Below are 64046 nucleotides of genomic sequence, written 5' to 3' on the forward strand. Positions count from 1 at the left end.
CGGCCGCCGTTTGGCAGGGTGAAGGTCCTCGCAGGCAGCAGGCCCTGGCCTCAGAGCTGCAGCCTGGGCCCAAAGGAGGCTGGGGAAGGTGCTGGAGTGTGGCGGTGCCACAGGCTGAGCCAGCTACCTCAGCCCAGCAGCACGCAGGGGGTGCGGGCCCTCACGCCAGAGGGGACAGGCAGCAGCAAGGCCCTGGGGTTGTGACCTCGTGTCGTGTTGGAGCATCCGAGGGGGAAAGCACTTGTGAGGGGGTTGCGAACAGGCTTCTCTTCTGCTCACACGTATCCGAACCATGGGTTTCCGTCAGCGCTCCTCACAGCAGGCCGCAGAAGGCACACCGACTCCTTTTCCCCATCCAGCATCTAACGCTGGATTCAAACTAATCAGTTCAGCCAGTTCAAACTGAGCCTGCCCCGTGCCTGGATCAGGTTTGCGCTGATACCACAGTCGCACTTACAAGATGGGAAGTCAACGGCATTTTGTTCACCTGCTCAGGCACAGCAGCACATCACTAAAAACAGGTCTGAGTGCAGAAGCGCGGCACAAGAAGCAGTTGTTATGGTGAGACTGTATCCCTGTCAATATGGGGATCACGGAAGGCAGCTAGACACCTCCCTTACACACCCTCAGCTGCATCCGAGGGCAGGTCTCCGTGGCTGCTGTCCAGGAACAGCCACGCCTGTCTCTCCCACTCACCTGGCCGTTGTTTGTCTCTTCTTACTTGGTACAGGAACCCACCATCTTGGCGCAGCATGAAAGCACCTGATCAGCTGGCATGAGGGAGCAATGTTGAAGCCAATCCCAGACTTCAAAGAACTTTTTACTTTTATCCCTGCCTCAGCCAGAACACAGAGATCTTTTCACCAGCTCTTAGTATTTCAGACCAGAACAAGGGTCTGCCTCAGTTTCAGGTACACCCCACCACATTAAACCCATCTAGCCTGAAGGAGACAGCAATGGCTAGAGATCCTTCCTGCAAGGGAGAAGTACAGTTGTCTGGTCAGAGAAGAGAAACCTAAGAAGAGACCTACATACCGAGAAATTAACTGAAGTAGTTCAGCAGGCTATTTGTTTAAACAAGACTTTATTGAAGACGCTTCAGAACATTGAAGAAGTTTATGTACAAAACAACATTCCCACCCCCGTATCAGGATGTTAGTCACTCACTGGGAACAAAGCAAGTGCCTGGTATGTGCTGTCAACCTGGGGACACGCAGAGGTTGCTCAGGAATTTACAGAAGTACCGAATTCACGTAGTTTGGAGCTGGGCAATTTCAACCTTGGCTCAGTTAGGACTAAAAGAAACCAAAGGATCTTTCCCAGAGACACGTCTCCAGCAGACTGAACATACGGGAATCTGACAACCTACACTGGCCTTTCTCAGGTCAGGTCATTTGCTTCCGCAAAGAGAAAGGCCCACTTTGGTTTTGGAAGTGAAGAGGAACCAGCCCCTAGATTTGATGTGCAGTTTTCAATCTATTTTAGATGGTTTCAGGAGATGCCCATCACCAAGAGCACAGTAGTATTTGCAGGAAGCATTAGAACCGAGCAGTAGCAATACCAAGTTAAAGAGTCAGCCACCTCGCTTTCCAAATACACCTAGAGAGAGGCTGGACATCAGACTGGATATTTCAACTAACATATAAGAAAACCCTAGAGACAGAGACATTAGTGACACGAGTTAAATAGCGACTGACGTGCTGTTTCTGTAGTATACTGTGCACTTCTACCACGGTAGAGTTTCCCCTTGCCAGTCCAGGAAGGAACCATTTTCTTTCTCACCAAGACGGTCCAGAACAGAGAGAATACCTGGGATAGCCTCTTGCACCTGCATGGGAGCCTAGAGCAAATCAAGCTTAGATCGTTACTGGGAATGTCCTACAGAAGAGGATCAAATGCATTCAAGGAGTTACTAGAATCAAGGGGGATGTACTTCCGTGTTTCATAGCGTGCCCCTGCAGCACATGGAAGTGTGTGCAGTACAGCGGGTTCTTGCTGAAGGGCTGGGACCACGAGGGAGTCGTACTTCCACATTTTCAGAGATGTCACTTACCATGTTTCCGCCCATGTCTGTCTGAAGCCAGCCTGGATGCAAAGAAATACAGAGAATTCCATCCGATTTCAAGTCTGCAGCAAGACACCTCGTGATCATGTTCAGTGCAGTCTACAAGAGCGGAAACCATCTATCAGCGTGCTAGCTTTCCAAACCTTGAGCAAGACCTTAGGCCAAGCTAACTGGCACCTCCCTTCTACCGTGCTGTCTCCTGACAAATGAAGGGGCAGCAACAGCATCACAATAACTTATCCAGAATTAGTGGGGGCTTCGTTCTCAGAGATACCCGTTAAGCATTGTGAAAGCCCTATCGCCATAGGCTCACTGCCCAAAGATGAAACTAAGTTATGATGAAAGACAAAGTAGCATTTGAAACTCCTAAGGAGCCGTGTGAAAAATAATATTGACATAAGGACTCTGTTTTTCTGCAAGAATCACTACATAAACGTTAAGCTCTTTACTTCTGAACAGGGAAAACAAGCGTATTAACAGCTTATGAGTAGGTGGTGTAGGAGAAACTGTAGATCTGATCTTGACTGTTTGTACAAACTCAGTCTCTGGATGTGACAAAACCAAAAACTCCACCTCTCACTAACTGGCATTACCATGTGGCGGTACAGCGCACCTTTTATTGAGTTTCACCTTGCTTGGGCTGGGGAGGAAGACAGCTAATGGGACACGCGCTTGATGGCATCAGTTCTTCCCTGAATGCCAAGTCCCTCTGAAATGGATCTATATCAGATTAGTGATGGAGCATTTGTGAGCCTCTTCTTAAGAAGTTGGCATGCTTGTGTCTTTGTTTAGCCTGTACCTGGGGCTAAACTGTACCAGTTATTCTATCACCCAGTGACCCCTCCCCCGTTGAGAGGGGGAATCGGGGAAAAGGAGAGCCGAAGGTTGAAGCAAAGACAAATTTAATGAAACAGCAAAATAAATAGACAAAGTTATACTCAGCCTAGAATGTCCAGCCATCACAGACCTCAGGAGGAGAAGGAAGAACCCAAGAAGAACCCCCATAAGAACCCCAGCCAGAATGCTCCCTTCCTCAGCAAACCTCCCCCCTTTATAAGGACCATGACATTATGGGATGGGCTACATCTGTAGCTCGCTCAGGTCAGCTGCCCTGGCTGACTGGAAGCTGCTAACGGCCTGCCCAGCATGGCTGGGCTGGGATTCCGTCCCAGCCAAACCAGGACAGCTTGCTCCAGATGTATGGTTTTCACAGGCCCTATTTCCATGCCCATGCAGAACAAGGACAAGTTCCTGTGTCGGCCTGTCCAAGGAGGCGCTGCACGACTCACATCATTGTCTTAAGCTCAGAGTGGCCTTTAACTCCCAGGGCTGCCCTGACACAGTCCTCACAGCCTGGGGAAGGCTACAAACCTTTGCTATCCTGTAGGGGTAGACCTTGAGGAACATCTCATTTGCCTGGACGAGTTGCATGGAGGCAGCAAGAGAGGACATATTGATAATAGCAGCTCTGTGGCAGCCCATTCCTGTGCTCAGCTGGGCTGCCTTCCTCAGAAGGGGCAGAAATGCCTGTGAAAACAAGAGTTGGTTTTAATTTGGGAAACGCCTGGGAAAATAAGAGCTGGTTTTAATTTGGTCAGCTTACTCTTGGCCCATTGAAGCCAAGAAGGACTCTCAGGTTCTGCTCTGTGAAGAATTGCAGTACAACTCTATGCCACCAGTATATTATGGTGATGGCTCCCCGACAAGCTGATTGTAGGAGACCTTTCTGTAACAGCCAGCTGTAAGCGGCAAGGACCTTCAGTCTCTTCTGCCCACCTCCCAGCCCAATCTGTCCACTGAAGTGACCTCACACCAGATGGATTTAAATAAAGATCCTTGATGAAAAGGATCTCTCGCTGCTCTCTAGGCACGCAGTTTGGTATCAGACCTGTATCTGTGCAGTTCCAAGGTGACAAGCTTGGCTTACCTGTCCAGCTGACTAGTGGAAAAGCATCTTATAGCACTACAGATTAGGCACATTTCTCCTAATTCTTACCTTGGTGACCATCAGCTGGGCAACGGTATTGGTTTCGTAAATGGTGAGCATTGCCTCTGCTGTGACTTCTTCCAAGGAAGCAAGCACGTTGATGCCAGCATTGTTAATGAGGCAGTTCAGACCTTTGTCTCCCACAATTTCTTCCACTTCCTTGACGACTTTCTTGATGCTGTTTTCACAGACCACATCTGCACAGAGGAGCCAAGAACAGCCGCAGTGAACAATGGACTGTGCGCCTCAAATGCTGGCTGTCACTACACAACACGTGCTAAAACGAAGCTAAGGGATTAGTCTGAACAGGGCCATTTAGGCAGCACACGGAGATGACAATGCTCAGGAGACTTTACGTAGATTATGTTTCCCCAATGTTATCTTAAGATGAGGGTGATGGTTTTCAGGTGCTGGCTGTCATGTGCAGCTACTGATCACCCAGTTTCTTAAGCTGTTCTCACCTGATTTAGCTGAACATACTTCTGTAAAAGCCCTTTACTCACCCAGTTGGAGGAGCTTGATATTGCTGTATTGCTTGCTAAGCTGCTGCAGTTCCTAGGAAGAAGAAATTATTTGGGTTATCTTTTATAAATATATATATATCTCCATGGTTATTACATAAAACAGTTTGAGATCTGCACCTCCAGAATTGTAACTGCCACTTATTTTCGTAACTGGACTGATGGCAGTGATACTACTTTGGTTCCAAACCTACTGAGCAGTTTTCCTGAGAGCAAGATCAACTGCCTTAAGAAACTGGACTTTTCACCTGCTTAGTCAACACCCCAGCACGCCAGATTACAGAGTTAGTCCTCAGTGTGTACGGCTCGAGGGTGTGTTTGCAGTGTAACTAAAAGTCTTCGGTCAAGCAGCTACCGTTGCCAGTTCCACAGCAGACCCAGTGCTCGGGCTGCATCCTGAGCCAGTAATTCCCCACTTCTGTAAGAAAAGCGGAGTTCTCCTGAAGCGAGCTAGTGCCAGACATCAGTTCAGGGCAACAGGAATGCTGAAGAAAGCTATTTGGAATTGCTGTTTGCAGGAGAAGTTTCCTAGCAATTTTCCCATGGACATTCTGTTTCCTAGCACTCTCACTAGCTTTAACTGAAGGTAAAGCACACGTGAAATCAGTTACATGCACAGCAACTGTCCACGAGAACAATTCTTTCTCTGCTAGATAGCTGTAATTCAGTCATCTGCCTACTACCTCTCTGTAGAGGAACGACTAGTGTTTTTGGAGAAAATGAGTACTATGTTGGTGGTGTTGCTGGACAAAGCGTGTCCGAACTGGATTTATAGGCCCAGCTGGAATACTTACATTTCTGTGCCATGTGCAAAGTGGGAAGCGTGGCCAAATGTAACAGATGGATTACATACTCCCAGCCATGTTTAGGAGACTGAGCGACCCTGGCCAAACATTCCAGCTCAAGCAAATCCATTTCTTTAGGAGCCCTTTGGGAATAGGGGTCAGGGGGGTGATTTTGAGAGACGTCTTTGCCACTTGGAGACACTTAGGGACTCCGTGTCCTCTGTCAAGCTATAATGCATTACATCTTTTACCTCAGTTCATACGCTGCAGGATTCTCTCCAGGCTTGTTTAGAAGATTTGTTGTCCCACTGAGGACAATCTACAACTGTAGTTAAGGCTATTAAGGGGAGGGGGAAGAAAGGGGAAAAAGTCAGAAGCCCCAAACCAGAAGACATTCCTTCCCTTGGATAGGGCTTAATGGGACAGTTTTCAAGGCCCAGAACACACTATCTTGTTTATCGGGAGTCAGGCATGAAATAGTTCTGCCATGTCAAGGCCTGCAATAATTCCGTGGCTGTGGACTGTCCACTGGACTTTAGTTTGACAGTATCACTTACTTGATAATAAACCCCAGAAGTGCTCTGGCTTGTCAAGATTTGTTCATTTATTTGTAGTCAGATTGCTTTACTCTCTGACAGAAACAAGCTACTAACTTCTGCTAAAAGGCCGGAGATGTTTTGCACAGTGACAGCAACTGAGAGGCCTCTGAAGTGAATGTTCAATTAAGAACTCCAAACACTGTAGCATTAATCATTCTCCAGGACATAAACAGCATGAAATTACAATCGCTGCATCCAACTCAGGTTTAAAATTCAATGGTTTTTCCATTTAGTTAATTGCTCGGTTAACAAGTGACTCCCACTTGAGTGGTTTAAGTTTCTCTGAAGCAGCTTCCAGGCATAAAGTGAACTTAGGCAGCTCTGGTCTTCAAGAATGTTACTCTGCCTGATAAAAACGTCAGCTGAAAAATCCAGTTAGGAAACCTAAAAATTGCAGAAAAGCCTATTTTTTCTGTACTGTGACCAGAAGAGAGGAGGTGGAGGCACGTTCATGGCAGCGCAATCAGATGCAGGCGTTTCAAGCCACCAGCCATGTGTGCAGCTTCTCCTCTTTGCCCTCCCCCCCACACCCCCCCAAGCAGTTTTGATCAAAGAGATCGAAAGCCTCCCGTGTCCAGAGAACTCTGAAAATGCTACTGCAACACATGATAGACTGGTTATTGACTCCCCACCAAAGGGATAAGCTTCCACAGTGAGGAAACTCACTGTGGTCAGCTGTCAAATGCGTTGTTCTCCCCCCATTAAAACCAAAACACCCCCCAAAAAAAAGAAAACAAATGAGAACAACCCCAAAACAACAAAAAAACCAAACCTACAGCACCAAAGTTGTCTGCAAGGCTTTATTGCAGCAGACTCACGCTCACTTTTCTCATGCCAACATGCCGGCGCAGAGGCCCTGCGCCCCGGATGAAGAGGTGAAATCCCTGGGAAGATGAGCTCTCGGGGCAGAGTCCAGCAGAGCCAGGGCGGCCCATAACGGCCCATAACCAGCGCGCTGGTGCTGCGGTTTGAAGCACGGCCTGTATTTGAACGTCCGTTCGCGCCGTTCCATTTGCAGACAGTAGGTACAGCCAACGTATCCCAGGCTAAGTGATTTTTAGTTAGTGCATAGCCAATTTAAAAACAAACAAACCCAGCAAAGCCCCACAACCCCCTAATGCTGTGTTTCGCATAGTAGCTCTAGAATTGCTCCGCACCTGAATAGTTACCCCTGAGAATCAGCTCTTAGGGATTCCAAGAAAAATTTTAACTCTGATTAGCATCTGTTGTTTCCTGTTTGCTGATTTTAATTATGATTAACAAAGAGTCAGCCTACTAAACAAGATCCTCTGGCACTCGAGGCTCCAGATACAGATTCATCAGTACACAGGATATTTATTGCTAGATTTCAACCGGGAATGTTATGTTGTCTTTGTCATTTAGCAAGATTTACTTTGCCTTCTTTATGAAAGCATTATTCACTTCAGTTACAGCTCTGGGAAAGGACCTGTCCATACCAGGCCAGCTGGAAGCAGTCAAGCCAAACTAACACAGCCTGTAGGCCGCTTTGTCAGGCAAAGGGTATCAATTCATATCGTCCTGCTTACACTCAGGACAAAGTCAAAGACAGATCGTATTTGCCCCTGTCTCTCTCTGAGCCAGGCTATTCAGTATCACAGTGTACAGCCAACTGGCTGTTCGATTGTGTAATAGCTGACACCAAGCTGCTGCAGGCCACCCAAAATCCACGGTCCTCTCTGACCGAAGAAGAGCCGGACCTTAATGCTGTAGGAAGTGCAAAACACTTCAGAAAAAAAAAACCCAAACGCTGCAATAACCCAAATTAGAAAGACTTCAAGGATGCCCCCTCTGCCTCGTTCCATGCACCTATCTTGCTAGAGCACTGCTCCAGAGATTGCTCAGCTGCTCTTCCCAACAGCAGACCACACGGCTGAGGTATGTAGCAAAGAAAAAACAAAACCAAAACCTGACGGGGTGCAGAAGCGCTGTAGAGAGAGCCCTGTGTCTGACAGGGGAACAGACACAGCGCTGTTAGTAACACTATCTCCTACTTCAGAGGAAGGGAAACGGCACATTAAGCCCTGGAAGCTTTCCAGAGCCCAGCAGAGGACTCTTGAGCAGCGAGGAACTGAGCACTTTCTTGTTCACCTGGGAACACACTTGGGCTTGTGGGGAGAGCAGGAGGAACAAGAGATGCTCCTGTCCCGAGGTCCCACGTTCAGCTCTCAGCACCGCCCAGCAGAGCCGAGCTGAGTGAAGCACTGTGAACAGATTGACACCGTGGCCACTTGGATCCCTTTGGCCACCTCGCTTCCCCCCAAAGCCATCTCTTCCTTCCATACCTCAGCAAGTCAGAGGGGGCACCGCAGGTCCTACACCATCACTAGGTGTAGTCTTAGACTTTCGGTTAGAGTTTTTTCCCCTTTAATGAGGAAGCACGATGGGGGAAGAAAGAAAAGCAGGACTGGGGGAAGAGTTCCAGATGGGTCCACGAGCCCATACAGGCTGCCTAACGATAACTGCACTGTGGTTCTGTCCATCTGGAGCGCAAAGGCAGGACGTTAGGATTATTTTGCCAGAGATTTGTAGCTGCTTCCACTGTCAGTGCCGGAGCAGCCCAAGTAAAGGCAGATCAGAATCGAAGTGCAGCTGAAGGAGTCTAGTTTGGTACTTTTCAAGGAGAGGCAGCGGTTATCTAGATGTGCCTGCAGGCCTGCTGCACGTTATCGTGTGATCTAAAGCCCATTTGTTAGGCAAATGTTCTGTGGAGGCCACCTAGGAGCTATTCAGCACAAGAACTCGAGTTTATTACAACTTCTGCCAGCACAGACTCACATGCAAAAGCTTGCAGCTGTTCAGCATTATCCCAGGGTTCGCAAGTTACGGGAGACGTGCTGCTTTCTGGCGTAAGCAGGGGAAAGCAGTCAGACTTCTCCAGCATCTCTTTCTAAAGTCAGGTCCTTAGGGGCTCTTGTCTGCCCACTGTTTGGAGGGCTCCAAGGTATGCAGTCATCTCTGTAACAGCACACACTGCCGAGAGATTCTCTGGATAACCCTCAGCTACCAGGGAATTGCTGCTGACTATGGTCCCCAAGACGGGCACTGGATTTGCCAGGAGTTAAGCCCATCTAATCACTTCTCCTCTAAAAACTGGAAGATGATTTTTAAAAGGCTTTTCATTTAAGCTCTTCCCATCCTTTTTCCCTTCCCTGCACTCTGCAACAGGAAAATGCTACTCTGCCAAACCAGGTGAGAGCAGAAATTAAGAGAAGTGTCCAAAGTTGCCGTTCTCCCAGTTCACCCTCTAACCCGGGTGAGGAAGTGGGGGGCAGCGCACTCACAGTAAGATTTTTCACATCGTCACTTCCCACAAAGCAAAGTGGGAGGAAGCAGAATTAGACCGCTTGGGTCACTGTCAAGAGAAAAAGCACGGACAGCTGAGGTGTGCAGGGAAAGAACAAGTCACTCAACTTCACAGCCCAGTCTGGATGGTCAACCAACAGGTCTTAGCTGGGCAAAGCCCATCTCGTGTGCGCTAAGACGGGTCTGCAGTGCCAGCCTCTGGAGTGCAGGAACCTGAATGCTTGGGGTTTTCAAGATTTGACTGGAAAGTCAGTGAAGACAAAGTTATCTCTAGGAAAGGAGAAAAAAAAAAAGGAAAGAAAAATCACTGAACCTTTGCCTTTTCTTACCGTACCACACTCAAGCGACGCTGCCAAATTGGATGCAAGCTTTGAGAGCGCCAGTCGTACCTGGTGCTGAGACTCCCGTTGCTCGAGGCTCAAGCACGTCTGTGCCTGCCCTCACCCGCTAGAAGGGCTAGCGGCGTGGCAGAAACACATCTCAGAAGGTCAGAAGGTTTTGTGCCAAATTCATGCATCGCAGATGGGACAGATAATACTAGTGAGACTACTACAATACCTTTAGTAAAGATTTCCCTTCCTTGTGGAGTTTCCAAACCCATCTGTTAGAAATATGCTTTCAGCTGGCTGCAGAGGTTTCTATTGATGTCCTGCCAAAGCACAGCACATGGCCTAGAGGTCCTTACAAAGAACAAAAACCCACCCTGATCCACCAAGGACAAACCTTGCCCCCCTCCCCCCCCAAAAAAAAGCAGCTTAGGACGCGCCTCATGTGGCCTGCAGAGCCACCACGAGGGGTTACTGGAATGTGGCTCCTGGCCAGCTTCCTGCCGACAGGAGACACGACTGCCAGCACTCTTTCCAGGTTGCTACCGCTTCGAGAGGGGAGTGACCCAGACTTTTCCCAGGCACACTGCACTATTTAAAGGCTATTTCATCTTCCTGTGCAGCTTTACCAGCCTTTTTGCTCACGGTTTTTAAGTACTGGCAACGTGAAAAACCTCACGGGTTGAGTTAAGATACGTCCGTGTCACGTTTCTTCGGAAGCTCTTCCTATTGAAGGAACCATTTCGCTTCGCCGTGTAATTGATCCAAGACCATTATAATAAGGAATTGCTGCCGAACACACCAATGGGTGAAAAAAAGAACCTCCCTCAGCCCCGGCTAAAGCAGCTTTAGAACAAACAACTAAGCAGGGAGATTGCGATCTATCTAACAGCGGGTCATATGTCTGCTGGTTTCCTGTACCACTACTGCTCCGCACCGTTGTGCAATCACTAGTAGGAAATACAGCTGGGACAACCGCCAGCTCTTGGAACAGGAGCTAAAAGCGAACAGAATGGCAGCAAGTGCCTGTTCAGGAGTCAGGTAGTGCAGAAAGCGGGGGCTGAGGGGGGAAGCTGCAGGACCCAGTGGCTCGGAAAGGCAGATTTCAAGTCTTGCTGGACTGTTTCTCAGCAATTCGATTCAGAAATAGCCTAAATGTGCCTTTGTGCTGGAGAGATTTTTTTTTTGACAACAAGAAACAAAATTAAGACCTTTTCCTTCAATTTTGTAAGTACCTGCAGAGCAGCCCAGTGCTGCTGGAGAAGCGAGGGGTCAGACTGCAGGTGTTACCTGTACTACCTGTCCTTGCACCAGCTTTTAAAGATTTTGTGTAGCTAAGCACATATATAACTATGTGTTTAATACATATTAATGTATTAAATAAATACAGTTGCTACCTTTTGTTTATTGCTAGCATGGCGTGATCGCAGTTTGCACTGAAAAGAATAAAATCCACTGTAAGGGAACAGATGTATAAGCTCTGTTTACCTCTGCACATGCCAGGGAATTCGCCTTTTGCTAAGGCAGCCTTGTGCCAGGCTTGAATTAGGGGGGATGCAGAAGGAGGGCTATAGGGGGGATTCAGAAGGAGGGCTTTTGGAACCAATTCTCCTACCGTTCGGCAAGGGTAATGGTAGGAGAATTGGTAACAGCAATGCACAGGGGATTGAGACAGTCACAGAGTTGAGAGCTCAGATTCTTGCAGCTTTGGAGCACTAGAGTTTTCCTAGGAAAGGAAAAGGGCGATACCTGCGCGTATTAGTGTGCTGCCCTAGCAGCGTTCTACCTCCCTGAGGAGAGTCAAGATCGGACTCGAGATGCAACAGAGGACACTTGACGGCCACGAAGTGAGCAGACCGATAACCCTCATTATCGATTTGCCTCCCAAAGGTTTAGGGAGTGCATTTCATTTCTTTGACAGTCATTATAACAGTCTCGGGATGGGGAAGGCAGCTGAACGTGTTACTGTTATGCCGTAGCATCAGGAATGCTGGCTGAAGGGGGATTTGGGCTGAAAGGGAATTCAGCAGCAAGATGTAAGAAAAGCTACTGTGTTTTCAGCAGACGGCTCTGGTCCCTACCCAGCCAAGAAGGGCACTAAGAGGAGTGTTCAGTTCAACATTCAGTTGAGCCTCCTCGCTTGTTGCAAGTCCAGCGGAGTAAGGGACAGACCGGGCACAGCTCCTTCTGGGGACACAGACACACCACGTAGGAGCCAAGGAAAGCTGTAACGGGTTTCCCTGGGAAGGCTTCTGGGGGTTGGACTACCCCTGCGGGACTCTGGGTCCGTGCAAACCCGGAGAGGGCCGGGACATACTTATCTCCAGCTGCAAACCCAGCGAGAAACTCGGGGGCTGGAGGAAGCGGCTGGCAGGAGCGCTTGAGATGCCCAGCCTGCCTGCCCAGCTGGGGCCGGGGCTGCAGCCTCCCCTCCGCTCGGGAACGCACCGAAGCACCCGAATAGCATCCTCCCCTCCTCATCCTCCTTTCCCATACCTTGGAGCCGGCACGGGCTCCATCCGATCCGGCCACAGGGCGCGAGCTCAGCCCTCAGCCCCCAGCCCAGCCCGGGCACTCGCCGCCGGGCCAACCAAGGGATCGATCGCGGGGATGCTCGACCGGTTCTGCGCTTCCAAAAGTGCCTTCTCCTTCCCCCTCCGCGCTACGCCCCCCCCCCCCCCCCCTCGGGCGAGCACTGCCTGGCTCCTGCTAGCCCATGTGCTCCGGGCTGCGCCCCCCCCGCCCGGCGCCTCTCCGGGGAGACCCCAGCCCAGCCGGCACCCAGGGGCTGGGGGGCCCGGGCAGAGCGGAGGAGGCGCGGAGCCGGCAGCATCCCCTCCCCGGGGACCCCTGACACCCCCCCCCCCCTCCCCTTTACCTGCGCTTTCTCGGGGTACCGGCAAGTCGCAAAGACGAAATCCGGAGAAGGGTTGGCGGCTGCGAGCCCCCGCACCAGCCCCAGCCCGATGCCCCGGCTGCAGCCGGTGATGAGCACGGAGCGGCAGCGCGGCTGGGCCATGCTGGCACGTGTCAGCACGGCTCGGCTCGGCTCGCTACGGGTCGGTGTGAGTCGGCTCGCTTCGGCTCAGCTCGGCTCGGCTCGGCACGGCTCGGCTCGGCACGGCACGGCTCGGCTCGGCACGGCACGGCTCGGCTCGGCTCGGCACGGCACGGCACGGCTCGGCTCGGCTCGGCACGGCTCGGCTCGGCACGGCACGGCTCGGCTCGGCACGGCACGCTTCGGCTTAGCTCGGCTCGCTTCGGCTCGGCACAGCTCGCTTCGCCTCAGCTCGGCTCGGCTCGCTCTGCTCCCGGCGCTGCCCCCCGCGGCTCTTAACCTGCGCGGAGCGGAGCCGGCACCGCCGCCGCCCCGATCCCGCCCCCGCCGCCCGGGCCAGGCCCGGCCGGGCGCCTCCCCCCGCCTCCGGCCGCAGGCAAAGCGCTTCCCTCCCGTTGCAGCCCCGGGGCTCGGCTCCAGCCCTCCCGGGGGGGTCCCGGGACAGCGGTGCCGGCTCCTGAGGTGCGGCCCGGGGCGGGGCGGGGAGCGGCGGCTGCAGCCGGTGAAACGGCCCTGGAGGGAGGCGGCGGGGCCGGGGTCGGGCTGCCGGCAGGGTCCCGGGAGGCCGGGGCCGCTCAGCAGCGTGGGCTGGGGCCTGAGCTGCCGCCTGCTCGTCCCCCGCCCCGCGGAAGGGCAGAGTGCGCTCGGAAAAGGCTTTGGCTTTGCGACAGGGGAAGAGGGATTTGTTCTTCCCTCTCTCCCAAGGGTCACAGCCTCACTCGCTCCCCGGGCGGTTACCGACATGTCCTGTTCCACACAGTTCTGCAGGGAAAAAATTCCAGGAGCCTCTTTGGCAGAGGGGCGACAGGCTGCCCCGAGTGTGGCTGCTCTGTATGAAGGAATCCTTGTTCACGACGCCGGACAACGGTGAAATTGCTGCCTCCAACATCTAGGAGAAGAGAGAAGAGATGTAAGTTCTCTACCGGAGTGATGAAGCAGAGGCAGGAGCTGAACCCACATTTCTGGACTTCCCAAGTTCCTGCCAGAGGCCTTTTTTTGGCTCTTAGGAGCATCTTTGTTCTGCTTTGTGGGCGACTTGCTCCTGGAAACGGCTGCAGGCTGCCTCGCTTTAGCTCATCCTCACACAGGTTACCCGCAGAGCTTGCGTGTGCTTTCCCAGATCAAGAGTCAGTAATCGGTCTGCACCCACTCATGCATAGAAATCGGTAGATGTAGGTATAAAGCAACTGTTAGTTTCTCTTTATTTTTTTCATTCAAAGATCAGGAAGCTTTTAAAACATGAACTTCATTCTGATACAGGTCAAGAACAGCCTCTCCCCTTGGGAAATGAAAGCACAGAGACACGGGGCAGTTCGTTCAAGTTCTGTGGAAAAGCCCAAAACATCTAATGAGAAAAAGTCATTTCCCTTTTGTTGGCTTCTTTATTTCTAAGCAACTGCAGTCACCCCAAATAACGCACAGGGTCTGCATCTCTGAAAATACCGATTGCTGCAGGATGGCTCAGAAGGGGCTACGATAGTCACAGGTCACGCTCCCGGGGGGAGGTGGTGACGGGGGGTGATGGTGACAGGGGGCCTAGCCCCATTTCGCCTGTCTCAGGCGCTTCGACACCAAAAGCATCGACTGCACACAAAGCTGCCCGGCTTCTGGAGCAGTGTTTTGGCTGGTTGTGTAAGAAGTCCTGACCACGATGCTGATTTCTGCTGCGCCATGTCTCTGTAGGCAGGGCCCCCCCAGGCTGCTCGCCTCCTGCGGCAAGGACGTCTCACCGAGCCCAACGATTCAGTAGGTTCGTAAAATGAAGCAGGAAACTGAGTCCAAGGTTGAGCAGGTACAAAGTGTTTGCCCATTGCAAAGGTTTTCAGTACGTCGGGTTTCATTGGGAGTTACGTTGTCTTTTTATGGCGTTATAAACGTGCACAGCGCTTTGCAAACAAACCGTGAGGGCAGCAACCGTCCTAAATTGCCCCTTTCCCTGCTAGGTCTGAAAATCCGCCACAAAAGGGGCAGGCGTAGCTGGCTCCACTTCATTGCCGTGGAACAGAGGTGAAACGAGTTGTCTTGAGGCCGCTGAGCCACAGGTCAGAGGACAACACCCAGTTGTTCCGGGCTACCTGAGGGATGACTCGCCCTGAAGGGAAATGGCCACCTTGGTTTTCAGATCGTTTCTTGCTCATTTGTCTCCGGACAAGCAGCCAGGCCTTTGTGGGAAAATCCCCCCAGGCTCATTGACTGCCGGGCAGGGTTACCCACACACCCCAGCTGGGAACCAGGAGCGTTGTCTCCACGCTGGGCTCAAACCAGTTTGCTGCAGCGTTTCAGGGTTGCTGTGTATCGCTGGGGCTGCGGTGAGCGCCCGTAAACACATTCTTTCCCTGGGACAAAGAGGAGATAGAGCGGGCTGGTACGGACATCCCTTGTTTGAGCTGCTGCGTTGCACATCGCTTCTATAACGAGCGGAGAGCGCCCACGCGGCCAAATCCCACCGCTCGGCTAATGAGCCTGAACCGGCTGGTTTAACGTATCCCCCTGTGGAAGGACTCGTACGTGCCCACGTTGCCTCTTTCCCTGCTGTGAACGGGAGAAGCCTGCGTTGGGCATCACCTTCCTCAGGCCACCTGAAAGAAACGGGCGTTGAGGGGGAAGAGCGTGGACTGGGGGATGCCGCACTTGGGGCTCGCAAGGGGAAGCCGCCAGCCTATTGCCGGTCTTGGAACGCCGAGGAGCGCCGTCACAGCGACGGGTAAGGGACACGAAGGGCAGAGTTGTTCTGCTTTGAACAGGCTTTGTGTCAGGGCTCTGAGGACTGCTAAGGTGTCGAAAACACTGTTGGCTTTCACTGTGCTCTGCCTGACTTACCGCCGTAGAATGACTATTCTCTTGTCCCGGGGTTCGCTCCACTCCTGCTGAAGTCTCAGTGGCTCCTTTACAGGCCGTTAGTGCTGGCGGCAGAGGAGGCTGGAGGGTGCAAGTGCCACCCATTGCGCACAAAGTATAGTCAGGCCTGTCCCTTTCTCCCTGGGCCCAGGTTCAGACGCTCAGCTGGGGTTTAGAGAATTAAACCCCAACTCCTGGCTACACAACAGCTTCCTTTGGCAGCCCCGGGCAAGCGAGGGAGAGCGTGTTCACGCTGCCTGGTACATTTGGTACATTCCTGTGCCCTTCTGAGAAAGGCAGACTTGTCCATGGCAGGGTTTGGAGAAGTCTCATTGAAATTCAGATCTCTGTCTTTACCCATCAGCTGTACAGGAAAGAGAAGGAATTCCCCAGCTTTGCTATCCAAGTTCTCAGGCAGTAGGAACCTCCTTCTCCCTATTTCCATATCGTGTCCTCTGCTGGCCCCAGGACATTGTTTTCATAAGGAAAAGTGCTCTAAAGGCTGAAGAGCCCTCCCATGCCATGAATGGATCAACTGGGAGCAACTGCACAATAGGACCGTCGGGAAGGGCCTCCAAGCCCTCCATCCTCTCAAGGTTCAGTGCCCTTGGGAACGGCGCTGCCCAGGGGGGGCTGATCACCCTGACGGGGATGAGTGGTCACTCGCTGGAGCTCAGCTCAGCCTTGCAGGTAAGAGGCCAGTCTCACACATGGAGGTTTGGAGCGACTACACAGTCAGCCGTGCATGAGCTGCCAGAGCTCACACACGCAGAATCAACGGCCACTATCAAGGGGTTCCAGAGCATGAAAACAATCAAATAAACATCTGGTTATTGCTCTGCCACACGTAAAGATGAATGTGTGTGTCCATCACCCTTTACTTAAAGCAGATCCAGAGAATTAGATTCCCCTGTTCGCTGAAGCTAGTGGGAAAAGCTCAGCTTTGTGCAAAGATCAGAGGTGGTGAGAAGCCAGCAGTAAGGTTGCCTCATATACTGATACCTGTATTTTTCTCCTTTCTTCCAAATAAAGCTCCTTTCCAGAAATCTCCCTCTATCTCACCCACACTAACACTCTCTTCTTTTCCAAGCCATTTAATCAGTTACCTTCCTTCCCCTGTGCACTGCGTTAAGTTCAGAATAACTCCCTTGGTGCACTACCAACAGCATTTCGTTGGTTTTGGAGACTTTTTTTTTTAAAAAAAACCCTGTCAGGCATAAAGCTGCTTGGTTGACCTCTTTGTGCTTGTGACGTATCCAGTCCGTGCTGTCAGCACAGGGTGCTGGTGCCGCCGGGCATCGCTGGAATTTCACGCGCAGGAGTTAAGCCCGCGGCAGCAGCGGGGGGATCGGCAGCCCCTGGGCTCGTGCTGGCGTGCGCAGGGGTGGGTGCACAAGTACTCGGCCACTCGTGACACCCCTTCCACGGCACAGGGAGGGCTGTAATGGGGGGTGATGTGATCACAGTGCAACTTCGCTGACCGGAGACACCCGTCAGGTGCCCAGTGCTGCTCTCGCAATCGAACACGACTTGCTGCCTGCAGGTGAAATCCACAACCATCACTTCTGGACTCTGTTTCGCTGCCATCTGCCATCCCTTTCCCAGGTATTCCTGGCCCTGTTCCTCCTCTAGTCCGGGTCCTGTCAGTGGAAGCACCTCTTCCGTTTGGAGTATTCTTCTGCCAGCAGCTTCGGTGCTGATCATGGAACAAACCGGATCAAATCCCGCTGAAGTCAAGGGGAGTTTTGTCACTGCCAGCGAGGCCTTTGGGCGCAGGGTGCTTCTCTCTCATCTGAAATTCAGAGTTGGTCTCAAAGGGGAAGAAACAGTCTAGAGGAAGATGTTTTTTTCAGTAAATAAAACTTACACTGAAAATCCCTGCTATTGTCTAGGCACACAAGACACAGAATTGACACGTACAGAACTCTACGTAATGCTTTTCAAAGCTGCAAGGTTGCCCTAAAAAAAAAAAAACCAAAAACTAACCCAACAAAACCAAACCTCTTATTCTGCTTTTATAGATGGAGAAAACTGGGACAGGGCCCAGTCATGCAGCCCAAGGTCACACAGAGTTGGTGACAGACTCCCCTGAGCAAGCGAGGTCCCATCCCGTTAGCAACGCGTTTTTTCCAAGCAGCAGGAGGTAAATAGCCGAGTTACAAGATGGAGCGAGGCACGTGTGAGAGAGAAAAGGTGCCCAGAGCTCCTTGCTGCGCTGGAGAAGGCAAACAGCAACCAGGGCTGGCGCCGGAGGATCCTCCTCCAGCAGCTGGAGGGGAACTGCCTCCGCAGCGGATCGGGCCAGCCCCAGTCCCACCTTCTCCACTCTCACCATCTCCTTTCCAGCTCTTCCTGCGCTGTTTGCCATGGCTTTTAACCAAGTTCTGCATACTAGAAGCTCGTTCCCGCAGGCCTACTGCTGTCTAACTCTTGAAGTCCAGTCCAGATGCCAGCACACTTAACCACAGCCTAAAAAGGCAAGTTTTCCTGCTGTTTAGCTCAACCCGAGCAGAGTTGGATACACCACAGGCAGAACTGCTTTGCTTCGTAATTTCTCACCCACATCTAAAGACAATTAAAAGAAGAGTTGCCTGGCAACCCTGGGAGAGGAGTTACCTGGCAGGACAACGGAGAAAATCCTTTTATTTTGCACAAAGCAATACTCTTAAATAATTGCTGCCTGCAGTTTCTGTATTTGAGGGAGCTCCATTCATTCAGCTCCTTTTTGGCTTCGGTCTGGCTGTGCAGGACATGCTGCAAGGCTTTTGGGGTTTTTTGCAGGTCTCTGGCACCTTTTCCACCTCTGGCAGAGGCAGTTTAACCAGCAGGCAGGGCTTCTGGCAAGATCTACTCACTCAGGGGGGCTCAGGGGGCTCAACCTGCACCCTACTCCACACAGGACCCCTGCCTGCTCCTGCAGGACGGCTGCTGTACCTGTGCTCAGGGTGCCACAAGTCAGAATATCAAGATATTTATAGTGTTTGTGGAACTATAAATCATTATTAGACCGATAGTCTGTGAGCAAAACAAGAAAAATATGACTTAAACCAGACACTCCCTCTAACTAAATGGTTTTGAATCACTCATCCACAGCCTTCAGGTCAGCAGAGTTCAGTTTGAGCAGACTGTAGGAAGTCAAGCGTGAAAAGACCGGCCACCCTTCACAAACAGAGGTGCACAAAACACTCTGCCATGAACTAGAGCCGTGAGCAGTTTGGGTACTTCAGACCTGGCCGTATCAGACGTGAAGGGGGCTCCAGAGGTGGCAGGGGGCTCCAGAGGTGGCAGGGGGCTCCAGAGGTGGCAGGGGGCTCCAGAGGTGGCAGGGGGCTCCAGAGGTGGCAGGGGGCTCCAGAGGTTCTGGCCAGACTCCAAGGCACATGCAGTGAGCTGGGCAAGGAAGGTGGACGGTTTCTGCCAGAAGTTGAACCTCTCTCCCTTTTCCCACACTGGTTTTCCAGAGGTGGAAAGGGCGCAGCACCCGCCTCTGCTGAAGGTTATGGTAAATCTTAACGAAAGCCTCCCTTCCAAGTGTCTAACGGGGAATTGAACCCTGCTTTTAGCACCTGATCTCAAGAATTCCAAGCTTTGCTATTCATTCAATTATTCTTTGATCACGTCAACCACCAGCTTCCCGTCTTTGGCTCACCCCATGGGGGGGGGAATCTTTCCCTTTTGGTCACCACCTGCCTGGCACACACCGAGCTAGAGGAAGCTTTGCATTTGAAGAAATAATTCTTCAGGATCTCACCCAAAAAGCAAAAGATTTGTTGGCTGAGCCTCTGTTGATACAGAGCAAATACAGACCTGAAAGTGTGACCTTCTACCTGCACGTTGGACTTCGAGCTGTGGAGTCTCTTGTTGAGGAAACATTAGCCAGGAAGCCCAGAGAATTATTTCCCATGAAGGAAGGATGAGGTGGCGTTGCCAGAGCAGGCAGAAGGCTTTACCTGAGGAGACAGAACCACAGCCTGGCCAAGGCCATAGTGTCTTCCGAGTCAGAGGTTTCAGTAAGCACTGTCCCTTCAAAGCTTCTGGCCAGTGAGGTGACCTCTCTCCAAGCAGAGGGAATTACACACCAACACCAGATACAGAGAGATCACAGAAGAGCCACCCAAGAGATGTTCTGACGAGCGAGCGCCCCGCTGCAGCCTTCAGATATTCAGAAAACAGGTCGTAACTCACCTCATGAGCCGAGACTTGCATATGCAGACCCCTATATATAAACCAGTTATTTTAGCTAAGCCTGAGCTCCTCGTCTTCCGTTTGCTCAGCCTGACACACACAGGTTTCTGTGGTTTGTAATCTTTGTAACCATGAGAACTAGAATTTTTTGTTTTCAGATTCTCTCATGATTTCTTACCCAGTAGCACTGCAGGCTGGGAACCAATCCCAAATACCGTATGATCTGTGACACAGTCACAAGCGCTGGTAGCTGGGGGGAGCTAAAGGAAAACGATTGGTCTCGGTACTAGGGATACAGCGAACGGCACAGGTTACAGCTGGAGGAACTAGTCAGGTCAGAGGTGGTCACTGCTGGCTACAAGGACTTCGTGTTTGGATTCAAGGCGATGCCTAATGGAGCCCGCACCACTTCTCCAGCCTCCTGAAACACGCACAGATCAAACACTACTGGTACCTAGAAAAGAGCAGTTGATCCTTCGGTAAATAGCGAAGTAACATCTCAGCAGGTCACGCATCACTCAGTCTATAGTCAGCTCCGCTCACGAGGAAAACGAGCCAAAATGAAAGAACTGAAAGGTTCGGAAAGCAACTCTTCACCAAAGAGCTGCCAAGTTCCCCCAGAGCTCAGGCGCAGGACTGCCTGCCTGATGGGCGATTTCCTAAGTCACACTTAGGGTACGGGCTGTCTCGGCGTTATCACTTCACACAAACCACCGGTTCTGCCAGACACCAGTGGTTTCCGACTGCTACCCCATCAGATGACCCCAAGGTGAGGACGTTTTTTCTAGTAAGACAAAAAGCAGCCCTGTTTCCTTTCAGCTCAGTAGAAGACACTGGGAAAAGCATCTGACACTTCATCAGATGTAAAGAGACAAAACGTGGGGTTGTAAGAGGGCGTTCAGCATGTGTGAGGAACAAAGTGGTGACTTCACACAGTGTTTCTTAAGAAGACCGGGCTGATTTTTTCCCCCCCCCGAGGCTCTTTCAGTGTTGTGCCCAATCACATCCACTCGACACCTGCCACAGGGACTGCGCGCACAAAGGCTTAAGTGAACAAATGCAAACTGGTGCCAAGAAAAGAGAAGAAAAATAACTTCAGCTCCGATAATGGGACTTCTGGCTTGCTTCTCGTCAGCAGTGCTTGCTTCCCCCCCCCCATTGTCTCGACGGTTCTCCCATGGTGGTTCACATCAAAACCACCACAGATGTTTATCCACTTTGAAACACTTTCACACCCCAAGACCAGACACACGGCCCATTTCTCTTTCCTGTGTGTCAAAGGGCGAGGTTCCTGTGAAGCACAGCTCTGTGATCTCCTGGAGACCTCCTCTGGTCATTACCTGTGCAGCTGGTCATTACTGGAGGGGTGAAGAGGACCAGAGCTGTTCCCATTCATGAAGTTCAGCTGGTGCCTGAGGCACACAGTAACCGGTGGGCATACACACAGAGATTAAAGACAAGCCCCTGGCATAGGTCTAGACAGAATAAAAAAAAAATAAGAGAACCCCCAAACCACCCCCAAACCCACCTCTGTTGTAGTGCTGCTTGGGCTGGCTGAAGGATGGGAGGGAAGGGGTGTTGTATTTGGAACGGGGCTGTGAAGATGACGGATACCGCACCCAGCACAGCGGATGCTGGAAAACCGCTCGCACTTGTGGATTCCCCTGGTGACCCAACAACGCAGCGACGCTTTCGCCTTGGGCTCCCTGAGCAAAGGAAAAGCCACGGCAGCCGCCTGCCCTTACGGATCGAGAGAACAGGCACAGCCCAGGGGGCACCTACTCCCCCCGTATTCCCACAGGTCTCTCTCACTTCCCCCAGCTACTCCACGCACCTTCTCCCAAGCCCACCTTGCTGCCAAGACGCTCGGGGTAACCACCTGCATCGGGCTTTTTGCTGGTAAAGACAGATTGTTCTCTCCTAGACCAGGGCGTCTTTCAGTCCTGTGACATAACCCCTTTAGTTCTGGAACCAAACTGCTGTTTACACCCCCTCTCCCTTGGTTTTTCCTCTCCAGATTTTCACAAGTGTGTCAGAAAGCCGATGGCTATTTATTCAGCACCGCACACGAGCACAGTGGTTTATCAGCACAGATGCTGACGGTTATGCCGAGTGAAATCCATGTAGAAGAGTGCGCACAGCCTGGCTCTCACCTTTATCCTCGTCCACGCTGCTCAGGGCAGGAAGGTCGTGGCTGTAGCTCACAGCACTGAGAGTTAACTAAGGAAATTCCTCTTCGTGTCTTTCTGGAGGAGGGTGCAGCTGGAAACCCACCTCCCCGTACACTGCTTACCTCGGGAACGGGCCAGGACACCATCCCCCAAGCATCTGGAGCAGAATGAAGGCATTAAACAGGGAAGCACTGACCACCTTTTAGAACCAGAACTAGTAAAGAGATTTGAGCTGACCTGCTCCAAGCAATACCCAGGCAGCAAGATCAGAAAGACTTAGGCAGTCTCTCACCAACCCCGTTACTTCAGGTTGTTCCCGTTTGAATGGGCCGATGCTCCTTTTTGCATCACATCGTGTCCCAGCTACGTCAACGCTTCGACTTCTACTCAAGCATTTGGCATGTGAGGTATGAAACAATTAGTTTCCACCTGTGTGCAAAGGTCAAGTTAAGGCCCCTGCTCTGCTGATTGAGGAACAGATTAACCAACACCCCAGGGCAGTGCCCTGCTGAAGAGCGAGGGGCTTTTATCCCCTGCCTTTCTCAGTTAGTTGTCTCTCCTCAGCTGAGACGTAACCACAGCTACAGTGAGGAACTACAAACCGACCAGGAAATTCCTGGGCAGAGGGAAAACTGGGTAACAGCAGCACCCCCTGAAATGATCCAGTGCCTCATTACACATTCACAACAGGTAACTGTTGTGTGAAGCAGCAATTCCTGTTACGGAACAGGGTGTCAGAGGGAGCTGCCGAGGTCAAAAGCATCGCTTGGCCCAATCACAGATCAGTCAAGTTCAAACACATCCACCAGTGATGACACAGAGCAATCCCACGCGACCTCCAGCTCAGGAAACCGGTAGGCTGGAGGTCGGCTGGAGGCAGGCTGAGCGCAAACCCTTTCCGCTGCCTTGCTTCCACGTTAACAATTCAGGGAATTGCCACGAGAGAGGTTTGGATTTAAGAGAAGTGCTGGAACGAGGCACTGCCACACTGAGGCACCTACGAGATCGACCCCAGAAAGCCTCAGGCTTCCCCCGGAACGGGCAGAGGCAGTTTAACCAGCAGGCAGGGCCTCCAGCAAGATCTACTCAGTCAGGGGGGCTCTGGGGGCTCAACCTGCACCCTACTCCACACAGGACCCCTGCCTGCTCCTCCAGGACGGCTGCTGTACCTGTGCTCAGGGTGTCACAACTCGGGCTAGCCTGAAACCTACTACAGTCTGGCAATCTCTTCATTCCGCACCCAGTTTCTTTCCTTACGAGTAGGCACAGTGGTAGAGCTCATAAGAAACTACTATAAAGTAAATTTAATAGAAAATCAAATACTTTAATGAAATTAGGGAGCATAAGAGTAACAGCTCAGATATACCACTAGAACTGATACTACTGGGCTGCGGGGGGCGGGGTGTCGCTATTTTTTTTTTTTGAATGCTCTGTTCTCCAACAAGCATGCAGATTGACAAACTACCAGTTCTTCAGAGTGTCAAAGATCCTGAGTAAAGAATTCCAAACCACTTAAAACGTATATATAGGAAATGTCTTATGAGCTGGTGGCCTGCACGCAGCATTGCACAGATAAAAATATACTACTCTCAATACACAGAGCTAAATACTTTCACATTTATCAGAATTTTCTACACAAGTCTTTTGATAGAATTCAAGTTTTGAATTTTCTGTATATATCTTCCACCTGTATTAAACAAATGCTTATTTACATTGTGGATAAAGTGTAAAGGCTAGTAAGGCCGTATTCCCATACTGTACTGTAACACTGCAAAATATATATACACATATATAACCTAATATAGGCAACAGCTCTAAAAAAAAAGTCACCTTACATCTGTACAACATAATGGAGTCAGTATGAAAAGACAGCGTTGTTAGCACCAAGCCACTCCGAGGGGTTTATGCCCTGCCTCGAGCCTTCCAGCTCCACAGGGAAGGACTGCTCAGCCCAGTACTCCAGACCACTGAGGAACCGAGGTCCTGCTGGTGGAACTGGAAGCCCCCACCACCACCACCACTCCACCGCGCTACGGGACGCGATTACTACGGAGCGGGCAGAGGAGCGGCCCCGGACACGTTCTGCAGCGTGATGAGGCGCCGAACAGCAGAACAGTCACCAAGACATTTATCAAATTAAGTCTTTCCCATCATCCTGTTGCGTGATCATCTTTCCTTTGGACTCACGAGAGGAAGTACAGAACCGCCAGCGGCACGGGCATTACTCAAGCTGGGTGGTTTACAAGCCAGGTTAACTCTACGCTGCACAGACCGAGCGGGGAAGAACTCCACTGCTTAAATCCCAAAGGAAAGACTCGGTTTTGCTTTATTCACCGCCTGTGCCTGCTGTGGCCAGGGTGGTCTCGGTCATAGCGATGACTCGCTCGCTCGTAGGAGCGCGACCGCTCGTGCCTGTGGTTTCTGTAGTAGTGACTCTTCTTCTTGTACTTCCCCGAATGGTCCGAGCGCTCCCGGGATCGGCTCCTGGACCGCGACGAGCTCCTGCTGCGTGATTTCCGTGGTTTGTGGGTCGAGTATTTGTAGTCTTTTGATTTCTTGTAACTTCTCACCTTGGAACCTTTGTAGCTAGAACTGTGGTTGAACTGTCTCGGAGGAGAGTCACTGCGGCTCCTGGAACGGCTGTGGGATTTGGAACCGCTCGATGTGGAGTAACTTTCACTTTTCCTATGGAAAGGAAAAAGAGCAGGAGAAAAACATGTATGATGTTCCCAATACTAAATGGAATTACTCTACATGACTTAAGTCATAATCCACACTTCAAGTACCACACAGACTAACGCTTCTCACTCAGAGCCAAGGTACGCAAACAGCCTTGGACCAGGCACTTGATTCTCTATTCCATCCTTCAGTACCCCATGAAAGCTAACCTGGTGTCCTAGGCTTGATCACATCTGGCTACTGTAGAAACCCTGATTTTCACAAACTCCTAGCCCTTTGCAGCACAGTAGTCATGCCTCAGGTCCAGATTTTTTTCCTTCACTACTCAGAAAACACGCATGAAGAGCTAAGAGTAACTGCCAGGTTCAGAGGGCTCCCAACAACAAGCCAAAAGGTAAAACAACTACTCCTGCTTCAGTTACAGCAATAGCGTCAGCAAAACACTCAAATTTGGAGTTAATGTTCCTTTTGTCTCTTTGATTTCCCTTCTATGGGCATCACCATTATATGCTGAATTCCAAAGTCAAAAGCAGCACAGAAAGCAGATTTTAAAGACGTTTTGCTAGATGCAGATAACTACAAAAACACAATTTCGAACTCAACTCTGAAGAATTTTAATCAGCAGATTTTTGCTTCGGTCTTTTCCACACACACATTAACACCAAGCCCCACTTTTATCAGTACACACCAAACCCAACGGGACAGGCTGCTGAACAAAGAGCCAAATCCTCATTGACTGAGGGGCACGAATCTCTACTGCTCCCAACTAGATACAAACCAGAATCGTTTTGTGTTTCAGAAACTGAGGTTTTGCAGGAGCTGCCAACGAGACTGCAACTGGAGTCAAGAGTTCATCTGCTGCAGAAAATGGTTTAACTCCTGCAGAACAGCTCAGTAAACACACAAGGCTGTAGCCACTAACACCCAGCTTCCAATCCAAAAACCCCAAACCAACACACAGACCCTGCTGCTCGGGGGCCCGTCCGTCACCACCAAACCGGCTGACACCCAGAAACGGCCCAGCAGGCTCACGCTCGCCCTCCAGCCTGTTTGGCACAGGCACGACAAGGTCAGGCACGGCAACTCCCTCCCCCGTGAGCCCCAGCACAACTCAGCCGAGTTCTGGACTTGTAACCAGCAGCACACCCTGCCGTGCTATTTCGCAGCCTCTGTGTGGCAGCGCCGTGGAATTTTGGTGTGGGAGCTCCCCACAGCACCACGCCCTTCTCTTACAGCAGTACCTACCTGTGCTTCGGGGAGGCAGATCTGGATGGTGATCTGGAGTAACTTTGATCTCGACTTCCACTTCGACTTCTGCTTTCTCTTCCTTTCTGAACGCTGCAGGAGACAACAAACAGCACGTTATTTCGCTTGAAGTAGTCACGGGACAAAACCAGCTGCTGCATGACGAAAGCCTTACCCGTTCACTGGGCTATTTGAACTCGTCCTTTTCGCTCCCTCTATTTTCCTTTTAGCATTCTTCATTGCCTGAACAGGTAAGGGTGAAGGTTTATTTCCTTTAACCTCTTTTGGAGACTCTAGAAAAAACAAGCCTTTGTTACCTCATTTTGAAAGCACAGCTAGTGGAAGAAAGGAGGACCGAAGCCTCCCCTCGCCCCATTTCGCCGCCTCTGCAGTAACCCGTGCTGCAGACGTGCAGCTTGCACGTGCACTCACACACACAGGCAGGCACACGCAACCCCCGCAAGAAGAATCCACCGAAGGCAGAAGTTTCTGCCAAAAGACTGAAGTTACACCAGGGAGTGAACCGCAATAGTAACGCGTTGCTTTCAAAGCCGCTTTGAGACGTCAGAACAGCAGCTTCCTTTTCTCACCAATTATTCATTATCTTTTTAGAGGTACACTGAGGAGGAAGATGTTATCTTCTAGGCAAGACATGCAGGAGACTAGAAACTTTCTACCAAGTAGGCAGGAAAATATTCCCCAGCCGTCACCCAAAAATACTACTCCTGCCAGAGTTCCTAATCTACCTCTGCTGTAGCCTAACATGCCAACTGCAAGATTTGTCCGAGTTTATGGCCAAAACCACATAAAAGCACAGCCCTGTTGTATGTAAGTTTAAACTAAGCCTTAATTTTAGACCAATTTGGTTTTAGCCTTTGCCTGTCTCAAGAAATCAGAGTTACAACCCTACTCAAACTCTGCCATTTGAACCGTTGCTAGAAGCCAGCTTAAGAAAAAAGCCACACGCAAACCCCAAATCGCACTGTGTATGCATCTCAAAAGGGTAAATATACATTTAAGATAAGAAAGAGTTATTAAAAACACGTTACCCACTCCTTACCATTTTTCGGGATAGGGGAAAATCCTGATGTGTTATCCAAACTCGGGGCTCCCTCAGGTACCAGACCTTTCGCTTGTGCTTTTGCCTCTTCAATGGCCAATTTCTTCTTTTCTACTTTACTTTCCAGATCAGATAAATCAACCTGCGAACACAGGAGCACCACGTGTCACAAAGCTCAGTAAACCAGACTTTCTGCTCATTCAGAAATTAAAATAAAATCTAGAGACCCAGACACGGTGACCACTATCCTGTTCCACTTAACGTACCAGGCTTGCAGCTACTTCCAAATGGGTTAAGTTTTTCCAACTCATGTTCTAAGCTGCAGCCTTTAACGAGCACTCACAACAAAAAAAAAGCAGCAAACCTTTTTCCGAGTATAGAGTTGCAAAATTTTTAAGCAGATTTCTTGAATTTCTTCCTCTGTTGCTCCAAAGAGCAAAAACCAGTGTGGACGATTAGGAAGGGGAATCTGAAAGGGAGGGGAAGACAAGCTCAGTTTTCTGCTTCTATTAAGAGTCCTCAGAAACTTGAAGTTACTGGAAGCAGATGCTCACCTCCAGCGTCCTCGCTGCGAGGTAAATGCACGCACAGGCGATGCTTTCTGGCTGGAATCTCACAAAGACATCTGTTCTCAGGCTATCGTTCATGTAATTCCTGAAAGACAGGATATCAGCAAGGTTGCATGGCACTGCAAAGTTGTCTGGGGTTTTCTGGGTTTTTGTTTGGGTTTACACTTCTACAAGGACTATTTCTGCATTCTGCTACTACAACTTCAACATGTAAATCTAAAGAAAAGCTGAATGATTTGACTAGAGAAAATTTTTTTTAAAAGAAAAATCCCTCAAGGGGAGGGATGTGTGACAGAATTTAAGTTTGACTGACTGGCTGCTGAAAATTCAGTTGTGAAAAGAGAACCAATTTTAACTTCACTTTTCCTTCTGGACCTCTACTGGCCTGCTCTCATGCAATAGACAAGTTATTTTCATCGAGACAACATATAATATAGTCTGAAATACTCAGTTAGAGACTTTTAGTTCACATGTTTCTGTGCAATAGGTCTGAACCCAGACGGTTTGCGTAAAGCTGCAGCTCCGGTAGTAGTCCTCCCACGAAAAGGCAGTCCACTTCAGCACGCATCAGCTTCCACTGGAGGTTGAAGGGGTCCCTTTTCCTTCAGCAGCATTATTTTCCATCCAGAACAGAGTTCTTTTTGATGCAAAAAGCAGCCATAGAAGAAATCAGGGTGTTTGGGAACATCAGTTCAGGAGAATACTCCGTATTCGGGCAGATCTCCTCTTTGGCACATGAAATATGGTTTCCAAATTGTCCCATGTCAGTAAGGTTGCTTAAAATGAATATTCACAGAATGAGAAAACTGTAAAATATTGCATATATTCCAGTCAGTACACTTAAGCATTATTCTTCTAAATCTTAAATACACAAAGTAACTTCCTCTGAATCTGTCAGCTGATATGCTTAAAAAGATCTAGTTTTGGGGCACATATGTCAAGCAAAGTATCAGTTAAGGAAGAGCTAAAGCCAGACACAATAGAAAGTCCTCAAAAATAATACACTTTCTGAAAGTGGTAACTAACCATGCGGGTACCCAGTATACAAGGATTCACTAACCCCCAAGACATCCGAACCAGAGACCACAGTCCAGATACCTGTAACCAGTTTACACAGGACAGGCAGAAGGAACTTGAATCTCCTGAGTCTCAGACTCCCACCTGCCCCACTTGTCTTACAGTCCTGCTTATACAAAGAGCAACCGCTACCCCCGAGAAGCAACGCTAAACATCAGCTCATCTTTCTGGCAGAAAGGAACATCAAAACCTACTTTTCTTGTCCCACTACAAAGAGAGCACGAACCTTTTGGCAACAGAAGCGATAAAGGAAAGCGGTACTTCAAACATCTGGAAGTCATACAGCCTTTTTCTAATTTGCCAAATGGAAAAACATGCCTGCTTCCAAGTTTGGCCTCTGCATATTTTTCCCTGTGGGCTCAGAATCAGACACACGAGGAAATGAATCCTTGTCACAATATTTGAAGAAAAAAGGTAATGTTGTAAAAACGCACATCTCGAAAAACAGTTATACTGGACATCCACCAGTTTTCAGGTTCTGGAAGCAACAAGCATCAGCAGACAAGTAGGTTATTTTAACATCTGAACCATTTCTCAGCTGGGGTAATTTCCTCCCTCCTCACCTGCCCCCCCTTTCAGAACAAGTAGACAATTGGTAACGAGTAGTCTGTAACTCACATTTGATTACTTCATGCAATGGTTCTGTGACCTCTGGCAGGGGGAAGTTTCTCTAAGTATTACATTTGACTCCAAGCTTCACACGTGTACTCAAATGTTTTCTAACTAGTTTACAAATGGAAACGAGATTTTGGTGTTTGCTGTGTTAATTCACCCCATTAAGACTGACATCCCACCTTAGTTTGCTTCATCATTTAAGAACACATCATTTGAACAGTTATAGAAATGGAACATTAAAAAAAAAACCATTCAGAACTTCAACAATCAGGTTATCAAATATACAACAGTCAAAATGCACAATAAAAAGGCAAAAAGTATAAGCACAAGCAGCAGTTGGCCAGTTACTATACTATCATGTATATACCACCTGTCTAGAGTCAGCCTTCTCTTGGTAGAGCCTGCTTTGGTTTGACTGAAGACGGCAGCTATCCCTGCACCATAGCGCTTGGGCAGCAGAGGAGAAGTCTTAGTCACTTACCCTCAGAGGCTACCCTTTGATCAAAAGAGTACAGAAAAGAAAAGTCAAAACTGGTTCTCTACACACATGTCACAGTACCAGACAGTTCAGTCAGCAGAAATATGATCTTTGGATTCACTAAAGGTTTTTAAACCACAGTACTGTTAAAGAGCATTATTGTTTAAATGCATTATCTATTTACGAAGTTTAAGACCTGGAATTTTTACATAAGCTTCCCATCCCCAAGCAAATCTTTACGGTAAATAGAGCGACAAGGCAGAGGACATTTCTTGGCAAACATGAAAACATCGAGTTTCTCCAGTTTTAGAAGCTGACATCTGACATTATCCATAGAGATAACAAATTTATCTGCGCTGAGTTCCTGATACACCTGTAATCAAGCTCAAGCCCTGGGAAAAGCCATTTCCCAGCACTGGTAACAGACTTTAACTCATAGTTTTCTCTGAAGAACAAAAGAAACCCAAGGAAACGCTACAACCCACTCAACATCATCCCTTCAGCTGGAAAGTGAAAGCAGAGAGGAGGGAAGTGAGAAGTCAGGGTGGAAGGCTACCTTACCATTAAAACAGTGCCTCTAACTTAAGAGGCCGATCAACATTTTGGGGCACGCCAAGAAACACTGGAGCTGTCTGGTGTGGCCCACAATCATTTGAGCAATGCTGCCCAGAGTGCCTCAAGTGACATATTTCTGCTACTGCCCCTGCTGGTCTCTTATAACAAAGAAAATCAACTTACCATGAAGTCTGGACCAGGTGTTGGTTACGTTCACATTCTAATACCTGAAGGTACATAACGATTATCTGGAAGATACGGGTTATTGAGTTATTAACAAGAATCTCCAGAGCCACCCATTTATTTCAGAGGGACATCCGTGAGGCACCTGTTACTCTCTTTCAAGTTCTAAGACACTCCACGTGAGAGTGTTCACAACACCCCCAGTGCTTATCCGCCCACCTTCTGCTCGCCAGTGCAGAAGCTGGACACTCAAACAGGTCTGACCTTCCTAGCTCTCCGTCTTCCGAGCTCAGGCATCATGCTATTCATCTAGAAGGCTTGTCTTCAACTCTTTTCAAGCTAGGTATGGTCTCCTATACAACTCACGATTCCTTTTAGCTGTAACTCGGGAGAAAATATTGCTAGCTGCAGTAAGCCGTAACAGAAGAGTGACAGTATTTGCAGAGAACAGATCTAACATGTCGTGTGTCACTGGTTTGTTCAGTCTCGGGTTTTTTTCTTAGGTTTTAAAGGAAAACAAGGATGCAGACAGAAAGACTACTCTCACAGCAAAAATTCATACCAGTTAACAAACAAGTACAGTCGTCCTCTGGGGTACTGGTAACATGAGCGAATTCTGAAAGTCTACTAGGCTTAAAAAGAAGACTTGGAGACAGCAGCAGTTTTTAGAGGAAGAAAGAGCAAGATCCCAAGTTCTGCTGGCACAGAAGCAGCAGGTTCTTTTACCACACTTAACTACCCAAGGCATAATGCCAACGGTACTAAAGCACCAACTTACACACCTGCAGTAGTTGCGCCTTTCAAGTATCATTCTGCTTAAAACACTGAGAATTCCAGTCAAGCCCTTCACACCTGAGCAGACTTTTCAGAACATAAGCACTGCTGGTTAGCTCAGACGAGTTCAGTAACCTCAGCGTGCTTCCCCAAGGACGGATCAATAACACACAGTGTTTCTGGTAACAGGCTATCGCAACTCTGGGTCTCCAAATTCCTTTCTGCTCATGAATCTAGGCTTGGCTGACATTTTCTAACACCAAAGCTACCTACTTCTGTCATCTGACTTCAAGGAATACTCAGCACTTGCATCCACCTCCAGTTGTCATTCAGCAGTGACACCAGACCAACTAGTAAGAATCTCTTCAATGAGAAAGAAGACACTGGGATCGTAAGAAGCTGGCTTTCCTGAATTAACTACTGTTATCCCACACAGCTTCCAAGCTTTGAGCAGACTGCCTGACTGTGTCTACAGCACACGAAACACTGCTGAAAAAGTTAACTTATACAGTACAAACCTTATGAGGGTGCTTTACATGAACACAAAATCCCAACTCCTTTAGCACTCTTCTTTCTGCCTTAATAATTTGATTCTTCAAGTTCACATACTCTTGATCCAGTATTAGAGGCACAGGTTTTCTGCAAGACAATTTCAAATTCTGAAGATAACCGTAACCTCAAAGAATTCTCAAATGCAGGTTGTGTTTGTGCGAAAAATAAGAGACATCACTATTTATAACACCAAAAATATTCACTTCGTAGAACGGGTCAACTCACTTTTCGCCTTCATGAGATCTCTTCAAGATGCTCCCTGATTTATGAAACAGGGAATGATACTATCATCGGCCCATGAAGTTTAATAATTACAAGACAACATAAATACTTCAGATTATTTCAAAGTCTTAAGCTTACTTTTTTTCCCGTAGATGTCTAAGGCGATGGAACACATTAATTACATCCCTTATGCGTCTTGGTGCTTCTTCAATTTTGGATGCCAGATGAACACAGGCCATTGACACATGCTGAAACAGAAGTATTGCAACATACTGACGTTTTGCTCAAATCAGGAACTGATCGCCTCCAACAGCTTAAGGAGGGATAACAAGAGAAAATGGTGGTAAAACAAGGAAATACTGTAATTTTGACAAAAAACAGTACTATGTAGCTTTGTAAAGTCATGTTGATCGATAAAATCTACAATTACTAAGGCTCTGATCACATCTAAGATGACAACTTGCCAAAACACAAAGATTAAATGGCATCTGTAGCTATACACATCTTTTAATGCTTTCTTACCTCCATGGAATGCTTCACAAAAGACTTGGTATAAAAAAAACGTTGAAATAGCACCTGTCCCGTAGCCATAGCCACCTAAAAAGGAAGGAACCACAACACGTATTAACCAAACGACTAACAGTTCCAAGGAGAAATTACCCAGAATGATTTCAACAGATTGAAGACCCAGAAGACTCGCTAAGCTATATTTAAGCACAGGAGCAAGTTCAGCGTTATCTAAAGAAAACTAGCACCCCTAACCTCAGTATCAGCTTGCCCAAAATGTTATCAACACCACAAACGCTGTCAAATACATACGTTAAACTGCAAACTTCTTTTATGAAGTATGAACACATGCGCCAAACGGATTAATTAAAGAAAAAAAAAAGAGTCAACCCAAACACTAGAACCCAGTAAAAACTGGAAATTAGGGCAGTACGCCAGAAAAGCTTTACTTTCTCGGTGTGTGTGCGTGGGGGGGAACCTGATCATATTGTGATTTGCACCTAGTCATCACACAATTTGAGCAGTTGAGACTCGGCAGCTACAAGACGCCTGGAAAGTTTTACACTCGGGAGAACAACGAGAACGTTCGCGATTGGAACTCGCTCGGGAAAAAAGAAAAAAAAAAAAAAAAAGAAAAGAAAAGAGAAAAAACCCAAACAAACCCCCTTTCCGAGGTCACCGCAAGGCAAAGGGGCCTGAGAGGGCCTTCCTTCCGCAGGCCTCGATCTTCAAGAGGCACCGCGGGAGCTCCCGCCCCGCCCGCGGAGGCGGCGGGGGCGGCGCAGGCCGGCGGTTACATCACCCGCTTCCTGCTCGCAGCCGGGCGGGGAAGGCCGCAGGCCCCGAGGGGAGGCCCAAGGGCTCTCCCCGTCCCCAACCCCCCCCCCCCCCCCCCCAGCCAAAAAGGGGCAGCTCCCCGGCTCCCCAAACCGCGGAGAGCGGCCCGAGCGGCGGCTCCGCCAGCGGGCCAAGGCCTGGCGAACAAAGATCTCCCCCTCAGACGCCCAACCCCACGCTCGCCCCGCCCCGCCGGGGCCTTCTTCCCCGGCCGCCGGCGAGAGGCCTTCCCTCCCCACCCCGACCGTCCAGGCCGCGGCCCAGCCCTCACCTGCGGGAGACGAAGCAAGATGCCGGCCGCCTGGATGAGCTCGCAGCCGGTGACGCGCAGCTCGGTCTCGGTGTCGGGGTCGAGGCCGCTGCTCATGGACGGGGTGAAGCGCAGCGTGTGCTCGGGCAGCAGGCAGTTCTCCAGCGTGATCAGCACCCCCGAGTACAGGCGGTCGCCGATCAGCACCGCCCCAGGGCCCGGTACCGGCGCCCCGCTCCCCGCCGGGGCGGATCCCGCTGCCGTAGCGCCGGCGGTTTGAGGCCCCGCCGGGCCGCTGCCTCCCACCGCTACCACGGCCGCCGCGCTGCCCGACCCCGCCGCCATTTTGTGGTGGTGCCGCCGCCGCCTACGCCTGGCTCGGCTCTCCTTCCCCACCGGGCGGCGCCTCTGCCTCAACGCCCCGCCCCGCCCTTCTCCACCTCCGGTCGGCTCCTATTGGTGAAGCGCGACGGATCAGCGGTCGCCCATTGGCCCGGCAGCCGCGACGCCTGACGTTCTCCCTTGGCTACAACGGAACGGCGTGACGCACCGCTTGGGAATTTGAACAGGGCGGAGGGGGCGGGACTTCCGGCGCGCGCCACCACCCCTCAGCAGCGCTTGGGCCTCCCCGGAGCCGCTTCCAGCTCGGCCCGGGCCCGGCGGCGGGGGCCCAGACCCGCCCCCCCCCCCCGGCAGTCACCACTCGACTTGCTTTTCCAGGAGCGGTTACCAAAAAAAAAAACCAAACCAAACACCTTTATTACGTAACAGCAAGCGTACGCGGGCGCTGCGTGCGTCATCCGTTAACACCGGAACTTCTACGGCCACCGTACGGCGGTTTGTCGTCACAACAACGCAGGGGAAAAACGTCACCGAGGCGCAAGCCTCGCACCCAGACCCACCCCGTCCTCCTGGACCCTTCCGTAGGGGATTCAGCCCCGCTCCCCGCGGCAGCCAGCCGGCGGGTTCGCGTGGCGGCACAAGTTCCCGCCCGTCACGCGCGTCTGCGGGTTCCCTCCAGGGTCAGTAGTGGTGCACGATCCGGGAAAATATCCCCTCCGGTTCTTTTCCATCTCCCAGGGCGGCCAGGAAGCCTTCTTGTCTCCTCCTCTGGGCTAACGCAGCCAGGGACTTGAAGGTCTTGGGCTCATAAATGGCCAAATCGGCAATCATCTTCCTATTCAGCTCGACCTGGGACTAAAGGCAAGAAAAGTTGTCGGTTAAGTGCTGTAACTGGTAGGAACAACGCTGCAATGTTTCATGATTACCTCAGGTCTTAAGGGACATTAGCTTTTTTTCTACGCTGCACAATTTTGGAACTATTAAGAGAACTGTCAGACGTCACCACCGGGTCGTGCGTGTCTCGTTAAGCCACTGTGTAACATTTTTTTTTTACTGACTTTTTCAAGGGCTTTCTAGTGGAAACGAAGAACTGCAGAAGAATCTCTTATGTTGTGGGAGGCCACGTGTTACAGGTTAATCCACAGCATTTGTTTCAGTTCTGAAACATATTCAGGTTTACTTGTGCTAGAAGCTGCTCGGTATCTTAAAAAGTGTCCTGGAGCAGAGAAAGGAAGGCTGCAGGGTCAAATACACCAGATTGTGCACGGTCAACTGCATATTCTAAGCAGGAGGTATTATATAAAAGTTTTCTTCTTTTGGATCTTTTGACAGAGAACCCTGCAAAAATATACTGCTCTGAGAAAAGAATCAAAGGGACAGGCATCTTGAGGGGAAAAAGAAAAAAAAGAGTTAACTTTTAGGCAGTGCTTGATTCTTTTGGTTAGAGTGTGACAAGAGTAACCAGGAGAAGGTAGAAATTTCAGAAACTGTACTGCTGTCCGGGAAACATGTCAGAAAACCTAGAAAGTTATCTGTTTATTTGAAACACCGAGGTTTTGAAATATGCTGTAAATTTACATGTAGTTCCACTTCAAGAAGCAGAAACGCTGCCTTTTTATTCCGTTCACAGCCAAGAGAAACAAGTTTTCATTTTACAGTCGCAGCATCCACAAATGAAAACCAATTCCACGTTTAAGAACCAGGGACACCGGCACCAACTCCCTGCATTGTCCACGCTCACCAAAACACAAAGCTGGCAGTGAAAACATCAGAGCTTTCTTAGGGTTGGTTTTGCTAATCTCAGCTTTGTATTTTTAAATTTCTCGAAGGAAAAGCAAAGGCAGCTGCCGCTTCACGCCCGCAGTGGCGACAAGCGTGGAAGCATTTTACAAGTCTCCTTCTTACGCTGCACAGTGAAAGTTTTGGGGTCAGAACAAGGTGTAGAGCAGCCACGTTCGCCAGGATAAAAGGGGATTATGCACTTAAGGAAGAGAAACGGGTTTAGGGCAGAGCTTAGTTCCTGAAGCGACCGCAACGCCCTTCATAAGCCGAAGGCCTTTCCTCCCCGGAACTGGGACGCAGGACAGCGCTGGCACGAGTTCAGCCTGGCAGAAGGAGCCTCCCAATCCCTCCGCCATGCCCTGCGTGCTATTGCCCGCTCAGGCTCCCGTTTGGAAGTCCCCACCCTGATTCTTCCGAGATTGGCAAGGGAAAGCTGCAGCTTTGGTTCCTTGCAGCTGCGTTCTTAGACAGCAAGCAGCAACCCTCTGATACGCTCCGTCAGGCTACGTCTACTCGAGAGATTTCAGGGTTTTGAGGAATTCATTGGCCTCGCACTTCAGGAGGTCTCTATCAGGCATTTTCTCCAATTTGCTGTTTCAAAGTAATGATTCTTTTAGCACCATCCTTACCTTAAACAGGTTGGTTATGAAAGCCGGGTACTTCAAACCATGTTCAAGAGAAGCTGCTTCAATCCTAGTGATCCAGAGCTAAAAGGGTAAAAATGAACAGCTTGGATGATCAGATACTTTAAAAGTAAACCTTCTGTCATGCTGATCTGCTCACACTTAGTAAATGTAACATTTTCAGACCTACAGCCTGCTCTCAACGCAACGTACGCAGGTATGAACTTCAGAATGGGAGCTGTTTCAGACCACGGAGGGCCTATGCTTACCTAAAACTTGTATTTTTCACACTCTTAAAACATTTTGAGAGAAACCCGCCCCCCCCCCAAGTAAGGAAAATGGCTATTTCAGTTCTGCTCTTCTCCCATTTTAACGTTCACATCGAACATTCTGCTCTTTACCGCTCTCAGGAATCTCTTCTTCTCTCTTCTGGCCTTTGTAGACTTCACGAAAGCTCTCCGAACACTCCGCACAGCCAGCTTATAGCAGCGGTTCTTCCTTCCGCGGAAATGCTGAAAGAAAACAAGGCGTTCAGCTGCCTTTAAGGCTGTTAAACCCTTTGCTAATTCTAATAAATGCTCATTCGCATTTCACAACTCTTCGTAACAAGGCTCACAAAATGCCTCGCAAACCTCAGCTAAGCCTTCAGTTGGCACAGAACGAAAATATTCTTTTTCAGCATGGGAAACCTGAAGCTGAAACGTTGGAGCAGGCTGAAAAATTTCAGTTATGCAGCAAGGAGCCAAAACCAGACCTCCTTTAGGCTGCGGGTCCAGGGGGAAGGCAACCACGGAATCATCTCCAGTGCTTTCAGCCAGCCCCTAAACTCGCGCGTTTATTCTCGTTCCCGAGCTGCCCTCTCAGCTTTGTCAGTACAAACACAGGGATGGGACAGGAGCCTCTGGTATGTCAAAAAACATTGCAGCTGCCCAAACAGAAAGCGTAAAGAAAGCAGCTCACTGGAGCTACCACCGAGATCCTTCTAACCAGGAGGAAGAAGCAGCCAGTGCTGCAGTCAGAGAAATAGGTAACTGCTACCATGGACAGCTTAGGCACTACAAGAGCAAAGTACTATCACTTATTTCAACGCTTTCCACCCCAATACTACAGCAAGATGCGCTACCTCCCTGGATGCTAACAGTCTGCCCTTGAAAGAGGCTCTTCCCCAGCCTAGGTACCACAGCCAGACCTTCAGTCGAACTCATTGAATCAAGCGCGTTTTAGAAGGTGAAAGAAACTGCTTCACAGCGACTTTATGACATCGTGGTGTGAAAGCAGTCTCTTTTACCTTCTAAAATGACTTGAAGAGCAATTAAATTATTTTCTTTCCCCCCCTGCTCCTTTGCCCAGTTTAAAGAAACGCACCGAAACCCCGTGACCCAAACCAAAACCCTGCGACCAACACCAAAACCCAGCGACCAACACCAAAAACCCCGCGACCAACACCAAAACCCCGCGACCCACACCAAAACCCCGCGACCCACACCAAAACCCCGCGACCCACACCAAAACCCCGCGACCCACACCAAAACCCCGCGACCCACACCAAAACCCCGCGACCCACACCAAAACCCCGCGACCAACACCAAAACCCCGCGACCCACACCAAAATCCCCGCGACCCACACCAAAACCCTGCGACCCACACCAGTCCCCAGCGGGCTGTATTTAGAGACCCCTCTTCCAGTTTTCCTTCTGCTCTCCCTTTTATTCCCCCCCATCCCCACGCACACGTGTGCGGCGCCAGGGCACCCCCCCCCCCCGACGCGCTGATGGCCTCCAGCTTTAATCCGGTGCCCAGTCCCGTGGATGGCCTCCAGCTTTAATCCGATCCAGGCAGACCCACACACATTAAAAACGGACGTGACAACCTCACGGACCCTCGGCGTTTCTGGGCACAAGCGCCACCACCTCCCCCCCCCCCCCCCCCCCGCCGGGAAAGGCCTGGCGGCCACCGGAACGACCCGCCCGCCCGCTCCTCACACCCGGCGAGGCCGCGGCCCCGCCGCCCGTCCTCCGGGGCCGCCAGCGGCGGGCCCACTCACCCGCGCATACTTGAGCACCTCCTGCACCCTCCAGAAGCGATCGGTGACGCGGCTGCGGAGCCAGCGCGGAACGCTCAGCAGCACCATCTCCGCCGCCCCTCCGCGGCACCGCGGCGCCTTCCGGGGCGGGGACGGGGACGGGGACGGGGCCGGGGCGGGCGCCCGGCCTGGGCCCAGGCCCTTCCGCCACCCGCCGAGGCGGCCCCGGTGGCGGGGCCTGCGCCGTGCCGTGCCCCGGTGGTTGTGTGTGGGGGAGGCCTGTCAGGCTGCTGCCATCGCGGTGGTCCCAGAGAATCATTTTGGTTGGGAAAGGCCTTTAAGGTCATCGAGTCCAACCGTTAACGGAACGCTGCCCAGCCCGCCGCCAAACCGTGTCCCTCAGCGCCCCATCGGTACGGCTTTTTTACCTCCAGGGATGGTGACTCCACCGCCTCCCTGGGCAGCCTGTTCCAAGGTTTGAGCACTCCTTCAGTAAAGAAGTTTTTCCTAATATCCAGCCTAAATCTCCCCTGGTGCAACTTGAGGCCATTACCGCTTGTCATTAGTTACTTGGGAGAAGAGACCAACATCGGCCTCAGTAAAGCTTCCTCTTAGGTAGTTGTAGAGAGCAGTGAGATCTCTCCAGAGAGCAGTGAGGTCTCCAGAGAGCAGTGAGGTCTCCAGAGAGCAAAACGGTCTCTCCAGAGAGCAGTGAGGTCTCCAGAGAGCAAAACGGTCTCTCCAGAGAGCAGTAAGGTCTCCAGAGGGCAGTGGGGTCTCTCCAGAGAGCAGTGAGGTCTCCAGAGAGCAAAAAGGTCTCTCCAGAGAGCAGTAAGGTTTCCAGAGAGCAGTAAGGTCTCCAAAGAGCAGTGGGGTCTCTCCAGAGAGGAGTGAGATCTCCAGAGAGCAGTGAGATCTGTCCAGAGAGCAGTGAGGTCTCTCCAAAGAGCAAAAAGGTCTCTCCAGAGAGCAGTAAGGTCTTCAGAGAGCAGTAAGGTCTTCAGAGAGCAGTGGGGTCTCTCCAGAGATCAGTGAGATCTCTCCAGAGAGCAATAAGGTGTCTCCAGAGAGCAATAAAGTCTCTTCAGAGAGCAGGGAGGTCTCCAGAGAGCAGAAGGTCTCTAGAGAGCAACAAGGTCTCTCCAGAGAGCAGTGAAGTCTCTCCAGAGAGCAGTGAGGTCTCGCTGGCCGTTGGGCCTGTCCAGCGCAGCGTTGCCCGCCACGGGCCAGGCCTGCACCTCGCTGGAGGAGCAGCTACACCGCGAAGCCGTTGGTTCGCTGCCCACCGCGACAGGGCGGTTGTGTCCGCCTGTCGCCGAAACTCGCTGGATCAGAAGGGACTGAGGTGCTTGGAGGCGGCCGTCCCGCACAGCTCGGCGAGGGGGGGGGCGGCAGGTTGTGCGGCGCTCGCCTCTGCGATGGAGCGCGCCGGGAGTTTTACTGACGGGGTTCCCAAGCTCCCGAAACGCAGAAATGAACCTACGTTTAGGAGGGAGACATTGCTTTATTTGATGGGGCAGAGAATCGGGGAACGTTCCCAGACCGAGTGCAAAGCTAACCGGAAAACTTACGCGAATTCTAGCACGTAAATACGCTATTTCAGTTACACCACACACATCGTCACTTGGCATAACTCCACCTTTCTACCCTGTCTGCATATTGCCAGCATTGCAGAACTACGCTCCACACAAGCTCTCGGGTGGCCGTCCGTGGTCATTTGGGTCAGTCCCCCCTACTCATTTTGAGATAAAGTTCACCTCGGAGCTGTTTTTTTGGCAGAAACGCTTTGCCAGCCTTCGGCCAGCCTTGGCTGCTCAGTTAGCTCAAGTCCTTGAAGCTGTTCGCTCAAGATGAGGAGCGTTCTGTGCATCCCCCGCTGCAAACCCTGGTGGTTGTTTTGCTTTTTTACACAAAGTTTCACTCCTTGATCCCGTGTAGGGGATAGAAAGCTAAAAAGTACAAAAGAATGACCGCGAGATGGTGCTGTCATTATAGACAGCGGGAGAATTACTTCTTTGCATCAAGGGTCTCTGCCGTCAGAGAGCTAATGAATTTGTCTTTAATCATTATCAGTTTCAGCGTCTCAAAGCCATGATGCTGCTGTTAGAAACTGCTCTATAACTTGCACCATCATCAAGACATCCTTCCCAATTATGGGCAGGGATTTGTTAAGGATGTGGAAATTTCACAGAATCAGAGACTCGAGGAATCTTGCTTATTGTCCCTGGGGTTTGGTTGCCCTGAAGTTCACTCGGTTATTAAAAGAATCATTAGAATGTGGGTTTTTTTCCCAAAGGAAAATAAATTGAACAAACGCAATTTTCAGACCTCCCACAGGTTAAAATGTATTTTCATTATAGCAAAAGAAATTTGGAAAGTTTCATCGGATTTAGCAAAGCTGTTAAAATTTATGGCACTTTTATGACTACTCAAGCAGCGAATGAGCCAAGGGCTTGAATGGGGGAAGGTGGTGGCATGGAGTGGGAGACTTGCTCCGGGACTGTAGAGAGGAGATGGGATGCAGGCGGCACCGAGAGAAAGGAGGCGTCGGGGCCGCGAGAGAGCAGGGGTACGGCAGGACGGCGGCAGTCACGGGGCGGCAGCCAGGGCGCAGCTCCCCGGGAGGGGAACCCGACGTGCGGGAGCCACGTGCTGGTGGGGCCGGGGCTGGGTGAGGGCAGGCCAAGAGCGAGGCTGGGTTGGGCGACGCATTTGTGGAGATGGATTGAGATTTGGTGCTAAGTGCTGCAGTTTGGTTGGTGTGAAAGTCACTCGAGGTTAGGGTTTTGAAAGTAGTGGAGCGAGGAGGACGACGCCCCTGGAGTGAGCAGGGCATGCCTGAAGCTCCCAAGAGCTTCAGCAAAGCCTTCGTTAGTGATATTAAATTCCAGCAATAAAAATAAAATCTTTGGATATTAAAATCACATTGAAAAGACCGGTCACTTTTAGCAGTACCGGTAATGTTTTCTGTTCTGTGTTGAGAAAGCAGCGGAAGAAAGACACCACTGATACGAATTTATTAAATGAAGTAATAAGGATTGATCCTCTCTACCCAATATTGGTTTTACTTCCGATTTACAAACTATATTTACTTCCTGTAAGTCTTCATCTTTTTACGTGGTTTACTTACACTGAAGAATATAAAGTCAGATTTTGGGCAAATGGGAAAAAATACGATAAAACCGAACACACCGAGGATGGCACGTGATTGTTTGTCACGAAGCCTTACTTCAGCGTTCTGTGGAAGCAGCGCAATGGATTTTTACGCAACAGCATAGCTTTCGTTTCCTTTAGCCTCCTTTTTGAACCCAGCCGTTTATAGCAGGCTGCGCAGTGATCTGGAAGTCTTCCTCCTTGTTGCCACTTAAGTGCAAGAATTTCTTTTCTGGTGGAAGAAGAGATACAGTTTTTTTTAGCCCTTAACAGCCTGTGAGCTCCAGCGAGTCGTTATTTTCTGCCCAGTCACACCCTGAGTATAACCCAGGCTCAGGAGGCCACTAACTGCCCGTTGGGCTTTTGTGGTTTTCCATGAAGGAAGCCGTGGTAAAATAACGTGTCCAAGCTGCCTTCTGCAGATAAACGTGCTGTCGAAGAATTAGGCATTATTTGTCACTTCTCTAGCAACTTTAGTGCTATCAGCACTCACAAATACCTGAATGTCTGCCTATACCAGTATTCCTTTTAGGCTTCTCACTGTTGTTAGGGTTCACAGAAAAGAGTATTACTCTAAAATGAATATTATTCTAAAAGGTGGTTATGATAAAAATTAATTTAATTTTAATTTGGGCACACAGTTTATTTTTATACCGATACTTGCAGACAAAACCTAGGTGTTTGGAAAATTTAAAATGCAAAAGCTCTGCAGAAGAGAAAGGAATGCTGACTTAGTATTTTATCATTTCAACAAATACCAGGCTGTTTTGTTTTCCTTTTCCTACCCCTTCTCCTAACGGAAGCGTGCATCTTTAAGATGGAACAGTCCCGCAAATCAGCAGAAAGCCCGTGGGACTGGCAGAAGTTGTTATGAACATCATGAAACAGATCATACTGGCTCTGAAAAGAATAAGAATACTAGAAAATGCTTAAAAAGAATCTAAGTGTTAAAAAATTCCTCAGATCTGTATGACTCCTGGCTGTTCTAAGCTGGTTTCCGCAGCAGAATTATTGATGGTTTCACTGGGTTTTTTGTTTGTTTGTTTGTTTTAGTGGGAGTTTAGTGTTGAAGAAGGATTTTTGTATGGGAAAGCACAAACGTGGGGAAGGAGGCATCATCTACACACATTTCATCACTTCTGACTCCCGAAGGGAAGCTTCACTCCACAGAGCTTCTCTGTGGGAACAGGCAGACGAAATACAACCGGGAGGGAAGGAGTTCAGGTTCGTCTGTGCCCTCCGAGGTCTGAGAAACAGGCAGCCACTCCTAGAAAATTCTCAGGATTGGCTCCATCTGCATCAGGCTTGGGAGCAGGTCAAATGCCAGCACAGAAATTCCGCCCGTAGCTGATCCTTCTGTTGGGCTCTGGTAGAAAGGCAACGCTACGTGAGGAAAAAATTACAGAACGGCCAGCTGCAGAGAGCAGCCAAACCCTGCTCTGTGGTGCCCCAACACAACACAGCCGAAGTGGGTTTTGGGTAGAATTTTTAGTCGCCCAGCACCGAGTTCACAATCTTTCCATGGTTTAAGCCTAACCTTGATTCTGCTTCCTATAGTGGGTTTTTTTTTTTGGAGGGGGGCTGTAAGTCTGTCTTGTCCTTTCCCCACGTTGAAGGCGTAAGTCAAGCTTGAAAAATATTACAAACAGAAAGCAGTGGTGGTTAGACAGGCGTAGCGAATACGGAGACTCTTCCGTAGCCTCCATGCCATTTGTCACACTTACTGCATCCAACGCCGTCTGGTTTCCTGCACAGATTCAGGGCTTTATTGACACTGTGGCTGGCCTGGGCAACAACTGTAAGCAGGATGGATTCACAGTTATTTCCCTCTGGATGTCTGGATAGATCCGTGAAGGAAGAGATTTCACATTATGCAGCTTGAAAGAGCGCTGCTGCCCCGCATTCTCCCCTAGGAGCCGTTCAGCCTGCGAGCGCAGTGAAGGAAATGGGTGGAACAAGATGAAAATGGACTTTTCGTACTCTGATGACTGTTTTAAAGGGTGTTTCTCTCTGTGTTTTTTAATCCTTCTCTCATGCATTTATTACTAAAAATTTTTCACAGTTTATTCCCTCTTTCCCAGGAAAGTGGCTGTCCAAACAGAGCTGCTCCTGGGGTTTGCAGTCTTGTTAAAATTGATCTGTCAGCTCAAGTGCTTTTGAAATCAATTGTAAATGTTTGGATTAGTTAGCACACTTTTAAAAAGTATTTCAGTGCTTGACACTTGAAAATGAAAAAGTAGAGGAACGTCTTCATATCTGGGAGAGAGTTTCCTTGGGTTTTGACTTCCAATGCAGAGCTGTGGTAAATGAATTTATAATCGGTTTAAAGAAGTCATTTTCAGATATATTTTTTTGGTTTGAAAAACAAGGAGAACCATTATTCCCTGTGATGGGAGTGTGCAGTGCACTGTGGTACCCAAGATGTGGTACCCTACCCAGCTAGGTGGGATGACCAAACACAAGAATAACCTTTCGATGGAAGGAACCAGGATTCCTCAGGGCAGTATTCCACAGTGAAATTCAGCTTATGCCATGGCTCCTTCAACCCCTTCTACTCAGTTCTGTGCTTCTGGTTTCACTTCTCCGCAGAGAGGCAAGCTCCGGTGGTCCAGGACTCCCGCTGTGGCTGGGAAGCTGGCAGGCTGGCTGTGGGTGAAGAGCTTCCGTGCTTTGGTCAGTCCAGGACCAGGAATTCTTGGTGCCTGCTGCCCAAAGGAGAGGAATTGCTCTCTGGATTTCACACTTCTTTTCCCTACCCTGCTCCTTCAAAGGCAGCTGGGTTCAATACAAACAGATGTTGACTTTAATCCATGCTACAAATTAATGTTTTCTCTTATTTACCGGTGTATTCCTTCTGGAACAAATCAGGATACAGGCTGCTGGCAGTGCTGTCAGTCTCAGAGTCTATTTTTAATCTTCCCCTCTCTTGGCAAGTCCACGTTGGTTTTTTTTTTTTTCACTGTGAAAGAACTCAACAGAAAGAATAAATAATAACAAACAAGACAGATTAATTAAATTCAGTGTCACCTTCAGTGCTAGAGCTAGAGGAAACAAAATTAATGGAGAGAAATCTAGTTTCAGTCATTAGCACCAGTCCCTGGTGAGGAGCAGTGCAGCTGCTCTCTGCTTTGGGTGGAGAACGGCTCTCTCTAGCTCCTGAGTGATGCTGTCTCCTTCCCCTGTTGCTCTCTCGGGGTGAGAGGCTTTTCCCTCCAGTGAGGAAATACCAAACCAATACCAGACATACCCAACACCAACCAAACCCCACCATAACCGGGGGAATAGCCACCATGTATCCATTTGGGATGGATGTCCCGTGAAACTACCAGCCCTCACTCAAAACGGGCAAATACAGGGCATGAGAGGCGAAGCAATTTTCCCTGCTCTTGTCTGGCCGTTGTGTCTAGGAGAGGTGCAGAAGAAAATGGGCTTCAGGGAAGAAGTGAGAAAGCCACAGCTGGAGAAAGCCCTGAGAGCAGGTCTTCCAGAGAATCCTTTTGGGTGGAGTTCTCGCTAGAAAGGGACTAGCCTTCTGTGCAAAAAACAGACCTCCCGTTCTTTGTTCCCTGTCATATTTCAGAAAAAAAAATTACTCTTCGGCCACTTGGTAAATAAACGGGATTATATTGGAGATGCTGGCTCCCACTTTTATCTTCCCCTTCCTGAAGCATCACGGAGAAGCTAGAATTTTGCCTAAATCATAAACCTCTCATCATCTGGCCACAGTTTGGTCTGAAAAGATCTTTCTCAACTCAAAGCGGGATGGTGAGAGAGCTCAAAACCTGTCTAAGAGTCTGAAGAATGAAGCGTGGATGATGTCTGAACACCCTTGATTCACGTACACAATTGTCTCCACAGCAAAGCCATTAATTCTGAGGACTGCAGAACACCAGCCTGGCTTGGCAACTGTCTTGGCTCGTAAGCAGGTCACTGCACTGCAATAAGATATTGCCATATCTCTTCCCACACCTCCGTGCGCCTTCCAGCTCTACAGCGTGGTTCCTCAGTTCAATCTGAACGTCATCTCTGCGTCTACTGTTTTCTCCTTGGTTGGGTACTGTGGGACGGAGCCTTCCCTGGCAGCCCTCTGCCCTGCTGGCTCTGCTGTTGTGCCTGGCTCCCCATCTCTTAGGGACCAGCAAGAACTTCGTTTTTGCTAAGCTGCCAGCAGCCTCCTGTGGCTGAAGCTGTGCATCTTTCTGATGGGCTTTGAGACCTGTCAACGGTAAGCAAAGCGCCCCACATAGCTACGAGTTATTTCTGCTGTTGTAGGAATGATACACCTGACTTGTGGTCTGGTACAGATCAGCCAGATGAATTTTTACTGCTGGGTACTGATAAAGCTGGAGCTTGTGAGACCCTTTTGGATGTCCGAGAGGCTCTACAAGAAGAGCCATGGAAAGAAAACGAAGCAGTAAGTGGATCCAATAGTAGTTTTCATAGCCGGGGAACTGCATAGTAGGTATGGACAGTGTTGAGCTGTTTAAAAACTACTGACTTGTTTCAAAAGGCTTCGTTCTCACCACTGTCACTCATTACACTTTGGAAATCTGTATCCTCGCACAGCTCTTCAACTCACTTTGGTTTGAAAACCTCTGTTTTGATATTGATTGCATGTGCCAGATTGCAAATGGTCTCAATTTGTCTCACTGCTTTCTTTCTACCAGTAGTGTGCGACACTCTTCCAGCTGCGGGTGAGAAGGTGCTTTCAGCAGCAGGAGGACAGAGTCTGTTCAGCGATATTCGATTTCCATTCAAAGGCAATAATTCTGGCTACATGGGCCTGTATCTTCGTAGGATGATATTTCTACTTTCTGCGGTCAGGAAGATGGCTCGTATGACGCATATGTGCATCACAAGTGAAACAGTGGGCTGTGACTTGGAATTCTACATCCAAATTTTAGCTTTGAAAGAAGCCCGGGGAACCCTTTTAACTCTACGTGTGCCTCTTCCCTGGTTCTGAACTTGCACGACGAGACGCGCTGTGCGCTTGGCCAACAGGTACGGAGTGCCTGGCACAGCGGAGCTGAACTTTGATTAAAAGCCATCCCAGAAATCACTAACGGGCTGCTTCACCCGCGAGTGGTGAGGATTGAGCCTGGATACTGTGTTTGTGTTGCTCTCCGAGCGGCGTGGCTTTGTCAGAGGCTGTTGTTAAGCCGTAATATGTTTGGGATCCAGCTGCCCAGGGGTCTGCTAGCCCTGACTTATCACCTGGTGGAGCTCTTCTGACAGGCCACCAGTAAATGCTTCATGAGCAGGTCTGTCCAAGTCCTTGGCAAAAACTGCCTTAGCCTTAATCCTGCTGTGCATCTTGCTACAGCCAGTAAATAAGTAAAGGTGCCAAAACACCCAGCGGTGGCAGCGGCACCCAAAATGCACAATTTTTAACAAAAGCATTTAATGAAGGAAATCTCTTACTCATCTGTAAGACAAAATCACTTGACATTTAGCATTGTGGGAACCTCGTTTTTCGGATAACCTTCTTCTAGGGAAGAGTTTTCTGAGAGAAACAGCATCAAGTGGAACAGAGGACTCCTGGATTCTTTCCCTGACTTGTGCCATAGGTGAGCTGTGCCTTCTGGTAAGCCCTCTGCTGCCTCAGTTTCCTCCAGAGTTAAGGAAGTTTTCTCCCTCCTGCAGTATTATGAGCACGCCTGTATGGATGTATCTAAAAGGCTATGTAAATGTGCAGATATCACTGAAATTCTCAAATAATATTGATCCTACGGGGCAGATGAAATAATGGACGATTATTGTGCCTTCACTACAAGAATATCAATATGTTCTGCAAGCAATAACTGTGGTGACTGCAGGGAACAGAAGATTTCTGAGGTACATATTGATTATTATAAATTTTCCTAAGTTTTTTTTTTTTTTAATCTAGAGAGAAATTGCAGCAAATGAATTAGAGGCAGAATAATTCAAATTGAAAAGGGACCACCTTGACGTGGGAATGTACGGTTCGAGGGTGGCTCTTGGGTGCTGCGTGCTAAACCACTTCAGCAGCGAGACAGATGTAAAGGGTTGGCTCGCCCAGCAAGCAGCTTCAGAATCTACTCTGTAAACAGAGCAGCGTTGCAAAGCTCTGGGAGCCAGCTCACAAAGGAAGACACTGCTCCTATCTGAGTGCCTGTGACTGCAGGCAACCGAGAGCAGTGGCACCATACGCTGCTCCGGTCTTTGCTTCCAGCTCTGCAAGGTGTGGGCAAGGACTCCAGCAAGGCAGAGAGAGTGGAGAAACTGCTGCTGTTCATTATCTTCACTGGTCACCTCCTTTGGATTGGAGCTGAGCAGGAATGTTTGCTTGGGTACAGGGTGAAGAGGACGGAAAGATGATTTGAAGTCGAGGAACTGTCTGAAAGTGCTTAAGGCTGATATTCTTAGCAAACAGCAGTGCCCAGAGGGAGAGGACGATACTAAAACTAGGCATTCTCTGGAACCGAGCAGCCTATTGAAGCTAAGACAGCAACTGTTTGGGACCTCTTGGGATCATAACCCTAGGAAGAACAACAAATTCAGAAGTACTGTGGATTCAAAAGCAGAATAAAAGCTATTGCCAAGCTTCCATCGGCCACATCTACTTTGAAACTGCAGTTGGGACACTGCTGGAAAGCATTCGGAAAGGAAACAACCTGTGCTGGCCAGGTCCTGGGAAAGCAGGTGGCTGAAAGAGGCCTGTCCTTCCTTGCTCCGTTATGATCTCTGGTTAGGTGTTCTTGTCCACGTGTGGAAGAGGCAGAAAAAGCCTCTGCAAATTCCTTCCCAGGTCTGTTGCCAAAAGCAAGGAAACCATTTTGGGGAAGAGCGTGGGTTGATTAGCAATCTTCCTGAAGAATGCCTGGCCAGGACACTGAGGACTTTGGAGCAGAAAACCTCTCGGAGAAGTCTCAGATGATTCCTAGCCTCCCGCCGTACGACATTGATGACCAGCTGCTTCCCAGGGAGCCACGGAGTGCCTGGTGCTGCTTGGTGTGGACCCTGCTGGTAGTCACCATGAACTCCTTGGTATTTTTCATCAATTTGCTCCTGATGTTTGTCATCTTCACCATCGTGCTGCTTCCTACCATTGTGGTGGTTTACTTTGGCTTCCAGTGCCACTCTCAGGTGAGTAAGCCTTGCTCCATTTGACTGCCAACAGCCACCTCCAAGGCAGGGCCATCCATGAGGATTTTATTTTAGCCCATGGGGAACAGTGGATGTAAAGGCAAGGCTGGACTCCCTGAGCTTTGGCTTTGTTTCCATAAGGGGTGTGTATGTGTATAGATAACCTTTTTTGGGGGGGGAGTGGGGGGTATGTGGATAGACTGGGCTGACAAGAACAGGTTTGTGGCCGTTCATGCTGACCTGCAGGCTCTCGGCTGCACGAGGGAGCGGCCTCTCCTGCTTGGTGCCTGTGACACAGCTATAAACCAGGCTGGCACGTCCATTTATCTAGGAAAGAGCAGGCTTTATGGTTTCTGGACTAATTGTCTTAAAGCCGTTGGTTGGCCCCCGTACATTCAGGGTCGGGAGGTTCGCCCAGGAAGGCTCGCACTGCCGAGGCAGGGAGAGCGCTGGCAGAAGCCGCCTGTGGCTGCCCAGCTCCTCAGGGACTGAGACAGCATGGGACCCCTTGGTCCTGATCCCCTGTGCGCTGCCCTTGGTGCAGCTGTTCAAGTGCAAAGCGATCAGAGAGGTATCCACAGCGTTTCACAGAAGCTTGCTTGAGGTGCCAGTCTTGGGGGCACACCTGAATGCTGGCAGGAATGAGCAAGATCCATTTTTACCCCTCCCTTCTCCCAGTATTGTAGCAAATGGAAGCTTGTTTGGGAAATTCAGTTGTATTCCCATGAAGATAGTAAGCAGCTGTGACAGGTCAGGTGAATAACGCTCCTTGGCTCGACAGAGCTGCTGTCTGCATTTTAATGTCACAATATTTCTCTCTGTTCTGTGACCCCTGGGAGCTGCCAGCCTGAACTCCTCTGTAATTCACACAAGTCCTACGTGGGCTCTGACAGGGTTTGGTACTTTCCCTTTCAATAAGCCCTCTACAGTGTTTGCCGTGTTTGATCTGCCTAATGACTAATTACAGAACTAGTAAGGTCTAACAGAATATATAATCCCCTTCTCACGCCCTTGGGACGTTCAGATGTGGTGCCAATGTGCTGGGCAGTTTCTCACACCAACAAATGAGCCTCCTTTGTCAGAAAGGGCTCTGGCTGTGTGTGCGTGTCTGTTCCAGTCGCTTGCTGTCCTCTGCATTTCATCGTTTCATTACTTACAAATTTCTTGCTGTATTTCTGTAAATATTTTTGGAATCCCTTGACTAAGTGTGGATGTGAAAAAGCAGTTACTTCCAGGCAGTAACTGTTAGACCAGCTCAATATCGCTTCTCTTGCTGATGATCCTAAGTCAGAAAAGCTCATTTGCTTCCTACTTTGGAAGGGACAATTGACTCAAAATGTAGATGCAATTGGTCTCTCCATTCCACAGAATCTGAGCTAAAGGGAAGATTATTTAAATATTCTCAAATTGATGTATTTAACTGAGAAATATTGAAAGAAGAAAGTTTTTCCCCTTCCTTTTGACGAAATCTGTGCAAGGTGTTCCTGCCATGGCAGGGGGGTTGGGAGTAGATTATCTTCAAGGTCCCTTCCAACCCAAACCATTCTATGATCCCTTTGAGCAGATCCTAGCATGGGTGGTAGGAAAGGATCCAACCAGGCAGCAGGGGTCAGCCATTTGCCCAGTTTAGCCCAGTAAGGCTGTGCTGACATCTGTGGAGCTGTGCATGGACATAGCTGTGGAGGTCTCACCCCGCTGTGAAGGAGGAGACACCCTCTCTGCGTAGCTGAAGTGTAAAATCCCATTTCCCAGATGTGCAAGGTGTCCCTCGGCTCCGGGAGGATTGCTTCTTTGGCAGCACTTTTAGTGCCAGGGATATTTATTCCGAGGAGCTCTGTGTGTGTGGTAGAGGCGCTCATTCTGCAGGTGGAATCTTAGTTTGCTCCCTGAAGGCCTCTAAACCCTGGGACAGAGCAGCAGGCTGAGACAGACTGTTGACTGCGAGCATTTATAGCTTTGACTGGGGGATGTGCTGTAACTTTCCAGTACAGCCATTGTGTTGTGTTTTTCAGCTGACATCCCAGCAGCACGAGTGGTCAGCCCGCAGCTCCCAGTCTCAAAGCTCCCTGACAAAGGGACTGTGCTGTTGTTGTTTTCTCAGCACTGATGTATTTGCTGGACTGAGAAGTTTGGCTCTGATTTTTATTGCCCTGAAATTACGACAGCTCATAGCTGCTGTTATTGAAAAGCTTTCCCTGGATCTGCAAACTAATGAACAGGGACACATCTGTCACAGTGAGTGCTTTGTAGAACAGGGTAGACCCAAGTGCTGCTGCTAGTTGGAGTGAAGCATAATGCACAGAGAAATCACGTACCTCCGGGCCAGGCAATTCCCACTGTGGCTCTGACACCCTCTGGAAATGTTTTACTGTGGGATGCAAATGTGTGTGATGCCCAACAGGGTGAAGTGGGGGGCTCTGGAGGGACTACAGAGAGCAAATGGCTCAGGTCCTGATCTAACCCGTCTTCAGGGCTTGTTGCAACACTTTCCTTTCACAGTGCGTGGCTGTTAGAATTTTTGCGTGCAAAAGTGTGTAGAATGACTTGTTTTGTTGAAGAATAAGTCTTCACGGGAAATAACCTAATAAATTCTCCTTGGGAGGGAGTGCAGTGTGGGCCATTGCCTTGGTAAAATGTGGGTGCAGGTTCTGTAAGACAGGAGGCTTTTCAGGGTAGGTTGAATAGGAGATTGCCTGTAAAGCCCTTAAATCAATTTTTCCCATGATCTGAAACTGTTCCTTGGAAAACATCAATATAGACTTCAAACTGGACCCAAAATGGGAAAAAGCATGAGGACTGCCCCCTGAAATTACCCCTTCCAGCTTCAGCCTGCTTGACCCTCACCGTGGAAAACCTCAAGTTCTTTGCACACACGGTGCTCTGCAGTCGAAGGCTTTGAGGAGATGCAAAAGGTTTTCGAGTACAGCCAAGTACATCGGCAGTGAAAGCAACTGTGCTGCTCTTGGCTGTGAGGAGTCTTTTAACGCAGACTTTTCTGTAATAGGCACAGAGAGGGACTGCAGCAGCACGGCTTTGCAAGGGCAGTCCTTTGTCTTTGGGCTACTGCTTTTCAATGCCTTCCTAGCAGCCAGAGGCTGATTTCTGCTCTTCAGATCCATTAGGTGGTTTGGTTTTGGGTTTTTTTTTTAGTATGATGGGTTGTGTTTCTTCTACTGCTGAATGAATATGGAAAAAGGAAAGGAAAGTAGAGGACGTGGGGGTTGGCCGGTAGCATTTGTTAATGCAGAACAACTGAGTGGCCTTGGCTCAAATCTCCTGCTGCCAGGATGAAAGGAGGGCTTTAAATACCACTCAGCAAGGACCAGTTAGTGTGCTAACAGCAACATGGGCTGAATGGGCTTTCCTGGCAGGTTTTGCAGCGCAAAGAGATGCTCAGAGGTAGAAACGAGTACAGTGTGTATGGAGAAGACAGGACACAAAGGGGTCTGTTCCAGGGCAGGAGCCTGGAGAGTCTCCAGCCAGTGGGTAGCTATGGAATGACCAACCTCTGCCTGGAGAATCGAACATCTGGGTGCATTTTATTGACTTTGTTATCATTTCCAGTGTGTTGTGCCACCCACACCCATGTAGCAACAGGAGGCCTTTTCATTTGGTTTCTGCCTGTCGGCAAGTTGTGCTATTCTGGTAGCGATTAAGATTGGCGTTTCCTGCTTCAGCATCGGTGTGCAGTGCTCTTGTCTCATGGTGATGCTGGAACAGTTGAAAGCTTGATTAAAATGTGTTGTGGGTCACGTAGTGTAGCCTGAAGGCTGCTGAGCTCGGCTTGAAGAGAGGGAAGAGGTGCATCTTTCCGTGAAAGCAGTAGAAACTCAAGGGTCCTTTGGCCACCTTCCCCATCCACCGCCAGGTCCGTGACAAGCTCTGTCTCGCTCTTCCCACAGGTGCTGCACTCAGCCGCCCGCTACTGCAAAAGCCTCTTGGATGACAACAGCTCTTCTGCCCTCATTATCCTTGGCTTCGTCATCATGTCCCCTCTCATCGTGGTGGCCATGGCCATCTACTGCAGCCTGGCGAGGCGTCTCCACCTCTTCATGTGCTTCCAGCCGTGCAGCAGGGCTGTGTACAAGGGGGTGAAGTGGCGCTGGTACGAGGAGGGTGGCCTGTGCAGCTGTGCCAAGGGGTGGAACACTCAGGTCAGGGCCTGGGTCTGAGTTTGCAGCACCAGAGGCCCTGGCCCAGCCAGCACCCTCTGCTCCCTGTCCTGTTCCTCCCCACCATCACCTCCCAGAACCACCATCCTGAGATCTCTGCAGCTGAAGGCTCTGTAGTACCCAGATGTGAGCGGAAGGGAGATCCATTACGGAGCCATCTCCTACAGCTTTGTCTGTAAGTGGGTAGGATTCTGCCCACTGTGGGGGAAACACAGAAAACACGAGTCTTTGATGGTAAAGACGATGTTCAGCCCTGAAAAGCACAGGGGCTGCTCCCAGTGCCTGTTGCATTCAGAGCACAGCACTGTTTCCAGTCTTGACGGCGTGTTCTGCCTCACACGGGACAGATACCCATCAGATATTCTCCCCCCACTTAGCAATCACTCTTTCCCACAGTCTAGAGCAGCGCTTGTGCTCCTTTCTCCGCTCCTGAGTCAGGTCACTGGGTTGGCTGTGGAAAAAAATGCTGATCTTTGGGTCTTTTCCCTGCCAGCTGCTGATTTGAAATATGCTTGGCTGGTCATGGCTGATGGTTATTAAGCAGCAAATAGCTCCCTGTCCTTTATGCTGTGGTTGGGTTGTTTTGTCTGGGGCTAAGTCTGGCTGAGGGTTCAGGTCATTTTTAGGATTCCTGGCAGGAGGAGCTGAAGACTCATGGTGGCTGCTGAGCACCACAAGTTCTCCGTATGCCTGTGGGGGACAGTGTATAACGTCTTGTTTTCTGAGGGTCACAGATATGTAGATTTAGGGTTGGTGCTGCAGTTTAAGAGTGGAGAACTGGAAAGGGTCAAACTGACTGCTGACTGCTACGAATATTTCAGCGCCCCAATAAGGCTGGATATCTGGAGGACCCAGGAGCCACTTCGGCACAGGCACTGTGTTGTATTCTCGGTGTGAAACAAGGACAGAGACTGACTGGCCCGCATGAAAAATGCAAGTGTGGCAGCAAGATTGTGTCTGGGGGCCTGCTGTGCTGAATATATGAGCTGCAATATCCAGAGTGATGTGTGGGGAACCACGGCTCGCTCCCTGGAGAGGGGCTCTGTGCCTGAGACCTGCTGAGCAGGGGAACCCTGCGTTCCCTCCTGTGATTCTGCAGAACTCCCACAGGGCCTGGACCGATGCTTAGCTAAGTCAACTGGATCTCTCTCTCGATTCCAGTGCTCTCTGGAGTAACACCACAGATCCTCTGCTGTGTGGCATGCCAGAAATGGCAGCTGAGTGGAAAGGACAGCGTGCGTGCGGAGGTGTGGCCGGCAGGGAAAAGCATGGCAGCTTGATGCATGATTCTGTCCTTTCAAATCACCGTGGGTCTCTAGTTTCCAGGTAGTGGGGGTCTGTGTGTTCCTTACCACTGCAAGCTGTGTACTCCCTCTGGCTGCTGTTCCCCTGTCTCCCAAATATAACCACTTTGCGTGTTATATATAAATAAAGATACGAAAAACCTCCACGGAGGGAGTTTCTCTCTGTTCTACCTCAAAGCTGCACCAGAAACAGCCATGTGGTGCCCGTTGTACCACAGTACGCACCACTAAGTTAAGAGGCAATTTCTGTTGTCTTTCTGAGGATTGTTTTTTCCAGTCTACGTAGCCTGCAGAGCCCTAGTCCCACCCAGGAAAATAACCAGTGGTGGCTACAGCTGAAAGTGAACCGAGTTGGCAGGAAACACCCAGCGCACGGACAGGGGGACACTCAGTCCGGCCACCAAAACAAACAAGAGCAACACCGGGACAGCTGGAGGAAAGCAGGGCGCTGTTGCTGGACCCCTTGTTTTGAGAAACCAGAGCCATTGCTTTGGGCTTTGGCCATCCTGTGACCTTGTGACGGTCCCGGTTTTAGCTTGGGCGTGCAGCAAGCAGGCAGCTCTGCGCTGCGAGCAGAGGGGCAGCAGTGCAATACATTCCCTTCGCTGGCTCCATGTGTGCGTTCATCTAGTCTTTCTGCCAGCCTTCATTGCTCTTTATCCCATCCTGGCAGTTGCAGTAAACCAAAGCCTCAACAAACCACCTCCACGATAGTTCAGGTGCAACCGATATTCTTCATTTACAGTTCCGGACGTTGCTCCATATTTTTCTACGTACCACAGAGGGATGAGCAAGTTTGTTCCGTCCCAGATCCTGAGTGGCTGAAGGAGTGCGGAGTTTGTATTTGAATGCTTTTTTCCATTGCTCTGGGATTCTGCAGGGCGAAAGTGCTGGCTGAATTATTCTGGTGCCACTCAGGAGAGCAAGAATGCATTAGCGTTTGCTCAGGCCTGTTACATGACCACAATGGACTGCCTGACTTGAAAAGGGAAATAAAAGTGCAGCAGTAATTGGTTTGAGCTTCTTTCCTTTAAGCTAGAGACTTTTGGCCTTCCATAAAAGGTTGTCTGTCCTGAAGCTCCAGCCTTTAGTGATTACTGTTACATCTTTAGATGCTTTGAAGCAGTAAGAAGAAAGTTTCTTTTCTGTAAATACTCTGAAGCTGACAGATGAAGTGGATGGCAAAGGCAGTACTTCTACATTCCCACTTCACTGTGGGACACAGATAGCAGGGAGTTAGCTGACTGTCTCCTAGCAAAACCAACATAAACCATAACAAGGGTGACGCGTGCCTCTGTATGGCTTCCTAGAGAATCTCGCAGACTATTGAATAGAGTGTTTACAAATACGACCCTCTAAATGGTCCCTGAAACACTAAATTTTCTGTCTCTGGCTTGTCCTTCATCGAAACTAAAGATCGAGGCTCGAATAAACATTGCTGACTTTCCTGTGCCCTGCAGCTCGTCTGACAGATGTGCCCTCATCTGCCTGGGACCACCTTCTGCCGTGACTGGGGTGAGAGGAGTGGGTTTGCTCTAAGTGCTGCCCTTCCATAAGGTGCTTTGACAGCAGGCCGTGGTGCACTTGCATCTGTACAGCGACAAAATCCTGGGGGACAGCTGCACTCCCCTTGGAATAGGGTGGGAAAGACACACAGGAGGGACAAATTTGGAGAAGGCGTCAGGAGGCCGGTCTGGTTCACAGGGCTCATAAAGCAGTGCTCCTTCAGCTAGTTCCTTTCATGAAGTGCCAGCTCAGAGGCAGGAGCACGTGATCGTCTCATGTTGTGCCTCAGCCTGTGAGAAGCGAAACATCCGTAAAAAAACCCCAATAATTGCGATTGATCCTACTGCCAACTGTGCTCACTGCCATTCTTCCCCCTGCGGTGTGGCCTTCTGTTTCCTCCCTACGCCTCTGCTGTCAGTCTCTGTCTTATCTTGAAGAGTTAAAAGGAGAGAACTAGTCTTAAGTTTCTGACAGGACTGAGGAAAAGCAGAAGAAAGTTCTGCTTCGTGAAGAGGAGATATCGTGCTACAGGATGATAAGGTTCTGCCCGGAGGCGATGTTTGCTGACTGGGTACAGATATTTGATATGAGCTGCTGTTCCTTTTGCTCACCTGTTGTTTAATCCAGCTGCTTTCTCAAGGAAAGTATTCTTAAACCTAGCTATGGTGCAAGTATTGTAGCGAACCATTCCTTTTACTGCCTCTGGAGAAGGAATTAACAGCTCTTGGCAACAGCCTTCCTAATAAAACAAACATTTATTTAATTTTGTATTTTACTTCACGGAGAGTTTTAATAGCAAAGGGGAAATGAATCTACCTGAAAGCACAATTCCTCTCTGCAGCAGAACAGACCTCGTGTCAGAGCGTTCAGGCCGTACCTCAGGGGAGTCCTGGCACGGGCAGAGAGCACGACAAGGCATCGCAAGCGGTGCCGTGGCTCTGATGTGAAACTGGTTAGATCCTCAATTTCCTGTAGAGAGGACAGAGACATCCTCAATATCCTCAGCCTTGGATCAAATCCTGCAGGCAGCTGTGCCGGGCTGCTTCCTGCAGCGCTGGCGTGCCAGGCGGGGACTGTGCCCACAGATGTTGGGGGGAAAGTGTGCCGTGAAGCAACGCCTGCCTCTTCTGAACTCCACAGACAGGACTTTGTTCTGGGAGCTCCCAACCCAGTGCAGAGTTCAGAGCATGGCTCTGCTTAGCGAGGACAGAAAGAAACATATTTCAACTGTTGTTTTGTTTTTTTTTTAAAGTCCAACTATGTATGGATGTAATTTCCCTGCCACACCTTCTCCATGATTCAAAGCCATGGCACTAACCTGGTACTGACCTACCTCAGAAGACACAAAAATATATTTCCACTCAACAAGACGTTGGTCAGGGACAGCGTTTCTGTGTGTTCCCTGCTCCCCTGTCCTCACTGACTGGTGCAGATCCAAAGCCGATGGAATCTCTAGAAAGATGCCGTGTCTCAGGGGGTGTTTAGTCATGGTTTGGTCCTTCACACCAGGGCTGGAAGCATCTGCTCTGGCGAAGGGGAAAACAGAAGAGACGCAGTTGCGCGACCAGCCCTATGTCACGCCTGGGAACGTGCACTGGAGCAGGTGCTAACGCAGAGCTGGGCTCCTAAATCCACACACACACACGCCGAAGTGGACACAAGGGGGAACCATGTAGCTGAGCCAAATCTACGAGGCCTTTTACAGGCTTTCACCTGTCTCTTGTTAATAATATTATAATAATACTATTATATTAGGGGTTCTTTAGGACTGTTGATGCTGCTTGTGTGTTTCTCTTTCACCCTTCCAGGTGGCTTCTCCAACACGAAGGTATTCATGGTTACCAGTGTTTAGTATATCATTTATTATCTCTTTCCTCTTAATTTGTTATCAGCTGCTCATCCTGCTTCTAAATGGCTTCGCTGCTTAGTCAGCCAGAGCTGACCTACAGACCAGCTTTCACACACCTAGACAAGGTGTTGGAAGGAGTCCTGCAGCCCAGGCTCGACAGCCCAGGGCTCGGCTGCTGCAGCAATACCTGTTTCCTCACCAGTCTGTGCTTGCCGGCATTCCCGACTCCGAGTCAGGCTTCGAGGCGCACATCAGGCATCGAACCGACGCTGGGCAGCCCTTGAAAACAGCGCGAGGGCCTGGTGAACGCGCAGTGCTGTGGGCGTGCGCCCTTGGTTTTGAGGCAAAAAGTTCTATTTGCAGGCAATACTGTGCAATAGCAGCGCTTTTTTAAAAGTCGATGCACCTACTATAATATTGCACCTGGTTTTGCATGAGGGAGGCCGCAAGGCTGGGACACTCTCATGCACACGGCTGCAGGGACAGCAACCTCTCCTGCCCTGGGATAGTCTCGGTGCATTAGGAGAACGGGGAGGATGGTGGAGTCGCCTAGAAAGACCAGGAGCGTTTAAAAGCACTAATTATACATATCTGTGGGTGGCACTGTGTTTCTTCTGGGGCTGAGAAGCGGAGCCTTGAGGTCCCTTCCAGTCTTACTCACACGATTTTCATGTTCCCTTTCTTTTTCCCCCTTTTTTTTCTTTTCCAATCATGCATCTGGTCTGATAAGAGACTACAAGGTGTCTGAATCAGCCGTTGCGGCAGGGCATGCAGCTCTCCTGCCCTGCCTTGCAGTGATTAAATCATTCACTGTCCTTAGGACAAACTCTCCTCTTAGTTACAAGCATCAGCTTGAGAGTTGTTCTTCATCACCCATGAGTATGACCCAGCCAGCCTGGTAAGAGATGAAGAGCCCTTCGAGGTTGTGAAAAATGTCCAGAATGGCACGCTGGAAACATGAGTCTCTGCTTTGCGAAATGAACTGACGTTTGCAGGAGCATTTCGTTTCTGCAGTGTGAATTCCTAGGGCAGAAAATCACCCAGAAAGACCTGAAAGTGCTGACGGTTGGTGCCAAGCAGGCAATTTACCTTGAGCCACAGCGGCATATATTCTTAGTGTGGATGATATGAGACAGATTCTTTGAGCCAGACTTAGGGAGGATGAAGGAGAAGTGCAATAGAGCTGCAAGGGAGGGAACAAGTCCTGATTTGTAAAAGTTTCCTCCTCGCTGTTACGCTCTGTCCAACCTGACAACTCTGAGCTGATTACCTCACCCCTCTGCTTCCACGGGCAGGCTTTGTCATGGGGCTGAGCATCACTGTGAGTGCACGTCTGTGGAAACTTTATACACAGATTATGTACGGATTTCACATGACAGGCGTGAACACTAACAGGTTTCCACAAGTGGCAGGAGGAAGAGCTTCTCTCATCACACAGTCCTGTTAAGGAATTTTTCTGATTTGTAAGAGTTAGTGATGAACAAGCTCAGGCGCTCCTGAAATAGAGAACAAATGCTTCTCTCACACAAGCATAGACCTGGCCTAGAATTACTGCAATCAGCGGAGATTTGCAGCGAGGGAAATGAGAGCACGCTTCAGCCCCAGGGAGTGCAGAACCTGTACGAAACACGGGGCGATTCTAAGCCAGTGGAAACCAGGAACTGAATAACCCATATCCAGCTGAAAGCCCTGGGAAATGGCTTCAATATTTCAGCTAGAATTTTTGCTGGAGTCAGAGTCTTCGAATGGCAAATGCCCCTGCATTTCAGCTGGATATTGGTCCTCTGGTGCCTTCAGTGACTGGAGCACTCAGCTGGGGGCCGTGCGAATAAGAACCATCTGTCAAGCTGAACTGAAATCAGGAAGATCATCTTTTAGAGCCAACAATTTATTGGAAGGATGGTAAATTCCTCCTTTGAGGGGGGGCTAGTGGGAAGGAAGCTGGACCCTGCTGCAGACGGTCAGATCCGTTGGGATCCACGGCCACCTGGCTGCGCCCCACCTGCGCTGTTGGCTGAGGTGGACTGAAATCGGAGCGTCCTCCCTGCTCCCGAGGGTGCTCTGTCGGCACGGGAGAGGTGCAGGCGGTGAGTCTGGCTGGGAGGATGACCCCAGGTATAGCGTGTAGCGAACAGAAGGGACTGGGGCTCTGGGCTTCTTCTTGGGACAGTTCCTCCACCACCCAGGGCACAAGGAACTTATTAAGGTTAAAGGAACCAAATTCAATGCCAATTGCAAGCACTCACACCCGGAGAGGTTCTGGTTCCTACTAAGCCTACTAGGCTTTTGCAAAGTACTCTTAGGAGATTAGCTGTTGCTCTCAGTCTCACCACAGGCAGTTGAATATTCCATGTGCTTAGTTTTCTGGGAATAACTCTCTAGGCTAATTTGGCAGGGATCTGCAGGGGAATATAACTCCAATTACATATGCGCTGGACAATTTCTTTTGCTCTCTGTATTTGCATTGCTAACTGCTTAATTGTAACTTGAATGGCTTCGGGGAAATTTCCATTGTCCTCCTTCACCTCCCTTCTCTTTCACTGAACTCATCACTGCTGATTGTTTCCAGCTCTGCTGGAAAATTTGGTTAGAATGAATGGAAGCGATTAAAGAAGGAATAATCAGGGAGCGCCTGCCAAGGGCTCCTTCACTCCGTCAGCTGATCTTCCTCGTACGGGAGTGCCTGCAGAATGGGTCACGGGCTGCAGCCCTCTCCCGGGAACATCCCTGGGACCTGACTGGGCTGCTGACTGCGAGAGCTGTTGTGCAAAGGAAAGGGATGAAGGTGAAAGTGGCAATTTAACCTGGGTTAACCTACATCAAACTAGGCCCTCACAGCAAAAATGCCCACGGCTTCTCTCCACCCCAGGAAGCTCCGAACAGCAGAAGGGAACAGAGAAACCTTATGTTTTCAAGCCTGTTGTGGAGCTTTGTTAAGATGCTGATACCCCCCTGAAGCCATCTGTCAAGCACGCGTTGCCAAAGGGCTTGTTGTTGAAGAGCTGCAGAAGAATGTGAAAATAAATAAACTTTATCCGAAAAGAAAAAAACAATAGTAACACAAAAAGTCTGCAAGAGTGCATCTGTTGGACATTGTAGACCGTACTTCCCAGGTCTCTTTGAGGCCTAAAGACTGCAATTTAGAAAAACCCCACCGATTACCGTGACTAATCTGTGTTCAGAGGCCTGCCCGTTAAAAACACAAATGGGAAAAGAAATAGAAAAAAAGAGGCTGTTGGAGTCTGTGATGACCAGAAATCAAGATTTCACTTTAAAACTGACAGACTAGAGAAAGCGAAGTACCTGTGCATCACCAGCATGCAAGCGTTTGTGAAAAGCAAACGTTTTCTTCAGGGAATTAAGTGCAAGCAAATGTTGCCCCAAGTAACTCGGTGCCTTTGTTTCCCTGCTCACAGAGGAAGAGTGTTAACAGCCAGGCTGGGTGCAGACAATGCCGAGGCCTCTGGAGGTCTCTGCTGTGTTCTGGGACATTGCCTGGCACCCCCAGGTGCTAGAAGTTGTCACCCGTTGGAGTCCTCATGGTATGTTCGTTCCTCATAAGAAATTTCAAGGGGGAAAAAATCACTTTGGTTCTCAAGAAAGGGAATTATTTCCAAGGAAGTGAGATATATGTCTGTTTATCTGTCAGCTTATGTAGCTCTTGTGGATGGAGAGGTTGCACGCCATTAGGTGTTGTTTGGCACTTCCTACAGGATGCTTTGGTTAGCAGCTTCAGGTTAGCTACTCCGTGCTGTGCCACAAAACCTCCTGCCTAATACGCGCAGCAGTACGCTAGAGAGGCGTGAGCTGTGGTTTTGTCAGCTGCTATGCCAGATGTGGGGGCCAGGAGACAGGACTGGGCCGATCAGGACCATGGTGTTTCTTGGGTTCTTCCGACTAGGCGAGGCTACTTCTGGTTAACAGCATTTGTCACTGGAGTTTTGGCCAGATGTCGCCCTGTTGAGCTGGTGAGGGCTGAAAAACGCAAAGTTGGAATACGACGGTATGATCCTATGATCTATAGCTGGAAACCAGTGTCATTTCACAAAAGAAGACTCAAAGGGATCAGTGTGTCCTGGCACGATGCACGCGTTTTCTGTAACGACCAGCCACCCCCTCCCAAGCCAGTTGTCGTTCCCCTCTGACCTTAGCCCAAGCACTGCCCGCAGCTGAATACGAGCTCGGCTCCTGCCGAGCTGAGCTGCTGACGGGAATAATCCCTCTGCCTACGTGTGGCAGCGAGCTTGTGAAGGGCTGCCACCATCCCCATGTGGAAGCGGAGGCAGGCTGGGCAAGGCTCCCGGGTTGTGCGGTGGCAACCCAAGCAAAGGATCTACACCCCGTCCTCCAGGCCCTGCCCGGGGCCTGCTCCCAGTGGGAAAAATAGGGACATTTATCAGACCAACAAAAGACCCACTTATTGTGAGAAGAGCCAGGAATTGTCCACGCTGGATGCTCAGCGCTGCAAGGGCTGTTGCCGCCGTCACGCCTTTGCTTCGCGTTTGTCTTCTCTGCCAGGCCGTGAGTTCATGGAAACGCTGGCGGTTGGTGTGGGCAAGCAGGACAGCCCGCAGCGCGTCGGGACCAGACCCTGCTGTGGGTGCCAGGAGGAATTCAATCCCGCTTGGCTTTCTAAGCCAGCTCCTCCCTAGCCACACAACGGAGAGGCGCGAGTGACTGTGCAACCGGGACGGTGGAGGGGAGGGCGAGGGACGCTCTCGGCATCTACAGTAGTTAACACCAAATCAAGCGCAATCTAAAGCTCCAGGAATTGGTTTCAGTGCGCCAGGAATGCTGGTTTGCTGGCAGCACTGCCCAGGGGACCTGTCCTTGGACTCCTTCCCTGAACACAGGCTGAACAACTCCTCTTTCCCGAGCCAACTGTGAGGAGGAGCACGAGGATGTTTACTCAGGACATTCCCCGCGTTCAAGAAGATGACTGAGAGCTACTGAAAGGGGCACTGGCCCCAACTTCCAGTTGCCTGTTGAGCCCTGCCAGCTGGTGAGCATTTAAGGAGCTGTATGCAGCCAGCCAGCAGGCATCTTGCAGAGGTCCTGGCTCTGCCTGTACCTCCGTGGCAGCAGGGACGTGGCACGGAACAGGAAGGATAATTCCTCCTGCTCACCTGAAAGCGCTGTTCTGCTCCTGCTCTGCAGCCACAGGGTGCACAAACCAACGTGCTAAAATGACTCTTTTGTCGACGCTTTTTTATCGGCACGGCATGAAGCAGGAGGCTGCTGAAGTAGGTTAAAGCCTTTGTGAAGCGTTGCAATCCCAATAACGTGGTTTATGACTGGTTTCTGCCCATCTGCGCCGGCTGGCAGCTCACGTGCTCATCGGTGCGAGGGGATAATTACAACCACCCAGCCCCTGCGCCTGTCTGGTCTCTCTCCAGCGAGTGTAAAGGCGTGAGAACCTGCCTGAGGAAGATGGTTGTAGATAACATAGTGAAAACTGCAGAGAAAGCGACTGGCCGGGCTCGGGGACAGAAAGGGTGGGTGGCCAGGAGTGTGAGGAGAGCTGGCTCTGAGTCCCATGTCTGCAGAAGAAAACATGGGAATGGAGCTGGCTCTAGTGGGTGTCCCTATGAAAGCAACCTGCAGTGGGGATCTGATGTCCCCAAAAGCCTTGCGGCCAGTGAGCTGCTCAGCAAACCCCTGGCACCTCCAGGGCGTGAGACGGAGCAGAATGTCATTGCAGGGTGTTGAGGGTTTCCCGTAGGCACAGGCCAGCCACATCCCACCTTTGATACCATTGAAGGTAACGGTTTGTGACAGACATTTGGGGAGGGGGAAGGGGAAACAAAGTTGTCCTTTTTCTTTTCCTGTGGTGTTTTAACATCTGCTTGTCCAGCTCTGGAAACCCGGGGCTCTGACCAGATCTACTGGCACAAGTTATCTTATGGGTATTTAGGGGGGAGCTGGAAAGCCATTCCCAGCCCTCTTAGGTGCTGGAGATTGTTTTGGCATCCTGTCTCTGGGGCTACTTTGTAAGACAGGACATCTCTGCATGAAGCAATTTGTTCCACTGGTGGGCTCAGCATCACAAAGGTCAAGCAACCCATACTGGGAAAGGCTGCTGGGTCGAACCAGAAGACACTGACGTGCTTCTGCCCCCTGAGACCCAGCGGGCAACCCTCCAGCAGGTATAAAGTAGACAGGATGTGCAGGGCTGGACCTGGTTTTCAATGGTTTGTGCGAACCTCAGGGAGCGATAAGAAGCAAGGCGAAAAAAAAAAAAAATCCCAGACAAACCAGTCAGGAAAACAGTGGTGCTGTCTGGTTTGCTTCTCTGCTTTCAGGTGCCGCCAGCTTTGCTTGTGCCTGCTTTCATTGTTTCCCAAGTACATGGTGCAGAGCTAAGGAAACCAAGCCCTAGACCCTAAACAGATGAGCAGAGGTAAAAATAGAAACCAGGGGAGCCGACTTCCTCCCAGACATCAGCCCCTTGTTGCTGAAAGCCAAGAATATTTGCTTTGTTCCTGAAAAGTCCTCCTGACTTCTTCACCAGCTTCTGCTCACTGATCCAGGCTGTTTCAGCACCAGTGGTGGTGCGGGGGGGTCTGCTTAGCACGATTTGGCAAGGCCTGCTGGTTCCAGAGCAGACTGTTCGTAGCCCATTCCCGCGGACATCTGCAGAGTTACAGAAGTGTTTATTGTCCTGTTGGAAAGACACCGTCCCTACCTAGAAATGTGGTGCCACTCGCACGTGCGTGGAACAGG

At 50.0% G+C, this 64046-nt stretch overlaps 4 protein-coding genes across 5 annotated transcripts; 1 reads left to right on the forward strand and 3 right to left on the reverse strand.

Annotated features, from left to right (window-relative positions):
• Positions 1-1726: 1726 nt before the first annotated feature.
• Positions 1727-12626, reverse strand: LOC104350566 (uncharacterized). Its single transcript, XM_086476115.1, has 6 exons — positions 12486-12626; positions 4556-4607; positions 4062-4249; positions 3437-3592; positions 2054-2164; positions 1727-1840 (listed from the first exon to the last, which is right to left on the reverse strand). The coding sequence occupies exons 1-6, from the start codon at positions 12624-12626 to the stop codon at positions 1727-1729; spliced, it is 762 nt and encodes a 253-aa protein (XP_086332241.1).
• Positions 12627-24167: 11541 nt separating this feature from the next.
• Positions 24168-33807, reverse strand: CCNL2 (cyclin L2). Of its 2 annotated transcripts, XM_086475986.1 has the most exons (11): positions 33484-33807; positions 32391-32465; positions 32007-32116; positions 31613-31733; positions 30321-30385; positions 27398-27497; positions 27208-27312; positions 26844-26985; positions 25959-26076; positions 25784-25876; positions 24168-24544 (listed from the first exon to the last, which is right to left on the reverse strand). In XM_086475986.1, the coding sequence occupies exons 1-11, from the start codon at positions 33805-33807 to the stop codon at positions 24190-24192; spliced, it is 1608 nt and encodes a 535-aa protein (XP_086332112.1). In that variant the 3' UTR covers positions 24168-24189. The 2 variants fall into 2 exon arrangements, with proteins under 2 accessions (XP_086332112.1, XP_009958880.2); XM_009960578.2 differs by lacking the exons at positions 30321-30385; positions 31613-31733; positions 32007-32116; positions 32391-32465; positions 33484-33807 and having other exon boundaries at positions 25959-26091; positions 27398-29565.
• Positions 33808-34204: 397 nt separating this feature from the next.
• On the reverse strand, positions 34205-38343 carry MRPL20 (mitochondrial ribosomal protein L20). Its single transcript, XM_086476204.1, has 4 exons — positions 38254-38343; positions 36611-36721; positions 36216-36293; positions 34205-34659 (listed from the first exon to the last, which is right to left on the reverse strand). Exons 1-4 carry the CDS (start codon positions 38338-38340, stop codon positions 34486-34488), a joined length of 450 nt encoding a protein of 149 aa, XP_086332330.1. The 5' UTR covers positions 38341-38343; the 3' UTR covers positions 34205-34485.
• A 9879-nt stretch (positions 38344-48222) lies between these two features.
• TMEM278 (transmembrane protein 278) lies at positions 48223-52665 on the forward strand. The gene is made up of 2 exons (XM_009952369.2): positions 48223-48492; positions 52395-52665. Exons 1-2 carry the CDS (start codon positions 48223-48225, stop codon positions 52662-52664), a joined length of 540 nt encoding a protein of 179 aa, XP_009950671.1. The 3' UTR covers position 52665.
• Positions 52666-64046: the final 11381 nt, after the last annotated feature.

Source organism: Leptosomus discolor, chromosome 20 (genome assembly GCF_034619465.1).
Source record: "Leptosomus discolor isolate bLepDis1 chromosome 20, bLepDis1.hap2, whole genome shotgun sequence".
In the NCBI taxonomy this organism is placed as follows: Eukaryota; Metazoa; Chordata; class Aves; order Leptosomiformes; family Leptosomidae; genus Leptosomus; species Leptosomus discolor.

Bases quoted from the DNA above. Each gene is read 5' to 3' on its own strand.
- CCNL2 (XM_086475986.1), bottom strand. From the start codon at position 33,807: ATGGCGGCGGGGTCGGGCAGCGCGGCGGCCGTGGTAGCGGTGGGAGGC. The intron at 30,386-31,612 runs GTTTGTACTGTA...CGTATCTTCCAG, and splicing joins ATGTAAAGCACCCTCATAAG to ATAATCGTTATGTACCTTCA. The intron at 24,545-25,783 runs GTAGGTACTGCT...TCCTTTCCATAG, and splicing joins TCTGCCTCCCCGAAGCACAG to GAAAAGTGAAAGTTACTCCA.
- LOC104350566 (XM_086476115.1), bottom strand. From the start codon at position 12,626: ATGGCCCAGCCGCGCTGCCGCTCCGTGCTCATCACCGGCTGCAGCCGG. The intron at 4,250-4,555 runs GTGAGTAAAGGG...TCCTCTGTGCAG, and splicing joins TATCAAGCTCCTCCAACTGG to ATGTGGTCTGTGAAAACAGC. The intron at 1,841-2,053 runs GTAAGTGACATC...GATTTGCTCTAG, and splicing joins CAGACATGGGCGGAAACATG to GCTCCCATGCAGGTGCAAGA.
- TMEM278 (XM_009952369.2), top strand. From the start codon at position 48,223: ATGCCTGGCCAGGACACTGAGGACTTTGGAGCAGAAAACCTCTCGGAG. The intron at 48,493-52,394 runs GTGAGTAAGCCT...CTCTTCCCACAG, and splicing joins GCTTCCAGTGCCACTCTCAG to GTGCTGCACTCAGCCGCCCG.
- MRPL20 (XM_086476204.1), bottom strand. From the start codon at position 38,340: ATGGTGCTGCTGAGCGTTCCGCGCTGGCTCCGCAGCCGCGTCACCGAT. The intron at 36,722-38,253 runs GTGAGTGGGCCC...GTTTTCTTTCAG, and splicing joins AGGTGCTCAAGTATGCGCGG to CATTTCCGCGGAAGGAAGAA. The intron at 34,660-36,215 runs GTAAGGATGGTG...TCTTGCCTTTAG, and splicing joins TCATAACCAACCTGTTTAAG to TCCCAGGTCGAGCTGAATAG.